A 71,859-nucleotide genomic window follows, 5' to 3' on the forward strand; every position below is an offset into this window, starting at 1 on the left:
GGCGCAGTTTTTCTATGCAAGACATATTGGCAAAGCTTGTTGATAAGTGTTAGGCAACAAAAGAGGCAGAAGACGGAGATAAGGAGCTCTCCGAAGATAAGTTCCTGTCCCGGGCATCTTTCGGCACAAGCCGCTGCCCGGTGCTAACCGCGACCGGCACAATGCTGTTTGCGCGAAGAAGACGGTTTTTCGCCTCTGGGAGATGGAGAGAGTGGCAGCTTCCAAAAGGCGACGAAGCAAGACGCACAAAACTGGTATAATATGGGCAGCTTCCAAACTTAGAGAAAACAGTATTTACCACTCTCCTGCATTTTCCACTCACATTATATTGGTAAAAGGGAATTTTGGAGAACTCAATATTGCTTCTTTCTATACACTCTGCACACCTCCTTGAAACGTCTAGAACAAGTTTGGGGATGTTTTCAGTACTGGCACAGTTTCTGAATGCATGACATTCTGGAAAAGCTTTTTGATAAGTGTTAGGCGACAAAAGAGGCAGAATATGGAGATACAGAGCTCTCCGAAGCTAAGTGGCTGTCCCAGGCATCTTGCGGAACTAGCCGCTGCCCGGAGCTAACCGCGACCGGCACAATGCTCCTTACGCGAAGAAGCTGCTTCTTCGCCTCCGGGAGACGGAGAGAGCGGCAGCTTCCCAAAGGCGAAGAATTAAGCCGCACCACAGTTGTATAGTGTGGGCAGCTTCCAAACTTTTAGAAAACAGTGCTTTACCTCTCTCCTGAGTTTTCCACTCACATGATATTGGTAAAAAGGAGTTTTGGACAAGTCTATATTGCTTCTTGCTAAACAGTCTGCAGACCTCCTTTAAACTTCTAGAACAAGATTGGGGATATTTTCAGTACTGTCACAATTTCTACTTGCACGCCATAGAGGAAAAGCGTTTTGCTAAGTGTTAAATGAACAGCGAGGCAAAGACGGAGATAAGGAGCTCTCTGAAGCTAAGTGGCGGTCCCGGGCGTCTTTCAACACAAGCCGCTGCCCGGAGCTCTCCGTGACCGGCACAATGCTCTTCGCGCGACGAAGCCGCTTTTTCGCCTCCGGGAGAGGGAGAAAGCGGCAGCTTCCAAAAGGCGAAGAATTGAGCCGCACCACACTGGTATAGTGTGGGCAGCTTCCAAACTTATCATAAAACAGTACTTTACCCCTCTCCTGTGTTTTCCCCTCATATTATATTGGTTAAAGGGAGTTTTGGACAACTCTATATTTCTTCTTGCTAAACAGTCTTCAGACCTCCTCGAAACTTCTAGAACAAGTTTGGGGACGTTTTCGGAACTGGCACAGTTTCTCCTTGGAAACCATATTGGAAAAGCGTTTTGCTAAGTGTTAAACGAGGAGCGAGGCAAAGACGGAGATAAGGAGCTCTCCGAAGCTAAGTGGCTGTCCCGCTCATCTTTCGGCACAAGCCGCTGCCCGGAGCTCACCGCGACCGGCAAAATGCTCTTTGCGCGACGAAGCCGCTTTTTCGCCTCCGGGAGATGGAGAGAGCGGTAGCTTCCCAAAGGCGAAGAACCAAGCTGCACCACAGCGGTAGAAAGCAGTCAGCTTCCAAAGTTATAGAAAACAGTACTTTACCACTCTCTTGCATTTTCCACTCACATTTTATTGGTAAAAAAATTTTTGGACATCTCTATATTGCTTCTTGCTAAACACTCTGGAGACCTCCTCGAAACGTCTTGAACAAGATTGGGGATCTTTTAAGTTCAGGCGCAGTTTTTCTATGCAAGACATATTGGCAAAGCTTGTTGATAAGTGTTAGGCAACAAAAGAGGCAGAAGACGGAGATACAGAGCTCTCCGAAGATAAGTTCCTGTCCCGGGCATCTTTCGGCACAAGCCGCTGCCCGGAGTTCACTGAACCGGCACAATGCTATTTGCGCGAAGAAGCTGCTTCTTCGCCTGCGGGAGACGGAGAGAGCGGCAGCTTCCAAAAGGCGACGAACCAAGCCGCACTACAGCGGTAGATAGTATTCATCTTCCAAACTTATAGAAAACAGTACTTTACCACTCTCCTGTATTTTCCACTCACATTATATTGGTAAAAAGGAGTTTTGGACAACTTTATATTGCTTCTTTCTAAACACTCTGGAGACCTCCTCGAAACGTCTTGGACAAGATTGGGGATGTTTTCAGTACTGGCACAGTTTCTCCATGCAAGACATAGTGGAAAAGCTTTTTGCTAAGTGTTAAACGAGAAGCGAGGCAAAGTCGGAGATTAGGAGCTCTCCGAAGCTAAGTGGCTGTTCCGGGAATCCTTTGGCACAAGCCGCTCTCGGGAGTTCACTGAACCGGCACAATGCTATTTGCGCGAAGAAGCTGCTTCTTCGCCTGCGGGAGACGGAGAGAGCGGCAGCTTCCAAAAGGCGACGAAGCAAGACGCACAAAACTGGTATAATATGGGCAGCTTCCAAACTTAGAGAAAACAGTATTTTCCACTCTCCTGCATTTTCCACTCACATTATATTGGTAAAAGGGAATTTTGGAGAACTCAATATTGCTTCTTTCTATACACTCTGCACACCTCCTTGAAACGTCTAGAACAAGTTTGGGGATGTTTTCAGTACTGGCACAGTTTCTGAATGCATGACATTCTGGAAAAGCTTTTTGATAAGTGTTAGGCGACAAAAGAGGCAGAATATGGAGATACAGAGCTCTCCGAAGATAAGTTCCTGTCCCGGGCATCTTTCGGCACAAGCCGCTGCCCGGAGCTAACCGCGACCGGCACAATGCTCCTTACGCGAAGAAGCTGCTTCTTCGCCTCCGGGAGACGGAGAGAGCGGCAGCTTCCCAAAGGCGAAGAATTAAGCCGCACCACAGTTGTATAGTGTGGGCAGCTTCCAAACTTTTAGAAAACAGTGTTTACCTCTCTCCTGAGTTTTCCACTCACATGATATTGGTAAAAAGGAGTTTTGGACAAGTCTATATTGCTTCTTGCTAAACAGTCTGCAGACCTCCTTTAAACTTCTAGAACAAGATTGGGGATATTTTCAGTACAGTCACAATTTCTACTTGCACGCCATAGAGGAAAAGCTTTTTGCTAAGTGTTAAATGAAAAGCGAGGCAAAGACGGAGATAAGGAGCTCTCTGAAGCTAAGTGGCGGTCCCGGGCATCTTGCGGCACAAGCCGCTGCCCGGACCTTACCGCGACCGGCTCAATGCTCTTTGCGCGACAAAGCCACTTCCTCGCCTCCGGGAGCAGGAGAGAGCGGCAGCTTCCAAAAGGCGAAGTATTAAGCCGCATCACTCAGGTATAGTGTGGGCACCTTCTACACTTTTAGAAAACAGTACTTTACCACTCTCCTGTATTTTCCACTCACATTATATTGGTAAAAGGGAGTTTTGGACAACTCTATATTGCTTCTTTCTAAACACTCTGCACACCTCCTTGAAACTTCTAGAACAAGTTTGGGGACGTTTTCGGAACTGGCACAGTTTCTCCTTGGAAACCATATTGGAAAATCGTTTTGCTAAGTGTTAAACGAGGAGCGAGGCAAAGACGGAGATAAGGAGCTCTCCGAAGCTAAGTGGCTGTCCCGCTCATCTTTCGGCACAAGCCGCTGCCCGGAGCTCACCGCGACCGGCAAAATGCTCTTTGCGCGACGAAGCCGCTTTTTCGCCTCCGGGAGGTGGAGAGAGCGGTAGCTTCCCAAAGGCGAAGAACCAAGCCGCACCACAGCGGTAGATAGCAGTCAGCTTCCAAAGTTATAGAAAACAGTACTTTACCACTCTCTTGCATTTTCCACTCACATTTTATTGGTAAAAAAATTTTTGGACATCTCTATATTGCTTCTTGCTAAACACTCTGGAGACCTCCTCGAAACGTCTTGAACAAGATTGGGGATCATTTAAGTTCAGGCGCAGTTTTTCTATGCAAGATATATTGGCAAAGCTTGTTGATAAGTGTTAGGCAACAAAAGAGGCAGAAGACGGAGATACAGAGCTCTCCGAAGATAAGTTCCTGTCCCGGGCATCTTTCGGCACAAGCCGCTGCCCGGTGCTAACCGCGACCGGCACAATGCTGTTTGCGCGAAGAAGACGGTTTTTCGGCTCTGGGAGATGGAGAGAGTGGCAGCTTCCAAAAGGCGACGAACCAAGCCGCACTACAGCGGTAGATAGTATTCATCTTCCAAACTTATAGAAAACAGTACTTTACCACTCTCCTGTATTTTCCACTCACATTATATTGGTAAAAAGGAGTTTTGGACAACTCTATATTGCTTCTTTCTAAACACTCTGGAGACCTCCTCGAAACGTCTTGGACAAGATTGGGGATGTTTTCAGTACTGGCACAGTTTCTCCATGCAGGACATAGTGGAAAAGCTTTTTGCTAAGTGTTAAACGAGAAGCGAGGCAAAGACGGAGATTAGGAGCTCTCCGAAACTAAGTGGCTGTTCCGGGAATCCTTTGGCACAAGCCGCTCTCCGGAGTTCACTGAACCGGCACAATGCTATTTGCGCGAAGAAGCTGCTTCTTCGCCTGTGGGAGACGGAGAGAGCGGCAGCTTCCAAAAGGCGACGAACCAAGCCGCACCACAGCGGTAGATAGTATTCATCTTCCAAACTTATAGAAAACAGTACTTTACCACTCTCCTGTATTTTCCACTCACATTATATTGGTAAAAGGGAGTTTTGGACAACTCTATATTGCTTCTTTCTAAACACTCTGGAGACCTCCTCGAAACGTCTTGGACAAGATTGGGGATGTTTTCAGTACTGGCACAGTTTCTCCATGCAAGACATAGTGGAAAAGTTTTTGCTAAGTGTTAAACGAGAAGCGAGGCAAAGTCGGAGATTAGGAGCTCTCCGAAACTAAGTGGCTGTTCCGGGAATCCTTTGGCACAAGCCGCTCTCCGGAGTTCACTGAACCGGCACAATGCTATTTGAGCGAAGAAGCTGCTTCTTCGCCTGCGGGAGACGGAGAGAGCGGCAGCTTCCAAAAGGCGACGAAGCAAGACGCACAAAACTGGTATAATATGGGCAGCTTCCAAACTTAGAGAAAACAGTATTTACCACTCTCCTGCATTTTCCACTCACATTATATTGGTAAAAGGGAATTTTGGAGAACTCAATATTGCTTCTTTCTATACACTCTGCACACCTCCTTGAAACGTCTAGAACAAGTTTGGGGATGTTTTCAGTACTGGCACAGTTTCTGAATGCATGACATTCTGGAAAAGCTTTTTGATAAGTGTTAGGCGACAAAAGAGGCAGAATATGGAGATACAGAGCTCTCCGAAGCTAAGTGGCTGTCCCAGGCATCTTGCGGAACTAGCCGCTGCCCGGAGCTAACCGCGACCGGCACAATGCTCCTTACGCGAAGAAGCTGCTTCTTCGCCTCCGGGAGACGGAGAGAGCGGCAGCTTCCCAAAGGCGAAGAATTAAGCCGCACCACAGTTGTATAGTGTGGGCAGCTTCCAAACTTTTAGAAAACAGTGCTTTACCTCTCTCCTGAGTTTTCCACTCACATTATATTGGTAAAAAGGAGTTTTGGACAAGTCTATATTGCTTCTTGCTAAACAGTCTGCAGACCTCCTTTAAACTTCTAGAACAAGATTGGGGATATTTTCAGTACTGTCACAATTTCTACTTGCACGCCATAGAGGAAAAGCGTTTTGCTAAGTGTTAAATGAACAGCGAGGCAAAGACGGAGATAAGGAGCTCTCTGAAGCTAAGTGGCTGTCCCGGGCGTCTTTCGGCACAAGCCGCTGCCCGGAGCTCACCGCGACCGGCAAAATGCTCTTTGCGCGACGAAGCCGCTTTTTCGCCTCCGGGAGGTGGAGAGAGCGGTAGCTTCCCAAAGGCGAAGAACCAAGCCGCACCACAGCGGTAGAAAGCAGTCAGCTTCCAAAGTTATAGAAAACAGTACTTTACCACTCTCTTGCATTTTCCACTCACATTTTATTGGTAAAAAAATTTTTGGACATCTCTATATTGCTTCTTGCTAAACACTCTGGAGACCTCCTCGAAACGTGTGGAACAAGATTGGGGATCTTTTAAGTTCAGGCGCAGTTTTTCTATGCAAGACATATTGGCAAAGCTTGTTGATAAGTGTTAGGCAACAAAAGAGGCAGAAGACGGAGATAAGGAGCTCTCCGAAGATAAGTTCCTGTCCCGGGCATCTTTCGGCACAAGCCGCTGCCCGGTGCTAACCGCGACCGGCACAATGCTGTTTGCGCGAAGAAGACGGTTTTTCGCCTCTGGGAGATGGAGAGAGTGGCAGCTTCCAAAAGGCGGCGAACCAAGCCGCACCACAGCGGTAGATAGTATTCATCTTCCAAAGTTATAGAAAACAGTACTTTACCACTCTCCTGTATTTTCCACTCACATTTTATTGGTAAAAAGGAGTTTTGGACAACTCTATATTGCTTCTTTCTAAACACTCTGGAGACCTCCTCGAAACGTCTTGGACAAGATTGGGGATGTTTTCAGTACTGGCACAGTTTCTCCATGCAAGACATAGTGGAAAAGCTTTTTGCTAAGTGTTAAACGAGAAGCGAGGCAAAGTCGGAGATTAGGAGCTCTCCGAAGCTAAGTGGCTGTTCCGGGAATCCTTTGGCACAAGCCGCTCTCCGGAGTTCACTGAACCGGCACAATGCTATTTGCGCGAAGAAGCTGCTTCTTCGCCTGCGGGAGACGGAGAGAGCGGCAGCTTCCAAAAGGCGACGAAGCAAGACGCACAAAACTGGTATAATATGGGCAGCTTCCAAACTTAGAGAAAACAGTATTTACCACTCTCCTGCATTTTCCACTCACATTATATTGGTAAAAGGGAATTTTGGAGAACTCAATATTGCTTCTTTCTATACACTCTGCACACCTCCTTGAAACGTCTAGAACAAGTTTGGGGATGTTTTCAGTACAGGCACAGTTTCTGAATGCATGACATTCTGGAAATGCTTTTTGATAAGTGTTAGGAGACAAAAGAGGCAGAATATGGAGATACAGAGCTCTCCGAAGCTAAGTGGCTGTCCCAGGCATCTTGCGGAACTAGCCGCTGCCCGGAGCTAACCGCGACCGGCACAATGCTCCTTACGCGAAGAAGCTGCTTCTTCGCCTCCGGGAGATGGAGAGAGCGGCAGCTTCCAAAAGGCGAAGAATTAAGCCGCACCACAGTTGTATAGTGTGGGCAGCTTCCAAACTTTTAGAAAACAGTGCTTTACCTCTCTCCTGAGTTTTCCACTCACATTATATTGGTAAAAAGGAGTTTTGGACAACTCTATATTGCTTCTTGCGAAACACTCTGCACACCTCCTTGAAACTTCTAGAACAAATTTGGGGATTTTTTCAGTAAAGGCACAGTTTTTGAATGCATGACATATTGGCAAAGCTTGTTGATAAGTGTTAGGCAACAAAAGAGGCAGAAGACGGAGATACAGAGCTCTCCGAAGATAAGTTCCTGTCCCGGGCATCTTTCGGCACAAGCCGCTGCCCGGAGCTAACCGCGACCGGCACAATGCTCCTTACGCGAAGAAGCTGCTTCTTCGCCTCCGGGAGACGGAGAGAGCGGCAGCTTCCCAAAGGCGAAGAATTAAGCCGCACCACAGTTGTATAGTGTGGGCAGCTTCCAAACTTTTAGAAAACAGTGTTTACCTCTCTCCTGAGTTTTCCACTCACATGATATTGGTAAAAAGGAGTTTTGGACAAGTCTATATTGCTTCTTGCTAAACAGTCTGCAGACCTCCTTTAAACTTCTAGAACAAGATTGGGGATATTTTCAGTACTGTCACAATTTCTACTTGCACGCCATAGAGGAAAAGCTTTTTGCTAAGTGTTAAATGAAAAGCGAGGCAAAGACGGAGATAAGGAGCTCTCTGAAGCTAAGTGGCGGTCCCGGGCATCTTGCGGCACAAGCCGCTGCCCGGACCTTACCGCGACCGGCTCAACGCTCTTCGCGCGACGAAGCCGCTTTTTCGCCTCCGGGAAAGGGAGAAAGCGGCAGCTTCCAAAAGGCGAAGAATTGAGCCGCACCACACTGGTATAGTGTGGGCAGCTTCCAAACTTATCATAAAACAGTACTTTACCCCTCTCCTGTGTTTTCCCCTCATATTATATTGGTTAAAGGGAGTTTTGGACAACTCTATATTTCTTCTTGCTAAACAGTCTTCAGACCTCCTCGAAACTTCTAGAACAAGTTTGGGGACGTTTTCGGAACTGGCACAATTTCTCCTTTGAAACCATATTGGAAAATCGTTTTGCTAAGTGTTAAACGAGGAGCGAGGCAAAGACGGAGATAAGGAGCTCTCCGAAGCTAAGTGGCTGTCCCGGGCGTCTTTCGGCACAAGCCGCTGCCCGGAGCTCACCGCGACCGGCAAAATGCTCTTTGCGCGACGAAGCCGCTTTTTCGCCTCCGGGAGATGGAGAGAGCGGTAGCTTCCCAAAGGCGAAGAACCAAGCCGCACCACAGCGGTAGAAAGCAGTCAGCTTCCAAAGTTATAGAAAACAGTACTTTACCACTCTCTTGCATTTTCCACTCACATTTTATTGGTAAAAAAATTTTTGGACATCTCTATATTGCTTCTTGCTAAACACTCTGGAGACCTCCTCGAAACGTGTGGAACAAGATTGGGGATCTTTTAAGTTCAGGCGCAGTTTTTCTATGCAAGACATATTGGCAAAGCTTGTTGATAAGTGTTAGGCAACAAAAGAGGCAGAAGACGGAGATAAGGAGCTCTCCGAAGATAAGTTCCTGTCCCGGGCATCTTTCGGCACAAGCCGCTGCCCGGTGCTAACCGCGACCGGCACAATGCTGTTTGCGCGAAGAAGCTGCTTCTTCGCCTGCGGGAGACGGAGAGAGCGGCAGCTTCCAAAAGGCGACGAACCAAGCCGCACTACAGCGGTAGATAGTATTCATCTTCCAAACTTATAGAAAACAGTACTTTACCACTCTCCTGTATTTTCCACTCACATTATATTGGTAAAAAGGAGTTTTGGACAACTTTATATTGCTTCTTTCTAAACACTCTGGAGACCTCCTCGAAACGTCTTGGACAAGATTGGGGATGTTTTCAGTACTGGCACAGTTTCTCCATGCAAGACATAGTGGAAAAGCTTTTTGCTAAGTGTTAAACGAGAAGCGAGGCAAAGTCGGAGATTAGGAGCTCTCCGAAGCTAAGTGGCTGTTCCGGGAATCCTTTGGCACAAGCCGCTCTCGGGAGTTCACTGAACCGGCACAATGCTATTTGCGCGAAGAAGCTGCTTCTTCGCCTGCGGGAGACGGAGAGAGCGGCAGCTTCCAAAAGGCGACGAAGCAAGACGCACAAAACTGGTATAATATGGGCAGCTTCCAAACTTAGAGAAAACAGTATTTACCACTCTCCTGCATTTTCCACTCACATTATATTGGTAAAAGGGAATTTTGGAGAACTCAATATTGCTTCTTTCTATACACTCTGCACACCTCCTTGAAACGTCTAGAACAAGTTTGGGGATGTTTTCAGTACTGGCACAGTTTCTGAATGCATGACATTCTGGAAAAGCTTTTTGATAAGTGTTAGGCGACAAAAGAGGCAGAATATGGAGATACAGAGCTCTCCGAAGCTAAGTGGCTGTCCCAGGCATCTTGCGGAACTAGCCGCTGCCCGGAGCTAACCGCGACCGGCACAATGCTCCTTACGCGAAGAAGCTGCTTCTTCGCCTCCGGGAGACGGAGAGAGCGGCAGCTTCCCAAAGGCGAAGAATTAAGCCGCACCACAGTTGTATAGTGTGGGCAGCTTCCAAACTTTTAGAAAACAGTGCTTTACCTCTCTCCTGAGTTTTCCACTCACATTATATTGGTAAAAAGGAGTTTTGGACAAGTCTATATTGCTTCTTGCTAAACAGTCTGCAGACCTCCTTTAAACTTCTAGAACAAGATTGGGGATATTTTCAGTACAGTCACAATTTCTACTTGCACGCCATAGAGGAAAAGCGTTTTGCTAAGTGTTAAATGAAAAGCGAGGCAAAGACGGAGATAAGGAGCTCTCTGAAGCTAAGTGGCGGTCCCGGGCATCTTGCGGCACAAGCCGCTGCCCGGACCTTACCGCGACCGGCTCAATGCTCTTTGCGCGACAAAGCCGCTTCCTCGCCTCCGGGAGAAGGAGGGAGCGGCAGCTTCCAAAAGGCGAAGTATTAAGCCGCATCACTCAGGTATAGTGTGGGCACCTTCTACACTTTTAGAAAAGAGTACTTTACCACTCTCCTGTATTTTCCACTCACATTATATTGGTAAAAGGGAGTTTTGGACAACTCTATATTGCTTCTTTCTAAACACTCTGCACACCTCCTTGAAACTTCTAGAACAAGTTTGGGGACGTTTTCGGAACTGGCACAGATTCTCCTTGGAAACCATATTGGAAAATCGTTTTGCTAAGTGTTAAACGAGGAGCGAGGCAAAGACGGAGATAAGGAGCTCTCCGAAGCTAAGTGGCTGTCCCGCTCATCTTTCGGCACAAGCCGCTCTCGGGAGTTCACTGAACCGGCACAATGCTATTTGCGCGAAGAAGCTGCTTCTTCGCCTGCGGGAGACGGAGAGAGCGGCAGCTTCCAAAAGGCGACGAAGCAAGACGCACAAAACTGGTATAATATGGGCAGCTTCCAAACTTAGAGAAAACAGTATTTACCACTCTCCTGCATTTTCCACTCACATTATATTGGTAAAAGGGAATTTTGGAGAACTCAATATTGCTTCTTTCTATACACTCTGCACACCTCCTTGAAACGTCTAGAACAAGTTTGGGGATGTTTTCAGTACTGGCACAGTTTCTGAATGCATGACATTCTGGAAAAGCTTTTTGATAAGTGTTAGGCGACAAAAGAGGCAGAATATGGAGATACAGAGCTCTCCGAAGCTAAGTGGCTGTCCCAGGCATCTTGCGGAACTAGCCGCTGCCCGGAGCTAACCGCGACCGGCACAATGCTCCTTACGCGAAGAAGCTGCTTCTTCGCCTCCGGGAGACGGAGAGAGCGGCAGCTTCCCAAAGGCGAAGAATTAAGCCGCACCACAGTTGTATAGTGTGGGCAGCTTCCAAACTTTTAGAAAACAGTGTTTACCTCTCTCCTGAGTTTTCCACTCACATTATATTGGTGAAAAGGAGTTTTGGACAAGTCTATATTGCTTCTTGCTAAACAGTCTGCAGACCTCCTTTAAACTTCTAGAACAAGATTGGGGATATTTTCAGTACAGTCACAATTTCTACTTGCACGCCATAGAGGAAAAGCGTTTTGCTAAGTGTTAAATGAAAAGCGAGGCAAAGATGGAGATAAGGAGCTCTCTGAAGCTAAGTGGCGGTCCCGGGCATCTTGCGGCACAAGCCGCTGCCCGGACCTTACCGCGACCGGCTCAATGCTCTTTGCGCGACAAAGCCGCTTCCTCGCCTCCGGGAGAAGGAGGGAGCGGCAGCTTCCAAAAGGCGAAGTATTAAGCCGCATCACTCAGGTATAGTGTGGGCACCTTCTACACTTTTAGAAAACAGTACTTTACCACTCTCCTGTATTTTCCACTCACATTATATTGGTAAAAGGGAGTTTTGGACAACTCTATATTGCTTCTTTCTAAACACTCTGCACACCTCCTTGAAACTTCTAGAACAAGTTTGGGGACGTTTTCGGAACTGGCACAGTTTCTCCTTGGAAACCATATTGGAAAATCGTTTTGCTAAGTGTTAAACGAGGAGCGAGGCAAAGACGGAGATAAGGAGCTCTCCGAAGCTAAGTGGCTGTCCCGCTCATCTTTCGGCACAAGCCGCTGCCCGGAGCTCACCGCGACCGGCAAAATGCTCTTTGCGCGACGAAGCCGCTTTTTCGCCTCCGGGAGGTGGAGAGAGCGGTAGCTTCCCAAAGGCGAAGAACCAAGCTGCACCACAGCGGTAGATAGCAGTCAGCTTCCAAAGTTATAGAAAACAGTACTTTACCACTCTCTTGCATTTTCCACTCACATTTTATTGGTAAAAAAATTTTTGGACATCTCTATATTGCTTCTTGCTAAACACTCTGGAGACCTCCTCGAAACGTGTGGAACAAGATTGGGGATCTTTTAAGTTCAGGCGCAGTTTTTCTATGCAAGACATATTGGCAAAGCTTGTTGATAAGTGTTAGGCAACAAAAGAGGCAGAAGACGGAGATAAGGAGCTCTCCGAAGATAAGTTCCTGTCCCGGGCATCTTTCGGCACAAGCCGCTGCCCGGTGCTAACCGCGACCGGCAAAATGCTGTTTGCGCGAAGAAGACGGTTTTTCGCCTCTGGGAGATGGAGAGAGTGGCAGCTTCCAAAAGGCGACGAAGCAAGACGCACAAAACTGGTATAATATGGGCAGCTTCCAAACTTAGAGAAAACAGTATTTACCACTCTCCTGCATTTTCCACTCACATTATATTGGTAAAAGGGAATTTTGGAGAACTCAATATTGCTTCTTTCTATACACTCTGCACACCTCCTTGAAACGTCTAGAACAAGTTTGGGGATGTTTTCAGTACTGGCACAGTTTCTGAATGCATGACATTCTGGAAAAGCTTTTTGATAAGTGTTAGGCGACAAAAGAGGCAGAATATGGAGATACAGAGCTCTCCGAAGCTAAGTGGCTGTCCCAGGCATCTTGCGGAACTAGCCGCTGCCCGGAGCTAACCGCGACCGGCACAATGCTCCTTACGCGAAGAAGCTGCTTCTTCGCCTCCGGGAGACGGAGAGAGCGGCAGCTTCCCAAAGGCGAAGAATTAAGCCGCACCACAGTTGTATAGTGTGGGCAGCTTCCAAACTTTTAGAAAACAGTGCTTTACCTCTCTCCTGAGTTTTCCACTCACATTATATTGGTAAAAAGGAGTTTTGGACAAGTCTATATTGCTTCTTGCTAAACAGTCTGCAGACCTCCTTTAAACTTCTAGAACAAGATTGGGGATATTTTCAGTACAGTCACAATTTCTATTTGCACGCCATAGAGGAAAAGCTTTTTGCTAAGTGTTAAATGAAAAGCGAGGCAAAGACGGAGATAAGGAGCTCTCTGAAGCTAAGTGGCGGTCCCGGGCATCTTGCGGCACAAGCCGCTGCCCGGACCTTACCGTGACCGGCACAATGCTCTTCGCGCGACGAAGCCGCTTTTTCGTCTCCGGGAGAGGGAGAAAGCGGCAGCTTCCAAAAGGCGAAGAATTGAGCCGCACCACAGTTGTATAGTGTGGGCAGCTTCCAAACTTATCATAAAACAGTACTTTACCCCTCTCCTGTGTTTTCCCCTCATATTATATTGGTTAAAGGGAGTTTTGGACAACTCTATATTTCTTCTTGCTAAACAGTCTTCAGACCTCCTTGAAACTTCTAGAACAAGTTTGGGGACGTTTTCGGAACTGGCACAGTTTCTCCTTGGAAACCATATTGGAAAATCGTTTTGCTAAGTGTTAAACGAGGAGCGAGGCAAAGACGGAGATAAGGAGCTCTCCGAAGCTAAGTGGCTGTCCCGCTCATCTTTCGGCACAAGCCGCTGCCCGGAGCTCACCGCGACCGGCAAAATGCTCTTTGCGCGACGAAGCCGCTTTTTCGCCTCCGGGAGGTGGAGAGAGCGGTAGCTTCCCAAAGGCGAAGAACCAAGCCGCACCACAGCGGTAGATAGCAGTCAGCTTCCAAAGTTATAGAAAACAGTACTTTACCACTCTCTTGCATTTTCCACTCACATTTTATTGGTAAAAAAATTTTTGGACATCTCTATATTGCTTCTTGCTAAACACTCTGGAGACCTCCTCGAAACGTGTGGAACAAGATTGGGGATCTTTTAAGTTCAGGCGCAGTTTTTCTATGCAAGACATATTGGCAAAGCTTGTTGATAAGTGTTAGGCAACAAAAGAGGCAGAAGACGGAGATAAGGAGCTCTCCGAAGATAAGTTCCTGTCCCGGGCATCTTTCGGCACAAGCCGCTGCCCGGTGCTAACCGCGACCGGCAAAATGCTGTTTGCGCGAAGAAGACGGTTTTTCGCCTCTGGGAGATGGAGAGAGTGGCAGCTTCCAAAAGGCGACGAAGCAAGACGCACAAAACTGGTATAATATGGGCAGCTTCCAAACTTAGAGAAAACAGTATTTACCACTCTCCTGCATTTTCCACTCACATTATATTGGTAAAAGGGAATTTTGGACAAGTCTATATTGCTTCTTTCTATACACTCTGCACACCTCCTTGAAACGTCTAGAACAAGTTTGGGGATGTTTTCAGTACTGGCACAGTTTCTGAATGCATGACATTCTGGAAAAGCTTTTTGATAAGTGTTAGGCGACAAAAGAGGCAGAATATGGAGATACAGAGCTCTCCGAAGCTAAGTGGCTGTCCCAGGCATCTTGCGGAACTAGCCGCTGCCCGGAGCTAACCGCGACCGGCACAATGCTCCTTACGCGAAGAAGCTGCTTCTTCGCCTCCGGGAGACGGAGAGAGCGGCAGCTTCCCAAAGGCGAAGAATTAAGCCGCACCACAGTTGTATAGTGTGGGCAGCTTCCAAACTTTTAGAAAACAGTGCTTTACCTCTCTCCTGAGTTTTCCACTCACATTATATTGGTAAAAAGGAGTTTTGGACAAGTCTATATTGCTTCTTGCTAAACAGTCTGCAGACCTCCTTTAAACTTCTAGAACAAGATTGGGGATATTTTCAGTACTGTCACAATTTCTACTTGCACGCCATAGAGGAAAAGCGTTTTGCTAAGTGTTAAATGAACAGCGAGGCAAAGACGGAGATAAGGAGCTCTCTGAAGCTAAGTGGCGGTCCCGGGCGTCTTTCGGCACAAGCCGCTGCCCGGAGCTCTCCGTGACCGGCACAATGCTCTTCGCGCGACGAAGCCGCTTTTTCGTCTCTGGGAGAGGGAGAAAGCGGCAGCTTCCAAAAGGCGAAGAATTGAGCCGCACCACACTGGTATAGTGTGGGCAGCTTCCAAACTTATCATAAAACAGTACTTTACCCCTCTCCTGTGTTTTCCCCTCATATTATATTGGTTAAAGGGAGTTTTGGACAACTCTATATTTCTTCTTGCTAAACAGTCTTCAGACCTCCTCGAAACTTCTAGAACAAGTTTGGGGACGTTTTCGGAACTGGCACAGTTTCTCCTTGGAAACCATATTGGAAAAGCGTTTTGCTAAGTGTTAAACGAGGAGCGAGGCAAAGACGGAGATAAGGAGCTCTCCGAAGCTAAGTGGCTGTCCCGCTCATCTTTCGGCACAAGCCGCTGCCCGGAGCTCACCGCGACCGGCAAAATGCTCTTTGCGCGACGAAGCCGCTTTTTCGCCTCCGGGAGATGGAGAGAGCGGTAGCTTCCCAAAGGCGAAGAACCAAGCTGCACCACAGCGGTAGAAAGCAGTCAGCTTCCAAAGTTATAGAAAACAGTACTTTACCACTCTCTTGCATTTTCCACTCACATTTTATTGGTAAAAAAATTTTTGGACATCTCTATATTGCTTCTTGCTAAACACTCTGGAGACCTCCTCGAAACGTCTTGAACAAGATTGGGGATCTTTTAAGTTCAGGCGCAGTTTTTCTATGCAAGACATATTGGCAAAGCTTGTTGATAAGTGTTAGGCAACAAAAGAGGCAGAAGACGGAGATACAGAGCTCTCCGAAGATAAGTTCCTGTCCCGGGCATCTTTCGGCACAAGCCGCTGCCCGGAGTTCACTGAACCGGCACAATGCTATTTGCGCGAAGAAGCTGCTTCTTCGCCTGCGGGAGACGGAGAGAGCGGCAGCTTCCAAAAGGCGACGAACCAAGCCGCACTACAGCGGTAGATAGTATTCATCTTCCAAACTTATAGAAAACAGTACTTTACCACTCTCCTGTATTTTCCACTCACATTATATTGGTAAAAAGGAGTTTTGGACAACTTTATATTGCTTCTTTCTAAACACTCTGGAGACCTCCTCGAAACGTCTTGGACAAGATTGGGGATGTTTTCAGTACTGGCACAGTTTCTCCATGCAAGACATAGTGGAAAAGCTTTTTGCTAAGTGTTAAACGAGAAGCGAGGCAAAGTCGGAGATTAGGAGCTCTCCGAAGCTAAGTGGCTGTTCCGGGAATCCTTTGGCACAAGCCGCTCTCGGGAGTTCACTGAACCGGCACAATGCTATTTGCGCGAAGAAGCTGCTTCTTCGCCTGCGGGAGACGGAGAGAGCGGCAGCTTCCAAAAGGCGACGAAGCAAGACGCACAAAACTGGTATAATATGGGCAGCTTCCAAACTTAGAGAAAACAGTATTTACCACTCTCCTGCATTTTCCACTCACATTATATTGGTAAAAGGGAATTTTGGAGAACTCAATATTGCTTCTTTCTATACACTCTGCACACCTCCTTGAAACGTCTAGAACAAGTTTGGGGATGTTTTCAGTACAGGCACAGTTTCTGAATGCATGACATTCTGGAAAAGCTTTTTGATAAGTGTTAGGCGACAAAAGAGGCAGAATATGGAGATACAGAGCTCTCCGAAGCTAAGTGGCTGTCCCAGGCATCTTGCGGAACTAGCCGCTGCCCGGAGCTAACCGCGACCGGCACAATGCTCCTTACGCGAAGAAGCTGCTTCTTCGCCTCCGGGAGACGGAGAGAGCGGCAGCTTCCCAAAGGCGAAGAATTAAGCCGCACCACAGTTGTATAGTGTGGGCAGCTTCCAAACTTTTAGAAAACAGTGTTTACCTCTCTCCTGAGTTTTCCACTCACATGATATTGGTAAAAAGGAGTTTTGGACAAGTCTATATTGCTTCTTGCTAAACAGTCTGCAGACCTCCTTTAAACTTCTAGAACAAGATTGGGGATATTTTCAGTACAGTCACAATTTCTACTTGCACGCCATAGAGGAAAAGCTTTTTGCTAAGTGTTAAATGAAAAGCGAGGCAAAGACGGAGATAAGGAGCTCTCTGAAGCTAAGTGGCGGTCCCGGGCATCTTGCGGCACAAGCCGCTGCCCGGACCTTACCGCGACCGGCTCAATGCTCTTTGCGCGACAAAGCCACTTCCTCGCCTCCGGGAGCAGGAGAGAGCGGCAGCTTCCAAAAGGCGAAGTATTAAGCCGCATCACTCAGGTATAGTGTGGGCACCTTCTACACTTTTAGAAAACAGTACTTTACCACTCTCCTGTATTTTCCACTCACATTATATTGGTAAAAGGGAGTTTTGGACAACTCTATATTGCTTCTTTCTAAACACTCTGCACACCTCCTTGAAACTTCTAGAACAAGTTTGGGGACGTTTTCGGAACTGGCACAGTTTCTCCTTGGAAACCATATTGGAAAATCGTTTTGCTAAGTGTTAAACGAGGAGCAAGGCAAAGACGGAGATAAGGAGCTCTCCGAAGCTAAGTGGCTGTCCCGCTCATCTTTCGGCACAAGCCGCTGCCCGGAGCTCACCGCGACCGGCAAAATGCTCTTTGCGCGACGAAGCCGCTTTTTCGCCTCCGGGAGGTGGAGAGAGCGGTAGCTTCCCAAAGGCGAAGAACCAAGCCGCACCACAGCGGTAGATAGCAGTCAGCTTCCAAAGTTATAGAAAACAGTACTTTACCACTCTCTTGCATTTTCCACTCACATTTTATTGGTAAAAAAATTTTTGGACATCTCTATATTGCTTCTTGCTAAACACTCTGGAGACCTCCTCGAAACGTGTGGAACAAGATTGGGGATCTTTTAAGTTCAGGCGCAGTTTTTCTATGCAAGACATATTGGCAAAGCTTGTTGATAAGTGTTAGGCAACAAAAGAGGCAGAAGACGGAGATAAGGAGCTCTCCGAAGATAAGTTCCTGTCCCGGGCATCTTTCGGCACAAGCCGCTGCCCGGTGCTAACCGCGACCGGCACAATGCTGTTTGCGCGAAGAAGACGGTTTTTCGCCTCTGGGAGATGGAGAGAGTGGCAGCTTCCAAAAGGCGGCGAACCAAGCCGCACCACAGCGGTAGATAGTATTCATCTTCCAAACTTATAGAAAACAGTACTTTACCACTCTCCTGTATTTTCCACTCACATTTTATTGGTAAAAAGGAGTTTTGGACAACTCTATATTGCTTCTTTCTAAACACTCTGGAGACCTCCTCGAAACGTCTTGGACAAGATTGGGGATGTTTTCAGTACTGGCACAGTTTCTCCATGCAAGACATAGTGGAAAAGCTTTTTGCTAAGTGTTAAACGAGAAGCGAGGCAAAGTCGGAGATTAGGAGCTCTCCGAAGCTAAGTGGCTGTTCCGGGAATCCTTTGGCACAAGCCGCTCTCCGGAGTTCACTGAACCGGCACAATGCTATTTGCGCGAAGAAGCTGCTTCTTCGCCTGCGGGAGACGGAGAGAGCGGCAGCTTCCAAAAGGCGACGAAGCAAGACGCACAAAACTGGTATAATATGGGCAGCTTCCAAACTTAGAGAAAACAGTATTTACCACTCTCCTGCATTTTCCACTCACATTATATTGGTAAAAGGGAATTTTGGAGAACTCAATATTGCTTCTTTCTATACACTCTGCACACCTCCTTGAAACGTCTAGAACAAGTTTGGGGATGTTTTCAGTACAGGCACAGTTTCTGAATGCATGACATTCTGGAAAAGCTTTTTGATAAGTGTTAGGCGACAAAAGAGGCAGAATATGGAGATACAGAGCTCTCCGAAGCTAAGTGGCTGTCCCAGGCATCTTGCGGAACTAGCCGCTGCCCGGAGCTAACCGCGACCGGCACAATGCTCCTTACGCGAAGAAGCTGCTTCTTCGCCTCCGGGAGACGGAGAGAGCGGCAGCTTCCCAAAGGCGAAGAATTAAGCCGCACCACAGTTGTATAGTGTGGGCAGCTTCCAAACTTTTAGAAAACAGTGCTTTACCTCTCTCCTGAGTTTTCCACTCACATTATATTGGTAAAAAGGAGTTTTGGACAAGTCTATATTGCTTCTTTCTATACACTCTGCACACCTCCTTGAAACGTCTAGAACAAGTTTGGGGATGTTTTCAGTACTGGCACAGTTTCTGAATGCATGACATTCTGGAAAAGCTTTTTGATAAGTGTTAGGAGACAAAAGAGGCAGAAGACGGAGATACAGAGCTCTCCGAAGATAAGTTCCTGTCCCGGGCATCTTTCGGCACAAGCCGCTGCCCGGAGCTAACAGCGACCGGCACAATGCTCCTTACGCGAAGAAGCTGCTTCTTCGCCTCCGGGAGACGGAGAGAGCGGCAGCTTCCCAAAGGCGAAGAATTAAGCCGCACCACAGTTGTATAGTGTGGGCAGCTTCCAAACTTTTAGAAAACAGTGCTTTACCACTCTCCTAGGTTTTCCACTCACATGATATTGGTAAAAAGGAGTTTTGGACAACTCTATATTGCTTCTTTCTAAACACTCTGCACACCTCCTTAAAACTTCTAGAACAAGTTTGGGGACGTTTTCGGAACTGGCACAGTTTCTCCTTGGAAACCATATTGGAAAAGCGTTTTGCTAAGTGTTAAACAAGGAGCGAGGCAAAGACGGAGATAAGGAGCTCTCCGAAGCTAAGTGGCTGTCCCGCTCATCTTTCGGCACAAGCCGCTGCCCGGAGCTCACCGCGACCGGCAAAATGCTCTTTGCGCGACGAAGCCGCTTTTTCGCCTCCGGGAGGTGGAGAGAGCGGTAGCTTCCCAAAGGCGAAGAACCAAGCCGCACCACAGCGGTAGATAGCAGTCAGCTTCCAAAGTTATAGAAAACAGTACTTTACCACTCTCTTGCATTTTCCACTCACATTTTATTGGTAAAAAAATTTTTGGACATCTCTATATTGCTTCTTGCTAAACACTCTGGAGACCTCCTCGAAACGTGTGGAACAAGATTGGGGATATTTTAAGTTCAGGCGCAGTTTTTCTATGCAAGACATATTGGCAAAGCTTGTTGATAAGTGTTAGGCAACAAAAGAGGCAGAAGACGGAGATACAGAGCTCTCCGAAGATAAGTTCCTGTCCCGGGCATCTTTCGGCACAAGCCGCTGCCCGGTGCTAACCGCGACCGGCACAATGCTGTTTGCGCGAAGAAGACGGTTTTTCGCCTCTGGGAGATGGAGAGAGTGGCAGCTTCCAAAAGGCGACGAACCAAGCCGCACTACAGCGGTAGATAGTATTCATCTTCCAAACTTATAGAAAACAGTACTTTACCACTCTCCTGTATTTTCCACTCACATTATATTGGTAAAAAGGAGTTTTGGACAACTCTATATTGCTTCTTTCTAAACACTCTGGAGACCTCCTCGAAACGTCTTGGACAAGATTGGGGATGTTTTCAGTACTGGCACAGTTTCTCCATGCAAGACATAGTGGAAAAGCTTTTTGCTAAGTGTTAAACGAGAAGCGAGGCAAAGTCGGAGATTAGGAGCTCTCCAAAACTAAGTGGCTGTTCCGGGAATCCTTTGGCACAAGCCGCTCTCCGGAGTTCACTGAACCGGCACAATGCTATTTGCGCGAAGAAGCTGCTTCTTCGCCTGCGGGAGACGGAGAGAGCGGCAGCTTCCAAAAGGCGACGAAGCAAGACGCACAAAACTGGTATAATATGGGCAGCTTCCAAACTTAGAGAAAACAGTATTTACCACTCTCCTGCATTTTCCACTCACATTATATTGGTAAAAGGGAATTTTGGAGAACTCAATATTGCTTCTTTCTATACACTCTGCACACCTCCTTGAAACGTCTAGAACAAGTTTGGGGATGTTTTCAGTACAGGCACAGTTTCTGAATGCATGACATTCTGGAAATGCTTTTTGATAAGTGTTAGGAGACAAAAGAGGCAGAATATGGAGATACAGAGCTCTCCGAAGCTAAGTGGCTGTCCCAGGCATCTTGCGGAACTAGCCGCTGCCCGGAGCTAACCGCGACCGGCACAATGCTCCTTACGCGAAGAAGCTGCTTCTTCGCCTCCGGGAGATGGAGAGAGCGGCAGCTTCCAAAAGGCGAAGAATTAAGCCGCACCACAGTTGTATAGTGTGGGCAGCTTCCAAACTTTTAGAAAACAGTGCTTTACCTCTCTCCTGAGTTTTCCACTCACATTATATTGGTAAAAAGGAGTTTTGGACAACTCTATATTGCTTCTTGCGAAACACTCTGCACACCTCCTTGAAACTTCTAGAACAAATTTGGGGATTTTTTCAGTAAAGGCACAGTTTTTGAATGCATGACATATTGGCAAAGCTTGTTGATAAGTGTTAGGCAACAAAAGAGGCAGAAGACGGAGATACAGAGCTCTCCGAAGATAAGTTCCTGTCCCGGGCATCTTTCGGCACAAGCCGCTGCCCGGAGCTAACCGCGACCGGCACAATGCTCCTTACGCGAAGAAGCTGCTTCTTCGCCTCCGGGAGACGGAGAGAGCGGCAGCTTCCCAAAGGCGAAGAATTAAGCCGCACCACAGTTGTATAGTGTGGGCAGCTTCCAAACTTTTAGAAAACAGTGTTTACCTCTCTCCTGAGTTTTCCACTCACATTATATTGGTAAAAAGGAGTTTTGGACAAGTCTATATTGCTTCTTGCTAAACAGTCTGCAGACCTCCTTTAAACTTCTAGAACAAGATTGGGGATATTTTCAGTACAGTCACAATTTCTACTTGCACGCCATAGAGGAAAAGCTTTTTGCTAAGTGTTAAATGAAAAGCGAGGCAAAGACGGAGATAAGGAGCTCTCTGAAGCTAAGTGGCGGTCCCGGGCATCTTGCGGCACAAGCCGCTGCCCGGACCTTACCGCGACCGGCTCAACGCTCTTCGCGCGACGAAGCCGCTTCCTCGCCTCCGGGAGCAGGAGAGAGCGGCAGCTTCCAAAAGGCGAAGAATTAGGCCGCATCACTCAGGTATAGTGTGGGCACCTTCTACACTTTTAGAAAACAGTACTTTACCACTCTCCTGTATTTTCCACTCACATTATATTGGTAAAAGGGAGTTTTGGACAACTCTATATTGCTTCTTTCTAAACACTCTGCACACCTCCTTGAAACTTCTAGAACAAGTTTGGGGACGTTTTCGGAACTGGCACAGTTTCTCCTTGGAAATCATATTGGAAAAGCGTTTTGCTAAGTGTTAAACAAGGAGCGAGGCAAAGACGGAGATAAGGAGCTCTCCGAAGCTAAGTGGCTGTCCCGCTCATCTTTCGGCACAAGCCGCTGCCCGGAGCTCACCGCGACCGGCAAAATGCTCTTTGCGCGACGAAGCCGCTTTTTCGCCTCCGGGAGGTGGAGAGAGCGGTAGCTTCCCAAAGGCGAAGAACCAAGCCGCACCACAGCGGTAGATAGCAGTCAGCTTCCAAAGTTATAGAAAACAGTACTTTACCACTCTCTTGCATTTTCCACTCACATTTTATTGGTAAAAAAATTTTTGGACATCTCTATATTGCTTCTTGCTAAACACTCTGGAGACCTCCTCGAAACGTCTTGAACAAGATTGGGGATCTTTTAAGTTCAGGCGCAGTTTTTCTATGCAAGACATATTGGCAAAGCTTGTTGATAAGTGTTAGGCAACAAAAGAGGCAGAAGACGGAGATACAGAGCTCTCCGAAGATAAGTTCCTGTCCCGGGCATCTTTCGGCACAAGCCGCTGCCCGGTGCTAACCGCGACCGGCACAATGCTGTTTGCGCGAAGAAGACGGTTTTTCGCCTATGGGAGATGGAGAGAGTGGCAGCTTCCAAAAGGCGACGAACCAAGCCGCACTACAGCGGTAGATAGTATTCATCTTCCAAACTTATAGAAAACAGTACTTTACCACTCTCCTGTATTTTCCACTCACATTATATTGGTAAAAAGGAGTTTTGGACAACTCTATATTGCTTCTTTCTAAACACTCTGGAGACCTCCTCGAAACGTCTTGGACAAGATTGGGGATGTTTTCAGTACTGGCACAGTTTCTCCATGCAAGACATAGTGGAAAAGCTTTTTGCTAAGTGTTAAACGAGAAGCGAGGCAAAGTCGGAGATTAGGAGCTCTCCAAAACTAAGTGGCTGTTCCGGGAATCCTTTGGCACAAGCCGCTCTCCGGAGTTCACTGAACCGGCACAATGCTATTTGCGCGAAGAAGCTGCTTCTTCGCCTGCGGGAGACGGAGAGAGCGGCAGCTTCCAAAAGGCGACGAAGCAAGACGCACAAAACTGGTATAATATGGGCAGCTTCCAAACTTAGAGAAAACAGTATTTACCACTCTCCTGCATTTTCCACTCACATTATATTGGTAAAAGGGAATTTTGGAGAACTCAATATTGCTTCTTTCTATACACTCTGCACACCTCCTTGAAACGTCTAGAACAAGTTTGGGGATGTTTTCAGTACAGGCACAGTTTCTGAATGCATGACATTCTGGAAAAGCTTTTTGATAAGTGTTAGGAGACAAAAGAGGCAGAATATGGAGATACAGAGCTCTCCGAAGCTAAGTGGCTGTCCCAGGCATCTTGCGGAACTAGTCGCTGCCCGGAGCTAACCGCGACCGGCACAATGCTCCTTACGCGAAGAAGCTGCTTCTTCGCCTCCGGGAGATGGAGAGAGCGGCAGCTTCCCAAAGGCGAAGAATTAAGCCGCACCACAGTTGTATAGTGTGGGCAGCTTCCAAACTTTTAGAAAACAGTGCTTTACCTCTCTCCTGAGTTTTCCACTCACATTATATTGGTAAAAAGGAGTTTTGGACAAGTCTATATTGCTTCTTGCTAAACAGTCTGCACACCTCCTTGAAACTTCTAGAACAAATTTGGGGATTTTTTCAGTAAAGGCACAGTTTTTGAATGCATGACATATTGGCAAAGCTTGTTGATAAGTGTTAGGCAACAAAAGAGGCAGAAGACGGAGATACAGATCTCTCCGAAGATAAGTTCCTGTCCCGGGCATCTTTCGGCACAAGCCGCTGCCCGGAGCTAACCGCGACCGGCACAATGCTCCTTACGCGAAGAAGCTGCTTCTTCGCCTCCGGGAGACGGAGAGAGCGGCAGCTTCCCAAAGGCGAAGAATTAAGCCGCACCACAGTTGTATAGTGTGGGCAGCTTCCAAACTTTTAGAAAACAGTGTTTACCTCTCTCCTGAGTTTTCCACTCACATGATATTGGTAAAAAGGAGTTTTGGACAAGTCTATATTGCTTCTTGCTAAACAGTCTGCAGACCTCCTTTAAACTTCTAGAACAAGATTGGGGATATTTTCAGTACAGTCACAATTTCTACTTGCACGCCATAGAGGAAAAGCTTTTTGCTAAGTGTTAAATGAAAAGCGAGGCAAAGACGGAGATAAGGAGCTCTCTGAAGCTAAGTGGCGGTCCCGGGCATCTTGCGGCACAAGCCGCTGCCCGGACCTTACCGCGACCGGCTCAATGCTCTTTGCGCGACAAAGCCACTTCCTCGCCTCCGGGAGCAGGAGAGAGCGGCAGCTTCCAAAAGGCGAAGTATTAAGCCGCATCACTCAGGTATAGTGTGGGCACCTTCTACACTTTTAGAAAACAGTACTTTACCACTCTCCTGTATTTTCCACTCACATTATATTGGTAAAAGGGAGTTTTGGACAACTCTATATTGCTTCTTTCTAAACACTCTGCACACCTCCTTGAAACTTCTAGAACAAGTTTGGGGACGTTTTCGGAACTGGCACAGTTTCTCCTTGGAAACCATATTGGAAAATCGTTTTGCTAAGTGTTAAACGAGGAGCAAGGCAAAGACGGAGATAAGGAGCTCTCCGAAGCTAAGTGGCTGTCCCGCTCATCTTTCGGCACAAGCCGCTGCCCGGAGCTCACCGCGACCGGCAAAATGCTCTTTGCGCGACGAAGCCGCTTTTTCGCCTCCGGGAGGTGGAGAGAGCGGTAGCTTCCCAAAGGCGAAGAACCAAGCCGCACCACAGCGGTAGATAGCAGTCAGCTTCCAAAGTTATAGAAAACAGTACTTTACCACTCTCTTGCATTTTCCACTCACATTTTATTGGTAAAAAAATTTTTGGACATCTCTATATTGCTTCTTGCTAAACACTCTGGAGACCTCCTCGAAACGTGTGGAACAAGATTGGGGATCTTTTAAGTTCAGGCGCAGTTTTTCTATGCAAGACATATTGGCAAAGCTTGTTGATAAGTGTTAGGCAACAAAAGAGGCAGAAGACGGAGATACAGAGCTCTCCGAAGATAAGTTCCTGTCCCGGGCATCTTTCGGCACAAGCCGCTGCCCGGTGCTAACCGCGACCGGCACAATGCTGTTTGCGCGAAGAAGACGGTTTTTCGCCTCTGGGAGATGGAGAGAGTGGCAGCTTCCAAAAGGCGACGAACCAAGCCGCACTACAGCGGTAGATAGTATTCATCTTCCAAACTTATAGAAAACAGTACTTTACCACTCTCCTGTATTTTCCACTCACATTATATTGGTAAAAAGGAGTTTTGGACAACTCTATATTGCTTCTTTCTAAACACTCTGGAGACCTCCTCGAAACGTCTTGGACAAGATTGGGGATGTTTTCAGTACTGGCACAGCTTCTCCATGCAGGACATAGTGGAAAAGCTTTTTGCTAAGTGTTAAACGAGAAGCGAGGCAAAGACGGAGATTAGGAGCTCTCCGAAACTAAGTGGCTGTTCCGGGAATCCTTTGGCACAAGCCGCTCTCCGGAGTTCACTGAACCGGCACAATGCTATTTGCGCGAAGAAGCTGCTTCTTCGCCTGTGGGAGACGGAGAGAGCGGCAGCTTCCAAAAGGCGACGAACCAAGCCGCACCACAGCGGTAGATAGTATTCATCTTCCAAACTTATAGAAAACAGTACTTTACCACTCTCCTGTATTTTCCACTCACATTATATTGGTAAAAAGGAGTTTTGGACAACTCTATATTGCTTCTTTCTAAACACTCTGGAGACCTCCTCGAAACGTCTTGGACAAGATTGGGGATGTTTTCAGTACTGGCACAGTTTCTCCATGCAAGACATAGTGGAAAAGTTTTTGCTAAGTGTTAAACGAGAAGCGAGGCAAAGTCGGAGATTAGGAGCTCTCCGAAACTAAGTGGCTGTTCCGGGAATCCTTTGGCACAAGCCGCTCTCCGGAGTTCACTGAACCGGCACAATGCTATTTGAGCGAAGAAGCTGCTTCTTCGCCTGCGGGAGACGGAGAGAGCGGCAGCTTCCAAAAGGCGACGAAGCAAGACGCACAAAACTGGTATAATATGGGCAGCTTCCAAACTTAGAGAAAACAGTATTTACCACTCTCCTGCATTTTCCACTCACATTATATTGGTAAAAGGGAATTTTGGAGAACTCAATATTGCTTCTTTCTATACACTCTGCACACCTCCTTGAAACGTCTAGAACAAGTTTGGGGATGTTTTCAGTACTGGCACAGTTTCTGAATGCATGACATTCTGGAAAAGCTTTTTGATAAGTGTTAGGCGACAAAAGAGGCAGAATATGGAGATACAGAGCTCTCCGAAGCTAAGTGGCTGTCCCAGGCATCTTGCGGAACTAGCCGCTGCCCGGAGCTAACCGCGACCGGCACAATGCTCCTTACGCGAAGAAGCTGCTTCTTCGCCTCCGGGAGACGGAGAGAGCGGCAGCTTCCCAAAGGCGAAGAATTAAGCCGCACCACAGTTGTATAGTGTGGGCAGCTTCCAAACTTTTAGAAAACAGTGCTTTACCTCTCTCCTGAGTTTTCCACTCACATGATATTGGTAAAAAGGAGTTTTGGACAAGTCTATATTGCTTCTTGCTAAACAGTCTGCAGACCTCCTTTAAACTTCTAGAACAAGATTGGGGATATTTTCAGTACTGTCACAATTTCTACTTGCACGCCATAGAGGAAAAGCGTTTTGCTAAGTGTTAAATGAACAGCGAGGCAAAGACGGAGATAAGGAGCTCTCTGAAGCTAAGTGGCGGTCCCGGGCGTCTTTCAACACAAGCCGCTGCCCGGAGCTCTCCGTGACCGGCACAATGCTCTTCGCGCGACGAAGCCGCTTTTTCGCCTCCGGGAGAGGGAGAAAGCGGCAGCTTCCAAAAGGCGAAGAATTGAGCCGCACCACACTGGTATAGTGTGGGCAGCTTCCAAACTTATCATAAAACAGTACTTTACCCCTCTCCTGTGTTTTCCCCTCATATTATATTGGTTAAAGGGAGTTTTGGACAACTCTATATTTCTTCTTGCTAAACAGTCTTCAGACCTCCTCGAAACTTCTAGAACAAGTTTGGGGACGTTTTCGGAACTGGCACAGTTTCTCCTTGGAAACCATATTGGAAAATCGTTTTGCTAAGTGTTAAACGAGGAGCGAGGCAAAGACGGAGATAAGGAGCTCTCCGAAGCTAAGTGGCTGTCCCGGGCGTCTTTCGGCACAAGCCGCTGCCCGGAGCTCACCGCGACCGGCAAAATGCTCTTTGCGCGACGAAGCCGCTTTTTCGCCTCCGGGAGATGGAGAGAGCGGTAGCTTCCCAAAGGCGAAGAACCAAGCCGCACCACAGCGGTAGAAAGCAGTCAGCTTCCAAAGTTATAGAAAACAGTACTTTACCACTCTCTTGCATTTTCCACTCACATTTTATTGGTAAAAAAATTTTTGGACATCTCTATATTGCTTCTTGCTAAACACTCTGGAGACCTCCTCGAAACGTGTGGAACAAGATTGGGGATCTTTTAAGTTCAGGCGCAGTTTTTCTATGCAAGACATATTGGCAAAGCTTGTTGATAAGTGTTAGGCAACAAAAGAGGCAGAAGACGGAGATAAGGAGCTCTCCGAAGATAAGTTCCTGTCCCGGGCATCTTTCGGCACAAGCCGCTGCCCGGTGCTAACCGCGACCGGCACAATGCTGTTTGCGCGAAGAAGACGGTTTTTCGCCTCTGGGAGATGGAGAGAGTGGCAGCTTCCAAAAGGCGGCGAACCAAGCCGCACCACAGCGGTAGATAGTATTCATCTTCCAAACTTATAGAAAACAGTACTTTACCACTCTCCTGTATTTTCCACTCACATTTTATTGGTAAAAAGGAGTTTTGGACAACTCTATATTGCTTCTTTCTAAACACTCTGGAGACCTCCTCGAAACGTCTTGGACAAGATTGGGGATGTTTTCAGTACTGGCACAGTTTCTCCATGCAAGACATAGTGGAAAAGCTTTTTGCTAAGTGTTAAACGAGAAGCGAGGCAAAGTCGGAGATTAGGAGCTCTCCGAAGCTAAGTGGCTGTTCCGGGAATCCTTTGGCACAAGCCGCTCTCGGGAGTTCACTGAACCGGCACAATGCTATTTGCGCGAAGAAGCTGCTTCTTCGCCTGCGGGAGACGGAGAGAGCGGCAGCTTCCAAAAGGCGACGAAGCAAGACGCACAAAACTGGTATAATATGGGCAGCTTCCAAACTTAGAGAAAACAGTATTTACCACTCTCCTGCATTTTCCACTCACATTATATTGGTAAAAGGGAATTTTGGAGAACTCAATATTGCTTCTTTCTATACACTCTGCACACCTCCTTGAAACGTCTAGAACAAGTTTGGGGATGTTTTCAGTACAGGCACAGTTTCTGAATGCATGACATTCTGGAAATGCTTTTTGATAAGTGTTAGGAGACAAAAGAGGCAGAATATGGAGATACAGAGCTCTCCGAAGCTAAGTGGCTGTCCCAGGCATCTTGCGGAACTAGCCGCTGCCCGGAGCTAACCGCGACCGGCACAATGCTCCTTACGCGAAGAAGCTGCTTCTTCGCCTCCGGGAGATGGAGAGAGCGGCAGCTTCCAAAAGGCGAAGAATTAAGCCGCACCACAGTTGTATAGTGTGGGCAGCTTCCAAACTTTTAGAAAACAGTGCTTTACCTCTCTCCTGAGTTTTCCACTCACATTATATTGGTAAAAAGGAGTTTTGGACAACTCTATATTGCTTCTTGCGAAACACTCTGCACACCTCCTTGAAACTTCTAGAATAAATTTGGGGATTTTTTCAGTAAAGGCACAGTTTTTGAATGCATGACATATTGGCAAAGCTTGTTGATAAGTGTTAGGCAACAAAAGAGGCAGAAGACGGAGATACAGAGCTCTCCAAAGATAAGTTCCTGTCCCGGGCATCTTTCGGCACAAGCCGCTGCCCGGAGCTAACCGCGACCGGCACAATGCTCCTTACGCGAAGAAGCTGCTTCTTCGCCTCCGGGAGACGGAGAGAGCGGCAGCTTCCCAAAGGCGAAGAATTAAGCCGCACCACAGTTGTATAGTGTGGGCAGCTTCCAAACTTTAAAAAACAGTGTTTACCTCTCTCCTGAGTTTTCCACTCACATTATATTGGTAAAAAGGAGTTTTGGACAAGTCTATATTGCTTCTTGCTAAACAGTCTGCAGACCTCCTTTAAACTTCTAGAACAAGATTGGGGATATTTTCAGTACAGTCACAATTTCTACTTGCACGCCATAGAGGAAAAGCTTTTTGCTAAGTGTTAAATGAAAAGCGAGGCAAAGACGGAGATAAGGAGCTCTCTGAAGCTAAGTGGCGGTCCCGGGCATCTTGCGGCACAAGCCGCTGCCCGGACCTTACCGCGACCGGCTCAACGCTCTTCGCGCGACGAAGCCTCTTCCTCGCCTCCGGGAGCAGGAGAGAGCGGCAGCTTCCAAAAGGCGAAGAATTAAGCCGCATCACTCAGGTATAGTGTGGGCACCTTCTACACTTTTAGAAAACAGTACTTTACCACTCTCCTGTATTTTCCACTCACATTATATTGGTAAAAGGGAGTTTTGGACAACTCTATATTGCTTCTTTCTAAACACTCTGCACACCTCCTTGAAACTTCTAGAACAAGTTTGGGGACGTTTTCGGAACTGGCACAGTTTCTCCTTGGAAACCATATTGGAAAAGCGTTTTGCTAAGTGTTAAACAAGGAGCGAGGCAAAGACGGAGATAAGGAGCTCTCCGAAGCTAAGTGGCTGTCCCGCTCATCTTTCGGCACAAGCCGCTGCCCGGAGCTCACCGCGACCGGCAAAATGCTCTTTGCGCGACGAAGCCGCTTTTTCGCCTCCGGGAGGTGGAGAGAGCGGTAGCTTCCCAAAGGCGAAGAACCAAGCCGCACCACAGCGGTAGATAGCAGTCAGCTTCCAAAGTTATAGAAAACAGTACTTTACCACTCTCTTGCATTTTCCACTCACATTTTATTGGTAAAAAAATTTTTGGACATCTCTATATTGCTTCTTGCTAAACACTCTGGAGACCTCCTCGAAACGTGTGGAACAAGATTGGGGATCTTTTAAGTTCAGGCGCAGTTTTTCTATGCAAGACATATTGGCAAAGCTTGTTGATAAGTGTTAGGCAACAAAAGAGGCAGAAGACGGAGATACAGAGCTCTCCGAAGATAAGTTCCTGTCCCGGGCATCTTTCGGCACAAGCCGCTGCCCGGTGCTAACCGCGACCGGCACAATGCTGTTTGCGCGAAGAAGACGGTTTTTCGCCTCTGGGAGATGGAGAGAGTGGCAGCTTCCAAAAGGCGACGAACCAAGCCGCACTACAGCGGTAGATAGTATTCATCTTCCAAACTTATAGAAAACAGTACTTTACCACTCTCCTGTATTTTCCACTCACATTATATTGGTAAAAAGGAGTTTTGGACAACTCTATATTGCTTCTTTCTAAACACTCTGGAGACCTCCTCGAAACGTCTTGGACAAGATTGGGGATGTTTTCAGTACTGGCACAGTTTCTCCATGCAAGACATAGTGGAAAAGCTTTTTGCTAAGTGTTAAACGAGAAGCGAGGCAAAGTCGGAGATTAGGAGCTCTCCAAAACTAAGTGGCTGTTCCGGGAATCCTTTGGCACAAGCCGCTCTCCGGAGTTCACTGAACCGGCACAATGCTATTTGCGCGAAGAAGCTGCTTCTTCGCCTGCGGGAGACGGAGAGAGCGGCAGCTTCCAAAAGGCGACGAAGCAAGACGCACAAAACTGGTATAATATGGGCAGCTTCCAAACTTAGAGAAAACAGTATTTACCACTCTCCTGCATTTTCCACTCACATTATATTGGTAAAAGGGAATTTTGGAGAACTCAATATTGCTTCTTTCTATACACTCTGCACACCTCCTTGAAACGTCTAGAACAAGTTTGGGGATGTTTTCAGTACAGGCACAGTTTCTGAATGCATGACATTCTGGAAAAGCTTTTTGATAAGTGTTAGGAGACAAAAGAGGCAGAATATGGAGATACAGAGCTCTCCGAAGCTAAGTGGCTGTCCCAGGCATCTTGCGGAACTAGCCGCTGCCCGGAGCTAACCGCGACCGGCACAATGCTCCTTACGCGAAGAAGCTGCTTCTTCGCCTCCGGGAGATGGAGAGAGCGGCAGCTTCCCAAAGGCGAAGAATTAAGCCGCACCACAGTTGTATAGTGTGGGCAGCTTCCAAACTTTTAGAAAACAGTGCTTTACCTCTCTCCTGAGTTTTCCACTCACATTATATTGGTAAAAAGGAGTTTTGGACAACTCTATATTGCTTCTTGCGAAACACTCTGCACACCTCCTTGAAACTTCTAGAACAAATATGGGGATTTTTTCAGTAAAGGCACAGTTTTTGAATGCATGACATATTGGCAAAGCTTGTTGATAAGTGTTAGGCAACAAAAGAGGCAGAAGACGGAGATACAGATCTCTCCGAAGATAAGTTCCTGTCCCGGGCATCTTTCGGCACAAGCCGCTGCCCGGAGCTAACCGCGACCGGCACAATGCTCCTTATGCGAAGAAGCTGCTTCTTCGCCTCCGGGAGACGGAGAGAGCGGAAGCTTCCCAAAGGCGAAGAATTAAGCCGCACCACAGTTGTATAGTGTGGGCAGCTTCCAAACTTTTAGAAAACAGTGTTTACCTCTCTCCTGAGTTTTCCACTCACATTATATTGGTAAAAAGGAGTTTTGGACAAGTCTATATTGCTTCTTGCTAAACAGTCTGCAGACCTCCTTTAAACTTCTAGAACGTATTTGGGGATTTTTTCAGTAAAGGCACAGTTTCTGAATGCATGACATATTGGCAAAGCTTGTTGATAAGTGTTAGGCAACAAAAGAGGCAGAAGACGGAGATACAGAGCTCTCCGAAGATATGTTCCTGTGCCGGGCATCTTTCGGCACAAGCCGCTGCCCGGTGCTAACCGCGACCGGCACAATGCTCCTTACGCGAAGAAGCTGCTTCTTCGCCTCCGGGAGACGGAGAGAGCGGCAGCTTCCCAAAGGCGAAGAATTAAGCCGCACCACAGTTGTATAGTGTGGGCAGCTTCCAAACTTTTAGAAAACAGTGCTTTACCTCTCTCCTGAGTTTTCCACTCACATGATATTGGTAAAAAGGAGTTTTGGACAAGTCTATATTGCTTCTTGCTAAACAGTCTGCAGACCTCCTTTAAACTTCTAGAACAAGATTGGGGATATTTTCAGTACTGTCACAATTTCTACTTGCACGCCATAGAGGAAAAGCGTTTTGCTAAGTGTTAAATGAAAAGCGAGGCAAAGACGGAGATAAGGAGCTCTCTGAAGCTAAGTGGCTGTCCCGGGCGTCTTTCGGCACAAGCCGCTGCCCGGAGCTCTCCGCCACCGGCACAATGCTCTTCGCGCGACGAAGCCGCTTTTTCGCCTCCGGGAGAGGGAGAAAGCGGCAGCTTCCAAAAGGCGAAGAATTGAGCCGCACCACACTGGTATAGTGTGGGCAGCTTCCAAACTTATCCTAAAACAGTACTTTACCCCTCTCCTGTGTTTTCCCCTCATATTATATTGGTTAAAGGGAGTTTTGGACAACTCTATATTTCTTCTTGCTAAACAGTCTTTAGACCTCCTCAAAACTTCTAGAACAAGTTTGGGGACGTTTTCGGAACTGGCACAGTTTCTCCTTGGAAACCATATTGGAAAATCGTTTTGCTAAGTGTTAAACGAGGAGCGAGGCAAAGACGGAGATAAGGAGCTCTCCGAAGCTAAGTGGCTGTCCCGCTCATCTTTCGGCACAAGCCGCTGCCCGGAGCTCACCGCGACCGGCAAAATGCTCTTTGCGCGACGAAGCCGCTTTTTCGCCTCCGGGAGGTGGAGAGAGCGGTAGCTTCCCAAAGGCGAAGAACCAAGCCGCACCACAGCGGTAGATAGCAGTCAGCTTCCAAAGTTATAGAAAACAGTACTTTACCACTCTCTTGCATTTTCCACTCACATTTTATTGGTAAAAAAATTTTTGGACATCTCTATATTGCTTCTTGCTAAACACTCTGGAGACCTCCTCGAAACGTGTGGAAAAAGATTGGGGATATTTTAAGTTCAGGCGCAGTTTTTCTATGCAAGACATATTGGCAAAGCTTGTTGATAAGTGTTAGGCAACAAAAGAGGCAGAAGACGGAGATACAGAGCTCTCCGAAGATAAGTTCCTGTCCCGGGCATCTTTCGGCACAAGCCGCTGCCCGGTGCTAACCACGACCGGAACAATGCTGTTTGCGCGAAGAAGACGGTTTTTCGCCTCTGGGAGATGGAGAGAGTGGCAGCTTCCAAAAGGAGACGAACCAAGCCGCACTACAGCGGTAGATAGTATTCATCTTCCAAACTTATAGAAAACAGTACTTTACCACTCTCCTGTATTTTCCACTCACATTATATTGGTAAAAAGGAGTTTTGGACAACTCTATATTGCTTCTTTCTAAACACTCTGGAGACCTCCTCGAAACGTCTTGGACAAGATTGGGGATGTTTTCAGTACTGGCACAGTTTCTCCATGCAAGACATAGTGGAAAAGCTTTTTGCTAAGTGTTAAACGAGAAGCGAGGCAAAGTCGGAGATTAGGAGCTCTCCGAAGCTAAGTGGCTGTTCCGGGAATCCTTTGGCACAAGCCGCTCTCCGGAGTTCACTGAACCGGCACAATGCTATTTGCGCGAAGAAGCTGCTTCTTCGCCTGCGGGAGACGGAGAGAGCGGCAGCTTCCAAAAGGCGACGAAGCAAGACGCACAAAACTGGTATAATATGGGCAGCTTCCAAACTTAGAGAAAACAGTATTTACCACTCTCCTGCATTTTCCACTCACATTATATTGGTAAAAAGGAGTTTTGGACAACTCTATATTGCTTCTTTCTATACACTCTGCACACCTCCTTGAAACGTCTAGAACAAGTTTGGGGATGTTTTCAGTACTGGCACAGTTTCTGAATGCATGACATTCTGGAAAAGCGTTTTGATAAGTGTTAGGTGACAAAAGAGGCAGAATATGGAGATACAGAGCTCTCCGAAGCTAAGTGGCTGTCCCAGGCATCTTGCGGAACTAGCCGCTGCCCGGAGCTAACCGCGACCGGCACAATGCTCCTTACGCGAAGAAGCTGCTTCTTCGCCTCCGGGAGACGGAGAGAGCGGCAGGTTCCCAAAGGCGAAGAATTAAGCCGCACCACAGTTGTATAGTGTGGGCAGCTTCCAAACTTTTAGAAAACAGTGCTTTACCTCTCTCCTGAGTTTTCCACTCACATTATATTGGTAAAAAGGAGTTTTGGACAAGTCTATATTGCTTCTTTCTATACACTCTGCACACCTCCTTGAAACGTCTAGAACAAGTTTGGGGATGTTTTCAGTACTGGCACAGTTTCTGAATGCATGACATTCTGGAAAAGCTTTTTGATAAGTGTTAGGAGACAAAAGAGGCAGAAGACGGAGATACAGAGCTCTCCGAAGATAAGTTCCTGTCCCGGGCATCTTTCGGCACAAGCCGCTGCCCGGAGCTAACCGCGACCGGCACAATGCTCCTTACGCGAAGAAGCTGCTTCTTCGCCTCCGGGAGACGGAGAGAGCGGCAGCTTCCCAAAGGCGAAGAATTAAGCCGCACCACAGTTGTATAGTGTGGGCAGCTTCCAAACTTTTAGAAAACAGTGGTTTACCACTCTCCTAGGTTTTCCACTCACATGATATTGGTAAAAAGGAGTTTTGGAAAAGTCTATATTGCTTCTTGCTAAACAGTCTGCAGACCTCCTTTAAACTTCTAGAACAAGATTGGGGATATTTTCAGTACAGTCACAATTTCTACTTGCACGCCATAGAGGAAAAGCTTTTTGCTAAGTGTTAAATGAAAAGCGAGGCAAAGACGGAGATAAGGAGCTCTCTGAAGCTAAGTGGCGGTCCCGGGCATCTTGCGGCACAAGCCGCTGCCCGGACCTTACCGCGACCGGCTCAACGCTCTTCGCGCGACGAAGCCGCTTCCTCGCCTCCAGGAGCAGGAGAGAGCGGCAGCTTCCAAAAGGCGAAGAATTAAGCCGCATCACTCAGGTATAGTGTGGGCACCTTCTACACTTTTAGAAAACAGTACTTTACCACTCTCCTGTATTTTCCACTCACATTATATTGGTAAAAGGGAGTTTTGGACAACTCTATATTGCTTCTTTCTAAACACTCTGCACACCTCCTTGAAACTTCTAGAACAAGTTTGGGGACGTTTTCGGAACTGGCACAGTTTCTCCTTGGAAACCATATTGGAAAAGCGTTTTGCTAAGTGTTAAACAAGGAGCGAGGCAAAGACGGAGATAAGGAGCTCTCCGAAGCTAAGTGGCTGTCCCGCTCATCTTTCGGCACAAGCTGCTGCCCGGAGCTCACCGCGACCGGCAAAATGCTCTTTGCGCGACGAAGCCGCTTTTTCGCCTCCGGGAGATGGAGAGAGCGGTAGCTTCCCAAAGGCGAAGAACCAAGCCGCACCACAGCGGTAGATAGCAGTCAGCTTCCAAAGTTATAGAAAACAGTACTTTACCACTCTCTTGCATTTTCCACTCACATTTTATTGGTAAAAAAATTTTTGGACATCTCTATATTGATTCTTGCTAAACACTCTGGAGACCTCCTCGAAACGTGTGGAACAAGATTGGGGATCTTTTAAGTTCAGGCGCAGTTTTTCTATGCAAGACATATTGGCAAAGCTTGTTGATAAGTGTTAGGCAACAAAAGAGGCAGAAGACGGAGATACAGAGCTCTCCGAAGATAAGTTCCTGTCCCGGGCATCTTTCGGCACAAGCCGCTGCCCGGTGCTAACCGCGACCGGCACAATGCTGTTTGCGCGAAGAAGACGGTTTTTCGCCTCTGGGAGATGGAGAGAGTGGCAGCTTCCAAAAGGCGACGAACCAAGCCGCACTACAGCGGTAGATAGTATTCATCTTCCAAACTTATAGAAAACAGTACTTTACCACTCTCCTGTATTTTCCACTCACATTATATTGGTAAAAAGGAGTTTTGGACAACTCTATATTGCTTCTTTCTAAACACTCTGGAGACCTCCTCGAAACGTCTTGGACAAGATTGGGGATGTTTTCAGTACTGGCACAGTTTCTCCATGCAAGACATAGTGGAAAAGCTTTTTGCTAAGTGTTAAACGAGAAGCGAGGCAAAGTCGGAGATTAGGAGCTCTCCAAAACTAAGTGGCTGTTCCGGGAATCCTTTGGCACAAGCCGCTCTCCGGAGTTCACTGAACCGGCACAATGCTATTTGCGCGAAGAAGCTGCTTCTTCGCCTGCGGGAGACGGAGAGAGCGGCAGCTTCCAAAAGGCGACGAAGCAAGACGCACAAAACTGGTATAATATGGGCAGCTTCCAAACTTAGAGAAAACAGTATTTACCACTCTCCTGCATTTTCCACTCACATTATATTGGTAAAAGGGAATTTTGGAGAACTCAATATTGCTTCTTTCTATACACTCTGCACACCTCCTTGAAACGTCTAGAACAAGTTTGGGGATGTTTTCAGTACAGGCACAGTTTCTGAATGCATGACATTCTGGAAAAGCTTTTTGATAAGTGTTAGGAGACAAAAGAGGCAGAATATGGAGATACAGAGCTCTCCGAAGCTAAGTGGCTGTCCCAGGCATCTTGCGGAACTAGCCGCTGCCCGGAGCTAACCGCGACCGGCACAATGCTCCTTACGCGAAGAAGCTGCTTCTTCGCCTCCGGGAGATGGAGAGAGCGGCAGCTTCCCAAAGGCGAAGAATTAAGCCGCACCACAGTTGTATAGTGTGGGCAGCTTCCAAACTTTTAGAAAACAGTGCTTTACCTCTCTCCTGAGTTTTCCACTCACATTATATTGGTAAAAAGGAGTTTTGGACAACTCTATATTGCTTCTTGCGAAACACTCTGCACACCTCCTTGAAACTTCTAGAACAAATATGGGGATTTTTTCAGTAAAGGCACAGTTTTTGAATGCATGACATATTGGCAAAGCTTGTTGATAAGTGTTAGGCAACAAAAGAGGCAGAAGACGGAGATACAGATCTCTCCGAAGATAAGTTCCTGTCCCGGGCATCTTTCGGCACAAGCCGCTGCCCGGAGCTAACCGCGACCGGCACAATGCTCCTTATGCGAAGAAGCTGCTTCTTCGCCTCCGGGAGACGGAGAGAGCGGAAGCTTCCCAAAGGCGAAGAATTAAGCCGCACCACAGTTGTATAGTGTGGGCAGCTTCCAAACTTTTAGAAAACAGTGTTTACCTCTCTCCTGAGTTTTCCACTCACATTATATTGGTAAAAAGGAGTTTTGGACAAGTCTATATTGCTTCTTGCTAAACAGTCTGCAGACCTCCTTTAAACTTCTAGAACGTATTTGGGGATTTTTTCAGTAAAGGCACAGTTTCTGAATGCATGACATATTGGCAAAGCTTGTTGATAAGTGTTAGGCAACAAAAGAGGCAGAAGACGGAGATACAGAGCTCTCCGAAGATATGTTCCTGTGCCGGGCATCTTTCGGCACAAGCCGCTGCCCGGTGCTAACCGCGACCGGCACAATGCTCCTTACGCGAAGAAGCTGCTTCTTCGCCTCCGGGAGACGGAGAGAGCGGCAGCTTCCCAAAGGCGAAGAATTAAGCCGCACCACAGTTGTATAGTGTGGGCAGCTTCCAAACTTTTAGAAAACAGTGCTTTACCTCTCTCCTGAGTTTTCCACTCACATGATATTGGTAAAAAGGAGTTTTGGACAAGTCTATATTGCTTCTTGCTAAACAGTCTGCAGACCTCCTTTAAACTTCTAGAACAAGATTGGGGATATTTTCAGTACTGTCACAATTTCTACTTGCACGCCATAGAGGAAAAGCGTTTTGCTAAGTGTTAAATGAAAAGCGAGGCAAAGACGGAGATAAGGAGCTCTCTGAAGCTAAGTGGCTGTCCCGGGCGTCTTTCGGCACAAGCCGCTGCCCGGAGCTCTCCGCCACCGGCACAATGCTCTTCGCGCGACGAAGCCGCTTTTTCGCCTCCGGGAGAGGGAGAAAGCGGCAGCTTCCAAAAGGCGAAGAATTGAGCCGCACCACACTGGTATAGTGTGGGCAGCTTCCAAACTTATCCTAAAACAGTACTTTACCCCTCTCCTGTGTTTTCCCCTCATATTATATTGGTTAAAGGGAGTTTTGGACAACTCTATATTTCTTCTTGCTAAACAGTCTTTAGACCTCCTCAAAACTTCTAGAACAAGTTTGGGGACGTTTTCGGAACTGGCACAGTTTCTCCTTGGAAACCATATTGGAAAATCGTTTTGCTAAGTGTTAAACGAGGAGCGAGGCAAAGACGGAGATAAGGAGCTCTCCGAAGCTAAGTGGCTGTCCCGCTCATCTTTCGGCACAAGCCGCTGCCCGGAGCTCACCGCGACCGGCAAAATGCTCTTTGCGCGACGAAGCCGCTTTTTCGCCTCCGGGAGGTGGAGAGAGCGGTAGCTTCCCAAAGGCGAAGAACCAAGCCGCACCACAGCGGTAGATAGCAGTCAGCTTCCAAAGTTATAGAAAACAGTACTTTACCACTCTCTTGCATTTTCCACTCACATTTTATTGGTAAAAAAATTTTTGGACATCTCTATATTGCTTCTTGCTAAACACTCTGGAGACCTCCTCGAAACGTGTGGAAAAAGATTGGGGATATTTTAAGTTCAGGCGCAGTTTTTCTATGCAAGACATATTGGCAAAGCTTGTTGATAAGTGTTAGGCAACAAAAGAGGCAGAAGACGGAGATACAGAGCTCTCCGAAGATAAGTTCCTGTCCCGGGCATCTTTCGGCACAAGCCGCTGCCCGGTGCTAACCACGACCGGAACAATGCTGTTTGCGCGAAGAAGACGGTTTTTCGCCTCTGGGAGATGGAGAGAGTGGCAGCTTCCAAAAGGAGACGAACCAAGCCGCACTACAGCGGTAGATAGTATTCATCTTCCAAACTTATAGAAAACAGTACTTTACCACTCTCCTGTATTTTCCACTCACATTATATTGGTAAAAAGGAGTTTTGGACAACTCTATATTGCTTCTTTCTAAACACTCTGGAGACCTCCTCGAAACGTCTTGGACAAGATTGGGGATGTTTTCAGTACTGGCACAGTTTCTCCATGCAAGACATAGTGGAAAAGCTTTTTGCTAAGTGTTAAACGAGAAGCGAGGCAAAGTCGGAGATTAGGAGCTCTCCGAAGCTAAGTGGCTGTTCCGGGAATCCTTTGGCACAAGCCGCTCTCCGGAGTTCACTGAACCGGCACAATGCTATTTGCGCGAAGAAGCTGCTTCTTCGCCTGCGGGAGACGGAGAGAGCGGCAGCTTCCAAAAGGCGACGAAGCAAGACGCACAAAACTGGTATAATATGGGCAGCTTCCAAACTTAGAGAAAACAGTATTTACCACTCTCCTGCATTTTCCACTCACATTATATTGGTAAAAAGGAGTTTTGGACAACTCTATATTGCTTCTTTCTATACACTCTGCACACCTCCTTGAAACGTCTAGAACAAGTTTGGGGATGTTTTCAGTACTGGCACAGTTTCTGAATGCATGACATTCTGGAAAAGCGTTTTGATAAGTGTTAGGTGACAAAAGAGGCAGAATATGGAGATACAGAGCTCTCCGAAGCTAAGTGGCTGTCCCAGGCATCTTGCGGAACTAGCCGCTGCCCGGAGCTAACCGCGACCGGCACAATGCTCCTTACGCGAAGAAGCTGCTTCTTCGCCTCCGGGAGACGGAGAGAGCGGCAGGTTCCCAAAGGCGAAGAATTAAGCCGCACCACAGTTGTATAGTGTGGGCAGCTTCCAAACTTTTAGAAAACAGTGCTTTACCTCTCTCCTGAGTTTTCCACTCACATTATATTGGTAAAAAGGAGTTTTGGACAAGTCTATATTGCTTCTTTCTATACACTCTGCACACCTCCTTGAAACGTCTAGAACAAGTTTGGGGATGTTTTCAGTACTGGCACAGTTTCTGAATGCATGACATTCTGGAAAAGCTTTTTGATAAGTGTTAGGAGACAAAAGAGGCAGAAGACGGAGATACAGAGCTCTCCGAAGATAAGTTCCTGTCCCGGGCATCTTTCGGCACAAGCCGCTGCCCGGAGCTAACCGCGACCGGCACAATGCTCCTTACGCGAAGAAGCTGCTTCTTCGCCTCCGGGAGACGGAGAGAGCGGCAGCTTCCCAAAGGCGAAGAATTAAGCCGCACCACAGTTGTATAGTGTGGGCAGCTTCCAAACTTTTAGAAAACAGTGGTTTACCACTCTCCTAGGTTTTCCACTCACATGATATTGGTAAAAAGGAGTTTTGGAAAAGTCTATATTGCTTCTTGCTAAACAGTCTGCAGACCTCCTTTAAACTTCTAGAACAAGATTGGGGATATTTTCAGTACAGTCACAATTTCTACTTGCACGCCATAGAGGAAAAGCTTTTTGCTAAGTGTTAAATGAAAAGCGAGGCAAAGACGGAGATAAGGAGCTCTCTGAAGCTAAGTGGCGGTCCCGGGCATCTTGCGGCACAAGCCGCTGCCCGGACCTTACCGCGACCGGCTCAACGCTCTTCGCGCGACGAAGCCGCTTCCTCGCCTCCAGGAGCAGGAGAGAGCGGCAGCTTCCAAAAGGCGAAGAATTAAGCCGCATCACTCAGGTATAGTGTGGGCACCTTCTACACTTTTAGAAAACAGTACTTTACCACTCTCCTGTATTTTCCACTCACATTATATTGGTAAAAGGGAGTTTTGGACAACTCTATATTGCTTCTTTCTAAACACTCTGCACACCTCCTTGAAACTTCTAGAACAAGTTTGGGGACGTTTTCGGAACTGGCACAGTTTCTCCTTGGAAACCATATTGGAAAAGCGTTTTGCTAAGTGTTAAACAAGGAGCGAGGCAAAGACGGAGATAAGGAGCTCTCCGAAGCTAAGTGGCTGTCCCGCTCATCTTTCGGCACAAGCTGCTGCCCGGAGCTCACCGCGACCGGCAAAATGCTCTTTGCGCGACGAAGCCGCTTTTTCGCCTCCGGGAGATGGAGAGAGCGGTAGCTTCCCAAAGGCGAAGAACCAAGCCGCACCACAGCGGTAGATAGCAGTCAGCTTCCAAAGTTATAGAAAACAGTACTTTACCACTCTCTTGCATTTTCCACTCACATTTTATTGGTAAAAAAATTTTTGGACATCTCTATATTGATTCTTGCTAAACACTCTGGAGACCTCCTCGAAACGTGTGGAACAAGATTGGGGATCTTTTAAGTTCAGGCGCAGTTTTTCTATGCAAGACATATTGGCAAAGCTTGTTGATAAGTGTTAGGCAACAAAAGAGGCAGAAGACGGAGATACAGAGCTCTCCGAAGATAAGTTCCTGTCCCGGGCATCTTTCGGCACAAGCCGCTGCCCGGTGCTAACCGCGACCGGCACAATGCTGTTTGCGCGAAGAAGACGGTTTTTCGCCTCTGGGAGATGGAGAGAGTGGCAGCTTCCAAAAGGCGACGAACCAAGCCGCACTACAGCGGTAGATAGTATTCATCTTCCAAACTTATAGAAAACAGTACTTTACCACTCTCCTGTATTTTCCACTCACATTATATTGGTAAAAAGGAGTTTTGGACAACTCTATATTGCTTCTTTCTAAACACTCTGGAGACCTCCTCGAAACGTCTTGGACAAGATTGGGGATGTTTTCAGTACTGGCACAGTTTCTCCATGCAAGACATAGTGGAAAAGCTTTTTGCTAAGTGTTAAACGAGAAGCGAGGCAAAGTCGGAGATTAGGAGCTCTCCAAAACTAAGTGGCTGTTCCGGGAATCCTTTGGCACAAGCCGCTCTCCGGAGTTCACTGAACCGGCACAATGCTATTTGCGCGAAGAAGCTGCTTCTTCGCCTGCGGGAGACGGAGAGAGCGGCAGCTTCCAAAAGGCGACGAAGCAAGACGCACAAAACTGGTATAATATGGGCAGCTTCCAAACTTAGAGAAAACAGTATTTACCACTCTCCTGCATTTTCCACTCACATTATATTGGTAAAAGGGAATTTTGGAGAACTCAATATTGCTTCTTTCTATACACTCTGCACACCTCCTTGAAACGTCTAGAACAAGTTTGGGGATGTTTTCAGTACAGGCACAGTTTCTGAATGCATGACATTCTGGAAAAGCTTTTTGATAAGTGTTAGGAGACAAAAGAGGCAGAATATGGAGATACAGAGCTCTCCGAAGCTAAGTGGCTGTCCCAGGCATCTTGCGGAACTAGCCGCTGCCCGGAGCTAACCGCGACCGGCACAATGCTCCTTACGCGAAGAAGCTGCTTCTTCGCCTCCGGGAGATGGAGAGAGCGGCAGCTTCCCAAAGGCGAAGAATTAAGCCGCACCACAGTTGTATAGTGTGGGCAGCTTCCAAACTTTTAGAAAACAGTGCTTTACCTCTCTCCTGAGTTTTCCACTCACATTATATTGGTAAAAAGGAGTTTTGGACAACTCTATATTGCTTCTTGCGAAACACTCTGCACACCTCCTTGAAACTTCTAGAACAAATATGGGGATTTTTTCAGTAAAGGCACAGTTTTTGAATGCATGACATATTGGCAAAGCTTGTTGATAAGTGTTAGGCAACAAAAGAGGCAGAAGACGGAGATACAGATCTCTCCGAAGATAAGTTCCTGTCCCGGGCATCTTTCGGCACAAGCCGCTGCCCGGAGCTAACCGCGACCGGCACAATGCTCCTTATGCGAAGAAGCTGCTTCTTCGCCTCCGGGAGACGGAGAGAGCGGAAGCTTCCCAAAGGCGAAGAATTAAGCCGCACCACAGTTGTATAGTGTGGGCAGCTTCCAAACTTTTAGAAAACAGTGTTTACCTCTCTCCTGAGTTTTCCACTCACATTATATTGGTAAAAAGGAGTTTTGGACAAGTCTATATTGCTTCTTGCTAAACAGTCTGCAGACCTCCTTTAAACTTCTAGAACGTATTTGGGGATTTTTTCAGTAAAGGCACAGTTTCTGAATGCATGACATATTGGCAAAGCTTGTTGATAAGTGTTAGGCAACAAAAGAGGCAGAAGACGGAGATACAGAGCTCTCCGAAGATATGTTCCTGTGCCGGGCATCTTTCGGCACAAGCCGCTGCCCGGTGCTAACCGCGACCGGCACAATGCTCCTTACGCGAAGAAGCTGCTTCTTCGCCTCCGGGAGACGGAGAGAGCGGCAGCTTCCCAAAGGCGAAGAATTAAGCCGCACCACAGTTGTATAGTGTGGGCAGCTTCCAAACTTTTAGAAAACAGTGCTTTACCTCTCTCCTGAGTTTTCCACTCACATGATATTGGTAAAAAGGAGTTTTGGACAAGTCTATATTGCTTCTTGCTAAACAGTCTGCAGACCTCCTTTAAACTTCTAGAACAAGATTGGGGATATTTTCAGTACTGTCACAATTTCTACTTGCACGCCATAGAGGAAAAGCGTTTTGCTAAGTGTTAAATGAAAAGCGAGGCAAAGACGGAGATAAGGAGCTCTCTGAAGCTAAGTGGCTGTCCCGGGCGTCTTTCGGCACAAGCCGCTGCCCGGAGCTCTCCGCCACCGGCACAATGCTCTTCGCGCGACGAAGCCGCTTTTTCGCCTCCGGGAGAGGGAGAAAGCGGCAGCTTCCAAAAGGCGAAGAATTGAGCCGCACCACACTGGTATAGTGTGGGCAGCTTCCAAACTTATCCTAAAACAGTACTTTACCCCTCTCCTGTGTTTTCCCCTCATATTATATTGGTTAAAGGGAGTTTTGGACAACTCTATATTTCTTCTTGCTAAACAGTCTTTAGACCTCCTCAAAACTTCTAGAACAAGTTTGGGGACGTTTTCGGAACTGGCACAGTTTCTCCTTGGAAACCATATTGGAAAATCGTTTTGCTAAGTGTTAAACGAGGAGCGAGGCAAAGACGGAGATAAGGAGCTCTCCGAAGCTAAGTGGCTGTCCCGCTCATCTTTCGGCACAAGCCGCTGCCCGGAGCTCACCGCGACCGGCAAAATGCTCTTTGCGCGACGAAGCCGCTTTTTCGCCTCCGGGAGGTGGAGAGAGCGGTAGCTTCCCAAAGGCGAAGAACCAAGCCGCACCACAGCGGTAGATAGCAGTCAGCTTCCAAAGTTATAGAAAACAGTACTTTACCACTCTCTTGCATTTTCCACTCACATTTTATTGGTAAAAAAATTTTTGGACATCTCTATATTGCTTCTTGCTAAACACTCTGGAGACCTCCTCGAAACGTGTGGAAAAAGATTGGGGATATTTTAAGTTCAGGCGCAGTTTTTCTATGCAAGACATATTGGCAAAGCTTGTTGATAAGTGTTAGGCAACAAAAGAGGCAGAAGACGGAGATACAGAGCTCTCCGAAGATAAGTTCCTGTCCCGGGCATCTTTCGGCACAAGCCGCTGCCCGGTGCTAACCACGACCGGAACAATGCTGTTTGCGCGAAGAAGACGGTTTTTCGCCTCTGGGAGATGGAGAGAGTGGCAGCTTCCAAAAGGAGACGAACCAAGCCGCACTACAGCGGTAGATAGTATTCATCTTCCAAACTTATAGAAAACAGTACTTTACCACTCTCCTGTATTTTCCACTCACATTATATTGGTAAAAAGGAGTTTTGGACAACTCTATATTGCTTCTTTCTAAACACTCTGGAGACCTCCTCGAAACGTCTTGGACAAGATTGGGGATGTTTTCAGTACTGGCACAGTTTCTCCATGCAAGACATAGTGGAAAAGCTTTTTGCTAAGTGTTAAACGAGAAGCGAGGCAAAGTCGGAGATTAGGAGCTCTCCGAAGCTAAGTGGCTGTTCCGGGAATCCTTTGGCACAAGCCGCTCTCCGGAGTTCACTGAACCGGCACAATGCTATTTGCGCGAAGAAGCTGCTTCTTCGCCTCCGGGAGACGGAGAGAGCGGCAGCTTCCAAAAGGCGACGAAGCAAGACGCACAAAACTGGTATAATATGGGCAGCTTCCAAACTTAGAGAAAACAGTATTTACCACTCTCCTGCATTTTCCACTCACATTATATTGGTAAAAAGGAGTTTTGGACAACTCTATATTGCTTCTTTCTATACACTCTGCACACCTCCTTGAAACGTCTAGAACAAGTTTGGGGATGTTTTCAGTACTGGCACAGTTTCTGAATGCATGACATTCTGGAAAAGCTTTTTGATAAGTGTTAGGTGACAAAAGAGGCAGAATATGGAGATACAGAGCTCTCCGAAGCTAAGTGGCTGTCCCAGGCATCTTGCGGAACTAGCCGCTGCCCGGAGCTAACCGCGACCGGCACAATGCTCCTTACGCGAAGAAGCTGCTTCTTCGCCTCCGGGAGACGGAGAGAGCGGCAGGTTCCCAAAGGCGAAGAATTAAGCCGCACCACAGTTGTATAGTGTGGGCAGCTTCCAAACTTTTAGAAAACAGTGCTTTACCTCTCTCCTGAGTTTTCCACTCACATTATATTGGTAAAAAGGAGTTTTGGACAAGTCTATATTGCTTCTTTCTATACACTCTGCACACCTCCTTGAAACGTCTAGAACAAGTTTGGGGATGTTTTCAGTACTGGCACAGTTTCTGAATGCATGACATTCTGGAAAAGCTTTTTGATAAGTGTTAGGAGACAAAAGAGGCAGAAGACGGAGATACAGAGCTCTCCGAAGATAAGTTCCTGTCCCGGGCATCTTTCGGCACAAGCCGCTGCCCGGAGCTAACCGCGACCGGCACAATGCTCCTTACGCGAAGAAGCTGCTTCTTCGCCTCCGGGAGACGGAGAGAGCGGCAGCTTCCCAAAGGCGAAGAATTAAGCCGCACCACAGTTGTATAGTGTGGGCAGCTTCCAAACTTTTAGAAAACAGTGCTTTACCACTCTCCTAGGTTTTCCACTCACATGATATTGGTAAAAAGGAGTTTTGGACAAGTCTATATTGCTTCTTGCTAAACAGTCTGCAGACCTCCTTTAAACTTCTAGAACAAGATTGGGGATATTTTCAGTACAGTCACAATTTCTACTTGCACGCCATAGAGGAAAAGCTTTTTGCTAAGTGTTAAATGAAAAGCGAGGCAAAGACGGAGATAAGGAGCTCTCTGAAGCTAAGTGGCGGTCCCGGGCATCTTGCGGCACAAGCCGCTGCCCGGACCTTACCGCGACCGGCTCAACGCTCTTCGCGCGACGAAGCCGCTTCCTCGCCTCCAGGAGCAGGAGAGAGCGGCAGCTTCCAAAAGGCGAAGAATTAAGCCGCATCACTCAGGTATAGTGTGGGCACCTTCTACACTTTTAGAAAACAGTACTTTACCACTCTCCTGTATTTTCCACTCACATTATATTGGTAAAAGGGAGTTTTGGACAACTCTATATTGCTTCTTTCTAAACACTCTGCACACCTCCTTGAAACTTCTAGAACAAGTTTGGGGACGTTTTCGGAACTGGCACAGTTTCTCCTTGGAAACCATATTGGAAAAGCGTTTTGCTAAGTGTTAAACGAGGAGCGAGGCAAAGACGGAGATAAGGAGCTCTCCGAAGCTAAGTGGCTGTCCCGCTCATCTTTCGGCACAAGCCGCTGCCCGGAGCTCACCGCGACCGGCAAAATGCTCTTTGCGCGACGAAGCCGCTTTTTCGCCTCCGGGAGGTGGAGAGAGCGGTAGCTTCCCAAAGGCGAAGAACCAAGCCGCACCACAGCGGTAGATAGCAGTCAGCTTCCAAAGTTATAGAAAACAGTACTTTACCACTCTCTTGCATTTTCCACTCACATTTTATTGGTAAAAAAATTTTTGGACATCTCTATATTGCTTCTTGCTAAACACTCTGGAGACCTCCTCGAAACGTGTGGAACAAGATTGGGGATCTTTTAAGTTCAGGCGCAGTTTTTCTATGCAAGACATATTGGCAAAGCTTGTTGATAAGTGTTAGGCAACAAAAGAGGCAGAAGACGGAGATACAGAGCTCTCCGAAGATAAGTTCCTGTCCCGGGCATCTTTCGGCACAAGCCGCTGCCCGGTGCTAACCGCGACCGGCACAATGCTGTTTGCGCGAAGAAGACGGTTTTTCGCCTCTGGGAGATGGAGAGAGTGGCAGCTTCCAAAAGGCGACGAACCAAGCCGCACTACAGCGGTAGATAGTATTCATCTTCCAAACTTATAGAAAACAGTACTTTACCACTCTCCTGTATTTTCCACTCACATTATATTGGTAAAAAGGAGTTTTGGACAACTCTATATTGCTTCTTTCTAAACACTCTGGAGACCTCCTCGAAACGTCTTGGACAAGATTGGGGATGTTTTCAGTACTGGCACAGTTTCTCCATGCAAGACATAGTGGAAAAGCTTTTTGCTAAGTGTTAAACGAGAAGCGAGGCAAAGTCGGAGATTAGGAGCTCTCCAAAACTAAGTGGCTGTTCCGGGAATCCTTTGGCACAAGCCGCTCTCCGGAGTTCACTGAACCGGCACAATGCTATTTGCGCGAAGAAGCTGCTTCTTCGCCTGCGGGAGACGGAGAGAGCGGCAGCTTCCAAAAGGCGACGAAGCAAGACGCACAAAACTGGTATAATATGGGCAGCTTCCAAACTTAGAGAAAACAGTATTTACCACTCTCCTGCATTTTCCACTCACATTATATTGGTAAAAGGGAATTTTGGAGAACTCAATATTGCTTCTTTCTATACACTCTGCACACCTCCTTGAAACGTCTAGAACAAGTTTGGGGATGTTTTCAGTACAGGCACAGTTTCTGAATGCATGACATTCTGGAAAAGCTTTTTGATAAGTGTTAGGAGACAAAAGAGGCAGAATATGGAGATACAGAGCTCTCCGAAGCTAAGTGGCTGTCCCAGGCATCTTGCGGAACTAGCCGCTGCCCGGAGCTAACCGCGACCGGCACAATGCTCCTTACGCGAAGAAGCTGCTTCTTCGCCTCCGGGAGACGGAGAGAGCGGCAGCTTCCCAAAGGCGAAGAATTAAGCCGCACCACAGTTGTATAGTGTGGGCAGCTTCCAAACTTTTAGAAAACAGTGCTTTACCTCTCTCCTGAGTTTTCCACTCACATGATATTGGTAAAAAGGAGTTTTGGACAAGTCTATATTGCTTCTTGCGAAACACTCTGCACACCTCCTTGAAACTTCTAGAACAAATATGGGGATTTTTTCAGTAAAGGCACAGTTTTTGAATGCATGACATATTGGCAAAGCTTGTTGATAAGTGTTAGGCAACAAAAGAGGCAGAAGACGGAGATACAGATCTCTCCGAAGATAAGTTCCTGTCCCGGGCATCTTTCGGCACAAGCCGCTGCCCGGAGCTAACCGCGACCGGCACAATGCTCCTTATGCGAAGAAGCTGCTTCTTCGCCTCCGGGAGACGGAGAGAGCGGAAGCTTCCCAAAGGCGAAGAATTAAGCCGCACCACAGTTGTATAGTGTGGGCAGCTTCCAAACTTTTAGAAAACAGTGTTTACCTCTCTCCTGAGTTTTCCACTCACATTATATTGGTAAAAAGGAGTTTTGGACAAGTCTATATTGCTTCTTGCTAAACAGTCTGCAGACCTCCTTTAAACTTCTAGAACGTATTTGGGGATTTTTTCAGTAAAGGCACAGTTTCTGAATGCATGACATATTGGCAAAGCTTGTTGATAAGTGTTAGGCAACAAAAGAGGCAGAAGACGGAGATACAGAGCTCTCCGAAGATATGTTCCTGTGCCGGGCATCTTTCGGCACAAGCCGCTGCCCGGAGCTAACCGCGACCGGCACAATGCTCCTTACGCGAAGAAGCTGCTTCTTCGCCTCCGGGAGACGGAGAGAGCGGCAGCTTCCCAAAGGCGAAGAATTAAGCCGCACCACAGTTGTATAGTGTGGGCAGCTTCCAAACTTTTAGAAAACAGTGCTTTACCTCTCTCCTGAGTTTTCCACTCACATGATATTGGTAAAAAGGAGTTTTGGACAAGTCTATATTGCTTCTTGCTAAACAGTCTGCAGACCTCCTTTAAACTTCTAGAACAAGATTGGGGATATTTTCAGTACTGTCACAATTTCTACTTGCACGCCATAGAGGAAAAGCGTTTTGCTAAGTGTTAAATGAAAAGCGAGGCAAAGACGGAGATAAGGAGCTCTCTGAAGCTAAGTGGCTGTCCCGGGCGTCTTTCGGCACAAGCCGCTGCCCGGAGCTCTCCGCCACCGGCACAATGCTCTTCGCGCGACGAAGCCGCTTTTTCGCCTCCGGGAGAGGGAGAAAGCGGCAGCTTCCAAAAGGCGAAGAATTGAGCCGCACCACACTGGTATAGTGTGGGCAGCTTCCAAACTTATCCTAAAACAGTACTTTACCCCTCTCCTGTGTTTTCCCCTCATATTATATTGGTTAAAGGGAGTTTTGGACAACTCTATATTTCTTCTTGCTAAACAGTCTTCAGACCTCCTCGAAACTTCTAGAACAAGTTTGGGGACGTTTTCGGAACTGGCACAGTTTCTCCTTGGAAACCATATTGGAAAAGCGTTTTGCTAAGTGTTAAACGAGGAGCGAGGCAAAGACGGAGATAAGGAGCTCTCCGAAGCTAAGTGGCTGTCCCGCTCATCTTTCGGCACAAGCCGCTGCCCGGAGCTCACCGCGACCGGCAAAATGCTCTTTGCGCGACGAAGCCGCTTTTTCGCCTCCGGGAGGTGGAGAGAGCGGTAGCTTCCCAAAGGCGAAGAACCAAGCCGCACCACAGCGGTAGATAGCAGTCAGCTTCCAAAGTTATAGAAAACAGTACTTTACCACTCTCTTGCATTTTCCACTCACATTTTATTGGTAAAAAAATTTTTGGACATCTCTATATTGCTTCTTGCTAAACACTCTGGAGACCTCCTCGAAACGTGTGGAAAAAGATTGGGGATATTTTAAGTTCAGGCGCAGTTTTTCTATGCAAGACATATTGGCAAAGCTTGTTGATAAGTGTTAGGCAACAAAAGAGGCAGAAGACGGAGATACAGAGCTCTCCGAAGATAAGTTCCTGTCCCGGGCATCTTTCGGCACAAGCCGCTGCCCGGTGCTAACCACGACCGGAACAATGCTGTTTGCGCGAAGAAGACGGTTTTTCGCCTCTGGGAGATGGAGAGAGTGGCAGCTTCCAAAAGGAGACGAACCAAGCCGCACTACAGCGGTAGATAGTATTCATCTTCCAAACTTATAGAAAACAGTACTTTACCACTCTCCTGTATTTTCCACTCACATTATATTGGTAAAAAGGAGTTTTGGACAACTCTATATTGCTTCTTTCTAAACACTCTGGAGACCTCCTCGAAACGTCTTGGACAAGATTGGGGATGTTTTCAGTACTGGCACAGTTTCTCCATGCAAGACATAGTGGAAAAGCTTTTTGCTAAGTGTTAAACGAGAAGCGAGGCAAAGTCGGAGATTAGGAGCTCTCCGAAGCTAAGTGGCTGTTCCGGGAATCCTTTGGCACAAGCCGCTCTCCGGAGTTCACTGAACCGGCACAATGCTATTTGCGCGAAGAAGCTGCTTCTTCGCCTGCGGGAGACGGAGAGAGCGGCAGCTTCCAAAAGGCGACGAAGCAAGACGCACAAAACTGGTATAATATGGGCAGCTTCCAAACTTAGAGAAAACAGTATTTACCACTCTCCTGCATTTTCCACTCACATTATATTGGTAAAAAGGAGTTTTGGACAACTCTATATTGCTTCTTTCTATACACTCTGCACACCTCCTTGAAACGTCTAGAACAAGTTTGGGGATGTTTTCAGTACTGGCACAGTTTCTGAATGCATGACATTCTGGAAAAGCTTTTTGATAAGTGTTAGGTGACAAAAGAGGCAGAATATGGAGATACAGAGCTCTCCGAAGCTAAGTGGCTGTCCCAGGCATCTTGCGGAACTAGCCGCTGCCCGGAGCTAACCGCGACCGGCACAATGCTCCTTACGCGAAGAAGCTGCTTCTTCGCCTCCGGGAGACGGAGAGAGCGGCAGCTTCCCAAAGGCGAAGAATTAAGCCGCACCACAGTTGTATAGTGTGGGCAGCTTCCAAACTTTTAGAAAACAGTGCTTTACCTCTCTCCTGAGTTTTCCACTCACATTATATTGGTAAAAAGGAGTTTTGGACAAGTCTATATTGCTTCTTTCTATACACTCTGCACACCTCCTTGAAACGTCTAGAACAAGTTTGGGGATGTTTTCAGTACTGGCACAGTTTCTGAATGCATGACATTCTGGAAAAGCTTTTTGATAAGTGTTAGGAGACAAAAGAGGCAGAAGACGGAGATACAGAGCTCTCCGAAGATAAGTTCCTGTCCCGGGCATCTTTCGGCACAAGCCGCTGCCCGGAGCTAACCGCGACCGGCACAATGCTCCTTACGCGAAGAAGCTGCTTCTTCGCCTCCGGGAGACGGAGAGAGCGGCAGCTTCCCAAAGGCGAAGAATTAAGCCGCACCACAGTTGTATAGTGTGGGCAGCTTCCAAACTTTTAGAAAACAGTGCTTTACCACTCTCCTAGGTTTTCCACTCACATGATATTGGTAAAAAGGAGTTTTGGACAAGTCTATATTGCTTCTTGCTAAACAGTCTGCAGACCTCCTTTAAACTTCTAGAACAAGATTGGGGATATTTTCAGTACAGTCACAATTTCTACTTGCACGCCATAGAGGAAAAGCTTTTTGCTAAGTGTTAAATGAAAAGCGAGGCAAAGACGGAGATAAGGAGCTCTCTGAAGCTAAGTGGCGGTCCCGGGCATCTTGCGGCACAAGCCGCTGCCCGGACCTTACCGCGACCGGCTCAACGCTCTTCGCGCGACGAAGCCGCTTCCTCGCCTCCAGGAGCAGGAGAGAGCGGCAGCTTCCAAAAGGCGAAGAATTAAGCCGCATCACTCAGGTATAGTGTGGGCACCTTCTACACTTTTAGAAAACAGTACTTTACCACTCTCCTGTATTTTCCACTCACATTATATTGGTAAAAGGGAGTTTTGGACAACTCTATATTGCTTCTTTCTAAACACTCTGCACACCTCCTTGAAACTTCTAGAACAAGTTTGGGGACGTTTTCGGAACTGGCACAGTTTCTCCTTGGAAACCATATTGGAAAAGCGTTTTGCTAAGTGTTAAACGAGGAGCGAGGCAAAGACGGAGATAAGGAGCTCTCCGAAGCTAAGTGGCTGTCCCGCTCATCTTTCGGCACAAGCCGCTGCCCGGAGCTCACCGCGACCGGCAAAATGCTCTTTGCGCGACGAAGCCGCTTTTTCGCCTCCGGGAGGTGGAGAGAGCGGTAGCTTCCCAAAGGCGAAGAACCAAGCCGCACCACAGCGGTAGATAGCAGTCAGCTTCCAAAGTTATAGAAAACAGTACTTTACCACTCTCTTGCATTTTCCACTCACATTTTATTGGTAAAAAAATTTTTGGACATCTCTATATTGCTTCTTGCTAAACACTCTGGAGACCTCCTCGAACCGTGTGGAACAAGATTGGGGATCTTTTAAGTTCAGGCGCAGTTTTTCTATGCAAGACATATTGGCAAAGCTTGTTGATAAGTGTTAGGCAACAAAAGAGGCAAAGACGGAGATTAGGAGCTCTCCGAAGCTAAGTGGCTGTTCCGGGAATCCTTTGGCACAAGCCGCTCTCCGGAGTTCACTGAACCGGCACAATGCTATTTGCGCGAAGAAGCTGCTTCTTCGCCTGCGGGAGACGGAGAGAGCGGCAGCTTCCAAAAGGCGACGAACCAAGCCGCACCACAGCGGTAGATAGTATTCATCTTCCAAACTTATAGAAAACAGTACTTTACCACTCTCCTGTATTTTCCACTCACATTATATTGGTAAAAAGGAGTTTTGGACAACTCTATATTGCTTCTTTCTAAACACTCTGGAGACCTCCTCGAAACGTCTTGGACAAGATTGGGGATGTTTTCAGTACTGGCACAGTTTCTCCATGCAAGACATAGTGGAAAAGCTTTTTGCTAAGTGTTAAACGAGAAGCGAGGCAAAGTCGGAGATTAGGAGCTCTCCGAAGCTAAGTGGCTGTTCCGGGAATCCTTTGGCACAAGCCGCTCTCCGGAGTTCACTGAACCGGCACAATGCTATTTGCGCGAAGAAGCTGCTTCTTCGCCTGCGGGAGACGGAGAGAGCGGCAGCTTCCAAAAGGCGACGAAGCAAGACGCACAAAACTGGTATAATATGGGCAGCTTCCAAACTTAGAGAAAACAGTATTTACCACTCTCCTGCATTTTCCACTCACATTATATTGGTAAAAGGGAATTTTGGAGAACTCAATATTGCTTCTTTCTATACACTCTGCACACCTCCTTGAAACGTCTAGAACAAGTTTGGGGATGTTTTCAGTACAGGCACAGTTTCTGAATGCATGACATTCTGGAAAAGCTTTTTGATAAGTGTTAGGAGACAAAAGAGGCAGAATATGGAGATACAGAGCTCTCCGAAGCTAAGTGGCTGTCCCAGGCATCTTGCGGAACTAGTCGCTGCCCGGAGCTAACCGCGACCGGCACAATGCTCCTTACGCGAAGAAGCTGCTTCTTCGCCTCCGGGAGAGGGAGAAAGCGGCAGCTTCCCAAAGGCGAAGAATTAAGCCGCACCACAGTTGTATAGTGTGGGCAGCTTCCAAACTTATCATAAAACAGTACTTTACCCCTCTCCTGTGTTTTCCCCTCATATTATATTGGTTAAAGGGAGTTTTGGACAACTCTATATTGCTTCTTTCTAAACACTCTGCACACCTCCTTGAAACTTCTAGAACAAGTTTGGGGACGTTTTCGGAACTGGCACAGTTTCTCCTTGGAAACCATATTGGAAAATCGTTTTGCTAAGTGTTAAACGAGGAGCGAGGCAAAGACGGAGATAAGGAGCTCTCCGAAGCTAAGTGGCTGTCCCGCTCATCTTTCGGCACAAGCCGCTGCCCGGAGCTCACCGCGACCGGCAAAATGCTCTTTGCGCGACGAAGCCGCTTTTTCGCCTCCGGGAGGTGGAGAGAGCGGTAGCTTCCCAAAGGCGAAGAACCAAGCCGCACCACAGCGGTAGATAGCAGTCAGCTTCCAAAGTTATAGAAAACAGTACTTTACCACTCTCTTGCATTTTCCACTCACATTTTATTGGTAAAAAAATTTTTGGACATCTCTATATTGCTTCTTGCTAAACACTCTGGAGACCTCCTCGAAACGTGTGGAACAAGATTGGGGATCTTTTAAGTTCAGGCGCAGTTTTTCTATGCAAGACATATTGGCAAAGCTTGTTGATAAGTGTTAGGCAACAAAAGAGGCAGAAGACGGAGATACAGAGCTCTCCGAAGATAAGTTCCTGTCCCGGGCATCTTTCGGCACAAGCCGCTGCCCGGTGCTAACCGCGACCGGCACAATGCTGTTTGCGCGAAGAAGACGGTTTTTCGCCTCTGGGAGATGGAGAGAGTGGCAGCTTCCAAAAGGCGACGAACCAAGCCGCACTACAGCGGTAGATAGTATTCATCTTCCAAACTTATAGAAAACAGTACTTTACCACTCTCCTGTATTTTCCACTCACATTATATTGGTAAAAAGGAGTTTTGGACAACTCTATATTGCTTCTTTCTAAACACTCTGGAGACCTCCTCGAAACGTCTTGGACAAGATTGGGGATGTTTTCAGTACTGGCACAGTTTCTCCATGCAAGACATAGTGCAAAAGTTTTTGCTAAGTGTTAAACGAGAAGCGAGGCAAAGTCGGAGATTAGGAGCTCTCCGAAACTAAGTGGCTGTTCCGGGAATCCTTTGGCACAAGCCGCTCTCCGGAGTTCACTGAACCGGCACAATGCTATTTGCGCGAAGAAGCTGCTTCTTCGCCTGCGGGAGACGGAGAGAGCGGCAGCTTCCAAAAGGCGAAGAATTAAGCCGCATCACTCAGGTATAGTGTGGGCACCTTCTACACTTTTAGAAAACAGTACTTTACCACTCTCCTGTATTTTCCACTCACATTATATTGGTAAAAGGGAGTTTTGGACAACTCTATATTGCTTCTTTCTAAACACTCTGCACACCTCCTTGAAACTTCTAGAACAAATTTGGGGATTTTTTCAGTAAAGGCACAGTTTTTGAATGCATGACATATTGGCAAAGCTTGTTGATAAGTGTTAGGCAACAAAAGAGGCAGAAGACGGAGATACAGAGCTCTCCGAAGATAAGTTCCTGTCCCGGGCATCTTTCGGCACAAGCCGCTGCCCGGAGCTAACCGCGACCGGCACAATGCTCCTTACGCGAAGAAGCTGCTTCTTCGCCTCCGGGAGACGGAGAGAGCGGCAGCTTCCCAAAGGCGAAGAATTAAGCCGCACCACAGTTGTATAGTGTGGGCAGCTTCCAAACTTTTAGAAAACAGTGTTTACCTCTCTCCTGAGTTTTCCACTCACATTATATTGGTAAAAAGGAGTTTTGGACAAGTCTATATTGCTTCTTGCTAAACAGTCTGCAGACCTCCTTTAAACTTCTAGAACAAGATTGGGGATATTTTCAGTACTGTCACAATTTCTACTTGCACGCCATAGAGGAAAAGCGTTTTGCTAAGTGTTAAATGAAAAGCGAGGCAAAGACGGAGATAAGGAGCTCTCTGAAGCTAAGTGGCGGTCCCGGGCATCTTGCGGCACAAGCCGCTGCCCGGACCTTACCGCGACCGGCTCAACGCTCTTCGCGCGACGAAGCCGCTTCCTCGCCTCCGGGAGCAGGAGAGAGCGGCAGCTTCCAAAAGGCGAAGAATTAAGCCGCATCACTCAGGTATAGTGTGGGCACCTTCTACACTTTTAGAAAACAGTACTTTACCACTCTCCTGTATTTTCCACTCACATTATATTGGTAAAAAGGAGTTTTGGACAACTCTATATTGCTTCTTTCTAAACACTCTGGAGACCTCCTCGAAACGTCTTGGACAAGATTGGGGATGTTTTCAGTACTGGCACAGTTTCTCCATGCAAGACATAGTGGAAAAGCTTTTTGCTAAGTGTTAAACGAGAAGCGAGGCAAAGTCGGAGATTAGGAGCTCTCCGAAGCTAAGTGGCTGTTCCGGGAATCCTTTGGCACAAGCCGCTCTCCGGAGTTCACTGAACCGGCACAATGCTATTTGCGCGAAGAAGCTGCTTCTTCGCCTGCGGGAGACGGAGAGAGCGGCAGCTTCCAAAAGGCGACGAACCAAGCCGCACTACAGCGGTAGATAGTATTCATCTTCCAAACTTATAGAAAACAGTACTTTACCACTCTCCTGTATTTTCCACTCACATTATATTGGTAAAAAGGAGTTTTGGACAACTCTATATTGCTTCTTTCTAAACACTCTGGAGACCTCCTCGAAACGTCTTGGACAGGATTGGGGATGTTTTCAGTACTGGCACAGTTTCTCCATGCAGGACATAGTGGAAAAGCTTTTTGCTAAGTGTTAAACGAGAAGCGAGGCAAAGACGGAGATTAGGAGCTCTCCGAAGCTAAGTGGCTGTTTCGGGAATCCTTTGGCACAAGCCGCTCTCCGGAGTTCACTGAACCGGCACAATGCTATTTGCGCGAAGAAGCTGCTTCTTCGCCTGCGGGAGACGGAGAGAGCGGCAGCTTCCAAAAGGCGACGAAGCAAGACGCACAAAACTGGTATAATATGGGCAGCTTCCAAACTTAGAGAAAACAGTATTTACCACTCTCCTGCATTTTCCACTCACATTATATTGGTAAAAGGGAATTTTGGAGAACTCAATATTGCTTCTTTCTATACACTCTGCACACCTCCTTGAAACGTCTAGAACAAGTTTGGGGATGTTTTCAGTACAGGCACAGTTTCTGAATGCATGACATTCTGGAAATGCTTTTTGATAAGTGTTAGGAGACAAAAGAGGCAGAATATGGAGATACAGAGCTCTCCGAAGCTAAGTGGCTGTCCCAGGCATCTTGCGGAACTGGCCGCTGCCCGGAGCTCTCCGCCACCGGCACAATGCTCTTCGCGCGACGAAGCCGCTTTTTCGCCTCCGGGAGAGGGAGAAAGCGGCAGCTTCCAAAAGGCGAAGAATTGAGCCGCACCACACTGGTATAGTGTGGGCAGCTTCCAAACTTATCCTAAAACAGTACTTTACCCCTCTCCTGTGTTTTCCCCTCATATTATATTGGTTAAAGGGAGTTTTGGACAACTCTATATTTCTTCTTGCTAAACAGTCTTTAGACCTCCTCAAAACTTCTAGAACAAGTTTGGGGACGTTTTCGGAACTGGCACAGTTTCTCCTTGGAAACCATATTGGAAAATCGTTTTGCTAAGTGTTAAACGAGGAGCGAGGCAAAGACGGAGATAAGGAGCTCTCCGAAGCTAAGTGGCTGTCCCGCTCATCTTTCGGCACAAGCCGCTGCCCGGAGCTCACCGCGACCGGCAAAATGCTCTTTGCGCGACGAAGCCGCTTTTTCGCCTCCGGGAGGTGGAGAGAGCGGTAGCTTCCCAAAGGCGAAGAACCAAGCCGCACCACAGCGGTAGATAGCAGTCAGCTTCCAAAGTTATAGAAAACAGTACTTTACCACTCTCTTGCATTTTCCACTCACATTTTATTGGTAAAAAAATTTTTGGACATCTCTATATTGCTTCTTGCTAAACACTCTGGAGACCTCCTCGAAACGTGTGGAACAAGATTGGGGATCTTTTAAGTTCAGGCGCAGTTTTTCTATGCAAGACATATTGGCAAAGCTTGTTGATAAGTGTTAGGCAACAAAAGAGGCAGAAGACGGTGATACAGAGCTCTCCGAAGATAAGTTCCTGTCCCGGGCATCTTTCGGCACAAGCCGCTGCCCGGTGCTAACCGCGACCGGCACAATGCTGTTTGCGCGAAGAAGACGGTTTTTCGCCTCTGGGAGATGGAGAGAGTGGCAGCTTCCAAAAGGCGACGAACCAAGCCGCACTACAGCGGTAGATAGTATTCATCTTCCAAACTTATAGAAAACAGTACTTTACCACTCTCCTGTATTTTCCACTCACATTATATTGGTAAAAAGGAGTTTTGGACAACTCTATATTGCTTCTTTCTAAACACTCTGGAGACCTCCTCGAAACGTCTTGGACAAGATTGGGGATGTTTTCAGTACTGGCACAGTTTCTCCATGCAAGACATAGTGGAAAAGCTTTTTGCTAAGTGTTAAACGAGAAGCGAGGCAAAGTCGGAGATTAGGAGCTCTCCAAAACTAAGTGGCTGTTCCGGGAATCCTTTGGCACAAGCCGCTCTCCGGAGTTCACTGAACCGGCACAATGCTATTTGCGCGAAGAAGCTGCTTCTTCGCCTGCGGGAGACGGAGAGAGCGGCAGCTTCCAAAAGGCGACGAAGCAAGACGCACAAAACTGGTATAATATGGGCAGCTTCCAAACTTAGAGAAAACAGTATTTACCACTCTCCTGCATTTTCCACTCACATTATATTGGTAAAAGGGAATTTTGGAGAACTCAATATTGCTTCTTTCTATACACTCTGCACACCTCCTTGAAACGTCTAGAACAAGTTTGGGGATGTTTTCAGTACAGGCACAGTTTCTGAATGCATGACATTCTGGAAATGCTTTTTGATAAGTGTTAGGAGACAAAAGAGGCAGAATATGGAGATACAGAGCTCTCCGAAGCTAAGTGGCTGTCCCAGGCATCTTGCGGAACTAGCCGCTGCCCGGAGCTAACCGCGACCGGCACAATGCTCCTTACGCGAAGAAGCTGCTTCTTCGCCTCCGGGAGATGGAGAGAGCGGCAGCTTCCAAAAGGCGAAGAATTAAGCCGCACCACAGTTGTATAGTGTGGGCAGCTTCCAAACTTTTAGAAAACAGTGCTTTACCTCTCTCCTGAGTTTTCCACTCACATTATATTGGTAAAAAGGAGTTTTGGACAACTCTATATTGCTTCTTTCTAAACACTCTGGAGACCTCCTCGAAACGTCTTGGACAAGTTTGGGGATGTTTTCAGTACAGGCACAGTTTCTGAATGCATGACATTCTGGAAAAGCTTTTTGATAAGTGTTAGGTGACAAAAGAGGCAGAATATGGAGATACAGAGCTCTCCGAAGCTAAGTGGCTGTCCCAGGCATCTTGCGGAACTAGCCGCTGCCCGGAGCTAACCGCGACCGGCACAATGCTCCTTACGCGAAGAAGCTGCTTCTTCGCCTCCGGGAGAGGGAGAAAGCGGCAGCTTCCCAAAGGCGAAGAATTAAGCCGCACCACAGTTGTATAGTGTGGGCAGCTTCCAAACTTATCATAAAACAGTACTTTACCCCTCTCCTGTGTTTTCCCCTCATATTATATTGGTTAAAGGGAGTTTTGGACAACTCTATATTGCTTCTTTCTAAACACTCTGCACACCTCCTTGAAACTTCTAGAACAAGTTTGGGGACGTTTTCGGAACTGGCACAGTTTCTCCTTGGAAACCATATTGGAAAATCGTTTTGCTAAGTGTTAAACGAGGAGCGAGGCAAAGACGGAGATAAGGAGCTCTCCGAAGCTAAGTGGCTGTCCCGCTCATCTTTCGGCACAAGCCGCTGCCCGGAGCTCACCGCGACCGGCAAAATGCTCTTTGCGCGACGAAGCCGCTTTTTCGCCTCCGGGAGGTGGAGAGAGCGGTAGCTTCCCAAAGGCGAAGAACCAAGCCGCACCACAGCGGTAGATAGCAGTCAGCTTCCAAAGTTATAGAAAACAGTACTTTACCACTCTCTTGCATTTTCCACTCACATTTTATTGGTAAAAAAATTTGTGGACATCTCTATATTGCTTCTTGCTAAACACTCTGGAGACCTCCTCGAAACGTGTGGAACAAGATTGGGGATCTTTTAAGTTCAGGCGCAGTTTTTCTATGCAAGACATATTGGCAAAGCTTGTTGATAAGTGTTAGGCAACAAAAGAGGCAGAAGACGGAGATACAGAGCTCTCCGAAGATAAGTTCCTGTCCCGGGCATCTTTCGGCACAAGCCGCTGCCCGGTGCTAACCGCGACCGGCACAATGCTGTTTGCGCGAAGAAGACGGTTTTTCGCCTCTGGGAGATGGAGAGAGTGGCAGCTTCCAAAAGGAGACGAACCAAGCCGCACTACAGCGGTAGATAGTATTCATCTTCCAAACTTATAGAAAACAGTACTTTACCACTCTCCTGTATTTTCCACTCACATTATATTGGTAAAAAGGAGTTTTGGACAACTCTATATTGCTTCTTTCTAAACACTCTGGAGACCTCCTCGAAACGTCTTGGACAAGATTGGGGATGTTTTCAGTACTGGCACAGTTTCTCCATGCAAGACATAGTGGAAAAGCTTTTTGCTAAGTGTTAAACGAGAAGCGAGGCAAAGTCGGAGATTAGGAGCTCTCCGAAGCTAAGTGGCTGTTCCGGGAATCCTTTGGCACAAGCCGCTCTCCGGAGTTCACTGAACCGGCACAATGCTATTTGCGCGAAGAAGCTGCTTCTTCGCCTGCGGGAGACGGAGAGAGCGGCAGCTTCCAAAAGGCGACGAAGCAAGACGCACAAAACTGGTATAATATGGGCAGCTTCCAAACTTAGAGAAAACAGTATTTACCACTCTCCTGCATTTTCCACTCACATTATATTGGTAAAAAGGAGTTTTGGACAACTCTATATTGCTTCTTTCTATACACTCTGCACACCTCCTTGAAACGTCTAGAACAAGTTTGGGGATGTTTTCAGTACTGGCACAGTTTCTGAATGCATGACATTCTGGAAAAGCTTTTTGATAAGTGTTAGGTGACAAAAGAGGCAGAATATGGAGATACAGAGCTCTCCGAAGCTAAGTGGCTGTCCCAGGCATCTTGCGGAACTAGCCGCTGCCCGGAGCTAACCGCGACCGGCACAATGCTCCTTACGCGAAGAAGCTGCTTCTTCGCCTCCGGGAGAGGGAGAAAGCGGCAGCTTCCCAAAGGCGAAGAATTAAGCCGCACCACAGTTGTATAGTGTGGGCAGCTTCCAAACTTATCATAAAACAGTACTTTACCCCTCTCCTGTGTTTTCCCCTCATATTATATTGGTTAAAGGGAGTTTTGGACAACTCTATATTGCTTCTTTCTAAACACTCTGCACACCTCCTTGAAACTTCTAGAACAAGTTTGGGGACGTTTTCGGAACTGGCACAGTTTCTCCTTGGAAACCATATTGGAAAATCGTTTTGCTAAGTGTTAAACGAGGAGCGAGGCAAAGACGGAGATAAGGAGCTCTCCGAAGCTAAGTGGCTGTCCCGCTCATCTTTCGGCACAAGCCGCTGCCCGGAGCTCACCGCGACCGGCAAAATGCTCTTTGCGCGACGAAGCCGCTTTTTCGCCTCCGGGAGGTGGAGAGAGCGGTAGCTTCCCAAAGGCGAAGAACCAAGCCGCACCACAGCGGTAGATAGCAGTCAGCTTCCAAAGTTATAGAAAACAGTACTTTACCACTCTCTTGCATTTTCCACTCACATTTTATTGGTAAAAAAATTTTTGGACATCTCTATATTGCTTCTTGCTAAACACTCTGGAGACCTCCTCGAAACGTGTGGAACAAGATTGGGGATCTTTTAAGTTCAGGCGCAGTTTTTCTATGCAAGACATATTGGCAAAGCTTGTTGATAAGTGTTAGGCAACAAAAGAGGCAGAAGACGGTGATACAGAGCTCTCCGAAGATAAGTTCCTGTCCCGGGCATCTTTCGGCACAAGCCGCTGCCCGGTGCTAACCGCGACCGGCACAATGCTGTTTGCGCGAAGAAGACGGTTTTTCGCCTCTGGGAGATGGAGAGAGTGGCAGCTTCCAAAAGGCGACGAACCAAGCCGCACTACAGCGGTAGATAGTATTCATCTTCCAAACTTATAGAAAACAGTACTTTACCACTCTCCTGTATTTTCCACTCACATTATATTGGTAAAAAGGAGTTTTGGACAACTCTATATTGCTTCTTTCTAAACACTCTGGAGACCTCCTCGAAACGTCTTGGACAAGATTGGGGATGTTTTCAGTACTGGCACAGTTTCTCCATGCAAGACATAGTGGAAAAGCTTTTTGCTAAGTGTTAAACGAGAAGCGAGGCAAAGTCGGAGATTAGGAGCTCTCCAAAACTAAGTGGCTGTTCCGGGAATCCTTTGGCACAAGCCGCTCTCCGGAGTTCACTGAACCGGCACAATGCTATTTGCGCGAAGAAGCTGCTTCTTCGCCTGCGGGAGACGGAGAGAGCGGCAGCTTCCAAAAGGCGACGAAGCAAGACGCACAAAACTGGTATAATATGGGCAGCTTCCAAACTTAGAGAAAACAGTATTTACCACTCTCCTGCATTTTCCACTCACATTATATTGGTAAAAGGGAATTTTGGAGAACTCAATATTGCTTCTTTCTATACACTCTGCACACCTCCTTGAAACGTCTAGAACAAGTTTGGGGATGTTTTCAGTACAGGCACAGTTTCTGAATGCATGACATTCTGGAAATGCTTTTTGATAAGTGTTAGGAGACAAAAGAGGCAGAATATGGAGATACAGAGCTCTCCGAAGCTAAGTGGCTGTCCCAGGCATCTTGCGGAACTAGCCGCTGCCCGGAGCTAACCGCGACCGGCACAATGCTCCTTACGCGAAGAAGCTGCTTCTTCGCCTCCGGGAGATGGAGAGAGCGGCAGCTTCCAAAAGGCGAAGAATTAAGCCGCACCACAGTTGTATAGTGTGGGCAGCTTCCAAACTTTTAGAAAACAGTGCTTTACCTCTCTCCTGAGTTTTCCACTCACATTATATTGGTAAAAAGGAGTTTTGGACAAGTCTATATTGCTTCTTTCTAAACACTCTGGAGACCTCCTCGAAACGTCTTGGACAAGATTGGGGATGTTTTCAGTACTGGCACAGTTTCTCCATGCAAGACATAGTGGAAAAGCTTTTTGCTAAGTGTTAAACGAGAAGCGAGGCAAAGTCGGAGATTAGGAGCTCTCCAAAACTAAGTGGCTGTTCCGGGAATCCTTTGGCACAAGCCGCTCTCCGGAGTTCACTGAACCGGCACAATGCTATTTGCGCGAAGAAGCTGCTTCTTCGCCTGCGGGAGACGGAGAGAGCGGCAGCTTCCAAAAGGCGACGAAGCAAGACGCACAAAACTGGTATAATATGGGCAGCTTCCAAACTTAGAGAAAACAGTATTTACCACTCTCCTGCATTTTCCACTCACATTATATTGGTAAAAGGGAATTTTGGAGAACTCAATATTGCTTCTTTCTATACACTCTGCACACCTCCTTGAAACGTCTAGAACAAGTTTGGGGATGTTTTCAGTACAGGCACAGTTTCTGAATGCATGACATTCTGGAAAAGCTTTTTGATAAGTGTTAGGAGACAAAAGAGGCAGAATATGGAGATACAGAGCTCTCCGAAGCTAAGTGGCTGTCCCAGGCATCTTGCGGAACTAGTCGCTGCCCGGAGCTAACCGCGACCGGCACAATGCTCCTTACGCGAAGAAGCTGCTTCTTCGCCTCCGGGAGATGGAGAGAGCGGCAGCTTCCCAAAGGCGAAGAATTAAGCCGCACCACAGTTGTATAGTGTGGGCAGCTTCCAAACTTTTAGAAAACAGTGCTTTACCTCTCTCCTGAGTTTTCCACTCACATGATATTGGTAAAAAGGAGTTTTGGACAAGTCTATATTGCTTCTTGCTAAACAGTCTGCAGACCTCCTTTAAACTTCTAGAACAAGATTGGGGATATTTTCAGTACAGTCAAAATTTCTACTTGCACGCCATAGAGGAAAAGCGTTTTGCTAAGTGTTAAATGAAAAGCGAGGCAAAGACGGAGATAAGGAGCTCTCTGAAGCTAAGTGGCGGTCCCGGGCATCTTGCGGCACAAGCCGCTGCCCGGACCTTACCGCGACCGGCTCAACGCTCTTCGCGCCACGAAGCCGCTTCCTCGCCTCCGGGAGCAGGAGAGAGCGGCAGCTTCCAAAAGGCGAAGAATTAAGCCGCATCACTCAGGTATAGTGTGGGCACCTTCTACACTTTTAGAAAACAGTACTTTACTACTCTCCTGTATTTTCCACTCACATTATATTGGTAAAAGGGAGTTTTGGACAACTCTATATTGCTTCTTTCTAAACACTCTGCACACCTCCTTGAAACTTCTAGAACATATTTGGGGATTTTTTCAGTAAAGGAACAGTTTCTGAATGCATGACATATTGGCAAAGCTTGTTGATAAGTGTTAGGCAACAAAAGAGGCAGAAGACGGAGATACAGAGCTCTCCGAAGATATGTTCCTGTGCCGGGCATCTTTCGGCACAAGCCGCTGCCCGGAGCTCACCGCGACCGGCAAAATGCTCTTTGCGCGACGAAGCCGCTTTTTCGCCTCCGGGAGGTGGAGAGAGCGGTAGCTTCCCAAAGGCGAAGAACCAAGCCGCACCACAGCGGTAGATAGCAGTCAGCTTCCAAAGTTATAGAAAACAGTACTTTACCACTCTCTTGCATTTTCCACTCACATTTTATTGGTAAAAAAATTTTTGGACATCTCTATATTGCTTCTTGCTAAACACTCTGGAGACCTCCTCGAAACGTGTGGAACAAGATTGGGGATCTTTTAAGTTCAGGCGCAGTTTTTCTATGCAAGACATATTGGCAAAGCTTGTTGATAAGTGTTAGGCAACAAAAGAGGCAGAAGACGGTGATACAGAGCTCTCCGAAGATAAGTTCCTGTCCCGGGCATCTTTCGGCACAAGCCGCTGCCCGGTGCTAACCGCGACCGGCACAATGCTGTTTGCGCGAAGAAGACGGTTTTTCGCCTCTGGGAGATGGAGAGAGTGGCAGCTTCCAAAAGGCGACGAACCAAGCCGCACTACAGCGGTAGATAGTATTCATCTTCCAAACTTATAGAAAACAGTACTTTACCACTCTCCTGTATTTTCCACTCACATTATATTGGTAAAAAGGAGTTTTGGACAACTCTATATTGCTTCTTTCTAAACACTCTGGAGACCTCCTCGAAACGTCTTGGACAAGATTGGGGATGTTTTCAGTACTGGCACAGTTTCTCCATGCAAGACATAGTGGAAAAGCTTTTTGCTAAGTGTTAAACGAGAAGCGAGGCAAAGTCGGAGATTAGGAGCTCTCCAAAACTAAGTGGCTGTTCCGGGAATCCTTTGGCACAAGCCGCTCTCCGGAGTTCACTGAACCGGCACAATGCTATTTGCGCGAAGAAGCTGCTTCTTCGCCTGCGGGAGACGGAGAGAGCGGCAGCTTCCAAAAGGCGACGAAGCAAGACGCACAAAACTGGTATAATATGGGCAGCTTCCAAACTTAGAGAAAACAGTATTTACCACTCTCCTGCATTTTCCACTCACATTATATTGGTAAAAGGGAATTTTGGAGAACTCAATATTGCTTCTTTCTATACACTCTGCACACCTCCTTGAAACGTCTAGAACAAGTTTGGGGATGTTTTCAGTACAGGCACAGTTTCTGAATGCATGACATTCTGGAAATGCTTTTTGATAAGTGTTAGGAGACAAAAGAGGCAGAATATGGAGATACAGAGCTCTCCGAAGCTAAGTGGCTGTCCCAGGCATCTTGCGGAACTAGCCGCTGCCCGGAGCTAACCGCGACCGGCACAATGCTCCTTACGCGAAGAAGCTGCTTCTTCGCCTCCGGGAGATGGAGAGAGCGGCAGCTTCCCAAAGGCGAAGAATTAAGCCGCACCACAGTTGTATAGTGTGGGCAGCTTCCAAACTTTTAGAAAACAGTGCTTTACCTCTCTCCTGAGTTTTCCACTCACATTATATTGGTAAAAAGGAGTTTTGGACAACTCTATATTGCTTCTTTCTAAACACTCTGGAGACCTCCTCGAAACGTCTTGGACAAGTTTGGGGATGTTTTCAGTACAGGCACAGTTTCTGAATGCATGACATTCTGGAAAAGCTTTTTGATAAGTGTTAGGTGACAAAAGAGGCAGAATATGGAGATACAGAGCTCTCCGAAGCTAAGTGGCTGTCCCAGGCATCTTGCGGAACTAGCCGCTGCCCGGAGCTAACCGCGACCGGCACAATGCTCCTTACGCGAAGAAGCTGCTTCTTCGCCTCCGGGAGAGGGAGAAAGCGGCAGCTTCCCAAAGGCGAAGAATTAAGCCGCACCACAGTTGTATAGTGTGGGCAGCTTCCAAACTTATCATAAAACAGTACTTTACCCCTCTCCTGTGTTTTCCCCTCATATTATATTGGTTAAAGGGAGTTTTGGACAACTCTATATTGCTTCTTTCTAAACACTCTGCACACCTCCTTGAAACTTCTAGAACAAGTTTGGGGACGTTTTCGGAACTGGCACAGTTTCTCCTTGGAAACCATATTGGAAAATCGTTTTGCTAAGTGTTAAACGAGGAGCGAGGCAAAGACGGAGATAAGGAGCTCTCCGAAGCTAAGTGGCTGTCCCGCTCATCTTTCGGCACAAGCCGCTGCCCGGAGCTCACCGCGACCGGCAAAATGCTCTTTGCGCGACGAAGCCGCTTTTTCGCCTCCGGGAGGTGGAGAGAGCGGTAGCTTCCCAAAGGCGAAGAACCAAGCCGCACCACAGCGGTAGATAGCAGTCAGCTTCCAAAGTTATAGAAAACAGTACTTTACCACTCTCTTGCATTTTCCACTCACATTTTATTGGTAAAAAAATTTTTGGACATCTCTATATTGCTTCTTGCTAAACACTCTGGAGACCTCCTCGAAACGTGTGGAACAAGATTGGGGATCTTTTAAGTTCAGGCGCAGTTTTTCTATGCAAGACATATTGGCAAAGCTTGTTGATAAGTGTTAGGCAACAAAAGAGGCAGAAGACGGTGATACAGAGCTCTCCGAAGATAAGTTCCTGTCCCGGGCATCTTTCGGCACAAGCCGCTGCCCGGTGCTAACCGCGACCGGCACAATGCTGTTTGCGCGAAGAAGACGGTTTTTCGCCTCTGGGAGATGGAGAGAGTGGCAGCTTCCAAAAGGCGACGAACCAAGCCGCACTACAGCGGTAGATAGTATTCATCTTCCAAACTTATAGAAAACAGTACTTTACCACTCTCCTGTATTTTCCACTCACATTATATTGGTAAAAAGGAGTTTTGGACAACTCTATATTGCTTCTTTCTAAACACTCTGGAGACCTCCTCGAAACGTCTTGGACAAGATTGGGGATGTTTTCAGTACTGGCACAGTTTCTCCATGCAAGACATAGTGGAAAAGCTTTTTGCTAAGTGTTAAACGAGAAGCGAGGCAAAGTCGGAGATTAGGAGCTCTCCAAAACTAAGTGGCTGTTCCGGGAATCCTTTGGCACAAGCCGCTCTCCGGAGTTCACTGAACCGGCACAATGCTATTTGCGCGAAGAAGCTGCTTCTTCGCCTGCGGGAGACGGAGAGAGCGGCAGCTTCCAAAAGGCGACGAAGCAAGACGCACAAAACTGGTATAATATGGGCAGCTTCCAAACTTAGAGAAAACAGTATTTACCACTCTCCTGCATTTTCCACTCACATTATATTGGTAAAAGGGAATTTTGGAGAACTCAATATTGCTTCTTTCTATACACTCTGCACACCTCCTTGAAACGTCTAGAACAAGTTTGGGGATGTTTTCAGTACAGGCACAGTTTCTGAATGCATGACATTCTGGAAAAGCTTTTTGATAAGTGTTAGGAGACAAAAGAGGCAGAATATGGAGATACAGAGCTCTCCGAAGCTAAGTGGCTGTCCCAGGCATCTTGCGGAACTAGTCGCTGCCCGGAGCTAACCGCGACCGGCACAATGCTCCTTACGCGAAGAAGCTGCTTCTTCGCCTCCGGGAGATGGAGAGAGCGGCAGCTTCCCAAAGGCGAAGAATTAAGCCGCACCACAGTTGTATAGTGTGGGCAGCTTCCAAACTTTTAGAAAACAGTGCTTTACCTCTCTCCTGAGTTTTCCACTCACATGATATTGGTAAAAAGGAGTTTTGGACAAGTCTATATTGCTTCTTGCTAAACAGTCTGCAGACCTCCTTTAAACTTCTAGAACAAGATTGGGGATATTTTCAGTACAGTCAAAATTTCTACTTGCACGCCATAGAGGAAAAGCGTTTTGCTAAGTGTTAAATGAAAAGCGAGGCAAAGACGGAGATAAGGAGCTCTCTGAAGCTAAGTGGCGGTCCCGGGCATCTTGCGGCACAAGCCGCTGCCCGGACCTTACCGCGACCGGCTCAACGCTCTTCGCGCCACGAAGCCGCTTCCTCGCCTCCGGGAGCAGGAGAGAGCGGCAGCTTCCAAAAGGCGAAGAATTAAGCCGCATCACTCAGGTATAGTGTGGGCACCTTCTACACTTTTAGAAAACAGTACTTTACTACTCTCCTGTATTTTCCACTCACATTATATTGGTAAAAGGGAGTTTTGGACAACTCTATATTGCTTCTTTCTAAACACTCTGCACACCTCCTTGAAACTTCTAGAACATATTTGGGGATTTTTTCAGTAAAGGAACAGTTTCTGAATGCATGACATATTGGCAAAGCTTGTTGATAAGTGTTAGGCAACAAAAGAGGCAGAAGACGGAGATACAGAGCTCTCCGAAGATATGTTCCTGTGCCGGGCATCTTTCGGCACAAGCCGCTGCCCGGAGCTCACCGCGACCGGCAAAATGCTCTTTGCGCGACGAAGCCGCTTTTTCGCCTCCGGGAGGTGGAGAGAGCGGTAGCTTCCCAAAGGCGAAGAACCAAGCCGCACCACAGCGGTAGATAGCAGTCAGCTTCCAAAGTTATAGAAAACAGTACTTTACCACTCTCTTGCATTTTCCACTCACATTTTATTGGTAAAAAAATTTTTGGACATCTCTATATTGCTTCTTGCTAAACACTCTGGAGACCTCCTCGAAACGTGTGGAACAAGATTGGGGATCTTTTAAGTTCAGGCGCAGTTTTTCTATGCAAGACATATTGGCAAAGCTTGTTGATAAGTGTTAGGCAACAAAAGAGGCAGAAGACGGAGATACAGAGCTCTCCGAAGATAAGTTCCTGTCCCGGGCATCTTTCGGCACAAGCCGCTGCCCGGTGCTAACCGCGACCGGCACAATGCTGTTTGCGCGAAGAAGACGGTTTTTCGCCTCTGGGAGATGGAGAGAGTGGCAGCTTCCAAAAGGAGACGAACCAAGCCGCACTACAGCGGTAGATAGTATTCATCTTCCAAACTTATAGAAAACAGTACTTTACCACTCTCCTGTATTTTCCACTCACATTATATTGGTAAAAAGGAGTTTTGGACAACTCTATATTGCTTCTTTCTAAACACTCTGGAGACCTCCTCGAAACGTCTTGGACAAGATTGGGGATGTTTTCAGTACTGGCACAGTTTCTCCATGCAAGACATAGTGGAAAAGCTTTTTGCTAAGTGTTAAACGAGAAGCGAGGCAAAGTCGGAGATTAGGAGCTCTCCGAAGCTAAGTGGCTGTTCCGGGAATCCTTTGGCACAAGCCGCTCTCCGGAGTTCACTGAACCGGCACAATGCTATTTGCGCGAAGAAGCTGCTTCTTCGCCTGCGGGAGACGGAGAGAGCGGCAGCTTCCAAAAGGCGACGAAGCAAGACGCACAAAACTGGTATAATATGGGCAGCTTCCAAACTTAGAGAAAACAGTATTTACCACTCTCCTGCATTTTCCACTCACATTATATTGGTAAAAAGGAGTTTTGGACAACTCTATATTGCTTCTTTCTATACACTCTGCACACCTCCTTGAAACGTCTAGAACAAGTTTGGGGATGTTTTCAGTACTGGCACAGTTTCTGAATGCATGACATTCTGGAAAAGCTTTTTGATAAGTGTTAGGTGACAAAAGAGGCAGAATATGGAGATACAGAGCTCTCCGAAGCTAAGTGGCTGTCCCAGGCATCTTGCGGAACTAGCCGCTGCCCGGAGCTAACCGCGACCGGCACAATGCTCCTTACGCGAAGAAGCTGCTTCTTCGCCTCCGGGAGAGGGAGAAAGCGGCAGCTTCCCAAAGGCGAAGAATTAAGCCGCACCACAGTTGTATAGTGTGGGCAGCTTCCAAACTTATCATAAAACAGTACTTTACCCCTCTCCTGTGTTTTCCCCTCATATTATATTGGTTAAAGGGAGTTTTGGACAACTCTATATTGCTTCTTTCTAAACACTCTGCACACCTCCTTGAAACTTCTAGAACAAGTTTGGGGACGTTTTCGGAACTGGCACAGTTTCTCCTTGGAAACCATATTGGAAAATCGTTTTGCTAAGTGTTAAACGAGGAGCGAGGCAAAGACGGAGATAAGGAGCTCTCCGAAGCTAAGTGGCTGTCCCGCTCATCTTTCGGCACAAGCCGCTGCCCGGAGCTCACCGCGACCGGCAAAATGCTCTTTGCGCGACGAAGCCGCTTTTTCGCCTCCGGGAGGTGGAGAGAGCGGTAGCTTCCCAAAGGCGAAGAACCAAGCCGCACCACAGCGGTAGATAGCAGTCAGCTTCCAAAGTTATAGAAAACAGTACTTTACCACTCTCTTGCATTTTCCACTCACATTTTATTGGTAAAAAAATTTTTGGACATCTCTATATTGCTTCTTGCTAAACACTCTGGAGACCTCCTCGAAACGTGTGGAACAAGATTGGGGATCTTTTAAGTTCAGGCGCAGTTTTTCTATGCAAGACATATTGGCAAAGCTTGTTGATAAGTGTTAGGCAACAAAAGAGGCAGAAGACGGTGATACAGAGCTCTCCGAAGATAAGTTCCTGTCCCGGGCATCTTTCGGCACAAGCCGCTGCCCGGTGCTAACCGCGACCGGCACAATGCTGTTTGCGCGAAGAAGACGGTTTTTCGCCTCTGGGAGATGGAGAGAGTGGCAGCTTCCAAAAGGCGACGAACCAAGCCGCACTACAGCGGTAGATAGTATTCATCTTCCAAACTTATAGAAAACAGTACTTTACCACTCTCCTGTATTTTCCACTCACATTATATTGGTAAAAAGGAGTTTTGGACAACTCTATATTGCTTCTTTCTAAACACTCTGGAGACCTCCTCGAAACGTCTTGGACAAGATTGGGGATGTTTTCAGTACTGGCACAGTTTCTCCATGCAAGACATAGTGGAAAAGCTTTTTGCTAAGTGTTAAACGAGAAGCGAGGCAAAGTCGGAGATTAGGAGCTCTCCAAAACTAAGTGGCTGTTCCGGGAATCCTTTGGCACAAGCCGCTCTCCGGAGTTCACTGAACCGGCACAATGCTATTTGCGCGAAGAAGCTGCTTCTTCGCCTGCGGGAGACGGAGAGAGCGGCAGCTTCCAAAAGGCGACGAAGCAAGACGCACAAAACTGGTATAATATGGGCAGCTTCCAAACTTAGAGAAAACAGTATTTACCACTCTCCTGCATTTTCCACTCACATTATATTGGTAAAAGGGAATTTTGGAGAACTCAATATTGCTTCTTTCTATACACTCTGCACACCTCCTTGAAACGTCTAGAACAAGTTTGGGGATGTTTTCAGTACAGGCACAGTTTCTGAATGCATGACATTCTGGAAAAGCTTTTTGATAAGTGTTAGGTGACAAAAGAGGCAGAATATGGAGATACAGAGCTCTCCGAAGCTAAGTGGCTGTCCCAGGCATCTTGCGGAACTAGCCGCTGCCCGGAGCTAACCGCGACCGGCACAATGCTCCTTACGCGAAGAAGCTGCTTCTTCGCCTCCGGGAGATGGAGAGAGCGGCAGCTTCCAAAAGGCGAAGAATTAAGCCGCACCACAGTTGTATAGTGTGGGCAGCTTCCAAACTTTTAGAAAACAGTGCTTTACCTCTCTCCTGAGTTTTCCACTCACATTATATTGGTAAAAAGGAGTTTTGGACAACTCTATATTGCTTCTTTCTAAACACTCTGGAGACCTCCTCGAAACGTCTTGGACAAGTTTGGGGATGTTTTCAGTACAGGCACAGTTTCTGAATGCATGACATTCTGGAAAAGCTTTTTGATAAGTGTTAGGTGACAAAAGA

This window comes from Agelaius phoeniceus, chromosome W (genome assembly GCF_051311805.1).
Source record: "Agelaius phoeniceus isolate bAgePho1 chromosome W, bAgePho1.hap1, whole genome shotgun sequence".
Lineage (NCBI taxonomy): Eukaryota > Metazoa > Chordata > Aves > Passeriformes > Icteridae > Agelaius > Agelaius phoeniceus.